The sequence below is a fragment of the Varanus komodoensis genome, unplaced genomic scaffold, assembly GCF_004798865.1.
Source record: "Varanus komodoensis strain SLA01 unplaced genomic scaffold, ASM479886v1 scaffold35, whole genome shotgun sequence".
Classification (NCBI taxonomy): domain Eukaryota; kingdom Metazoa; phylum Chordata; class Lepidosauria; order Squamata; family Varanidae; genus Varanus; species Varanus komodoensis.
This window is the reverse complement of record NW_025335856.1, coordinates 8,787,570-8,851,397: the sequence shown is the minus strand read 5'-3', so window position 1 is coordinate 8,851,397 and position 63,828 is coordinate 8,787,570. Positions and strand designations below refer to the sequence as shown.

At 46.7% G+C, this 63,828-nt stretch overlaps 1 protein-coding gene across 1 annotated transcript; it reads left to right on the top strand.

Moving 5' to 3' along the window:
- The first annotated feature begins 11,490 nt into the window (after positions 1 to 11,490).
- Positions 11,491 to 49,836, top strand: ADAMTS15 (ADAM metallopeptidase with thrombospondin type 1 motif 15). Its single transcript, XM_044439491.1, has 8 exons — positions 11,491 to 12,474; positions 30,384 to 30,516; positions 35,634 to 35,801; positions 39,002 to 39,285; positions 40,871 to 41,048; positions 41,829 to 42,010; positions 42,885 to 43,060; positions 43,817 to 49,836. Exons 1-8 carry the CDS (start codon positions 11,491 to 11,493, stop codon positions 44,595 to 44,597), a joined length of 2,886 nt encoding a protein of 961 aa, XP_044295426.1. The 3' UTR covers positions 44,598 to 49,836.
- The last annotated feature ends 13,992 nt before the right edge of the window (positions 49,837 to 63,828 follow it).

Genomic DNA, 63,828 nt, shown 5'->3' with positions numbered 1-63,828 from the left:
GAATGTTGTCCATTGAGTCATGATGGGTTGGCATGACTTTGTGACTAAACAGAATGTCTGAAAAGGGTGTAAGTCCCTTGAAGGAAGTTTACGTGAGGCTTCCTTAACACCATCACCTTGCCTCATTCACAGAATGCAACTGGGGACAGGATGCATCTCTTCCCTTTTTAACTCTCCCATGTTTCTTGTGAGGTGTGGGCCTTCCAGAGAGTTCCAGCTCTTGGGTGGTATAATAAACAAACACTATTTCTGTTTTTTATTGCCCCCATCCAAAAAAAAAAAAAAGGAAAAAAGGAAAAGAAGAAAAAAACATGTGTGTGTGTGTGGCAGTTGGGGGGGGGGAGATGGTTCAGTTGCATGATGGAGTCACATATCTAGAACCTCAGGCCCTGAGGCTAAATCTAACCTTCCAGAGGGTCCTCTGTGGTCCCTCGCTCCCTTTCCCCTAAACACAAATCACTGTGTGATTTCTCTGTTCTTGTCCTGCCTGCTCACCATTTTAAAAGGTTGAATGCTTCTCCTACTGCTTTGTTGCTGGCAGCAAGAGTTTTAAGCTGTAACATGCCGGTAGTTTCGGCCATGCCTCCTTTTGCTTTCCACTCAGCCCACTCCTGGAAGATGGTCCTGGTGAGCTTCTCCGAAATGGAATTCAGCCCTGAGACTGAAGGAGGAGGACGCCCTGCACCCCGGTCTATCATCATTCTAGGTTTGCTGTGCTATAAGCACTGTAGTGTGTTTGACTTGGAACAGGTCCTTGCAAGAGGCCATCCTTCCTGGTCTGCTTAGGAGTTGTAGGCCAAGGGAGTGAGAAGAATGTATCTTGTAGTCTCTGGGGATGGGATCCAGTTTCTGCAGCCACCACCAACCCTCTGTGTGAAGACAAGTGCAGTGCAGACGAAGCCTGTGTTTGCTCAGCATTTCAAGCCCTGTGCAATCTACCTTTGGTTCGCTGCTCTTGGAAGAATTATTTTAAATTGTTCTTTAAACCATAACGTAGATGCAATCTGGGGATTTTTCTTGCTTTCATCTTTTTCTGGGGATTTTTCACCTTGATTTCTCTTTTTTCTTGTTATCACCTTCCTTCTTCCTTTCAAGATTCTGGTTCCAGAAACTGGTTCCACTGACAAACACCCCTTCAATCTCATTCATGTGAGAATTAACAAAACTGCCAGAAGCTTTGACAAAATAACATCAGACTTCAAAGTTCTAGGGAGGAAAATCAAAAGCATAGATAGTCTTCTCCCCAATTCGATGGGAGCAAGACCAGGCACAAAGTTTATGTAACCAATATTATGGTTCCTGACTCCTAGCAGAACAGACTGACCAGAGCAAGCTGCCCCAGCTGGTCTATGGCCTCCAGGATACAAGCAGCAAGCTCCCAGGGAGCAAGTGACCAGACTGTGTGAACAGGAAGAGCAAACAGGAGTTTGGTGGTGGAGTTGTAGTGGAAAAGAAGACAGGAAGAGGCAAAACAGAGGCAGGCCTGCATTAGTCCAGCAAAGAGTCCTTTGCTTTCTAAAGTACAGTTGAAGGGAAGTTCCAGATTAGCTGATTGTTGATTAACTTTAAGGGCCGTGGCCCGATCAGCTAGCGGCAGTTGTGTGGGTGGGGTGATTCATTCTGGTTCCTGACTCCTAGCAGAGCAGAGCAAGCTGACCCAGCTGGTCTAGGACCTCTGGGATACAAGCAACCAGAGCGAGTGAACACGGAGAGCAAACAGGGGTTTGGTGGCAGAGTCTGGCAGGGGAGGCGCCTAACATTCCCCCCTTCTTTTCTTTCTTGTTCCTTAGTCTCCCCCTGCACACATTTTCCCTCTTGTTACACACTCCCATTTACTGGCAGGACTGTGTTGTTAATCTTTAGTGAAGACGGGAGAAAGCACCCTTTGTTACCACAGCCCTCCAAGATTCACGGGAGTAGCACAAAGGATGAACTGACAACTGTGCAATGTTTGTTTTCTTACCTGAGAGCAACATGGCCAACACACGCATCAAGTGCAAGCTAGTAGCCCTGCTGGAAGAAAACTGGAAAAAAAAAAGGCCTCAGAGTGCCAACAATGTGATGCAGCTGCCAAAATAGCAGATGCTATTTTGGGATCCAAATAGATCCAAATACTTAATAGAAGTATTACTTCCAAATTGCGAGAAGTAGTAGTTCCCCAATACTCCACACTAGTCATTCTTCATCTGGAATACTGCGCACCAAGATTTAAGAAAGATGCCCGAGGAGGGCACAAAAATGATCCAGAGTTTGGGAACACTGCCCAGTGAGAAGAGACTGAGAGAACTGGGCATGTTCAGCTTTGCAAAGAGAAGATCGAAGGGGTACATGATATCCCTCTAGAAGTACCTCAAAGGCTGTCACAAAGAGGAAAGTTGAGATCTCTTTTTGCTGATACCAGAGTGCAGGACACAGAAAAATCCGTTCAAGCTGCGACAACCCAGATTAAGGCTAAATGTCAGGAAAAGTTTCCTCACTGTCAGGATCAATACAACAGTGGAACCAACTGCCTAGAGAGGTGGGGGGCTCTCTCACACTAGAGAAACTGGACAGCCATCTGAGTGGGATTTTGTGACGTGGTGTCCTGCAACAGCAGGGGGTTGGACCTGATGGCCTTTGTGGCCCCTTCCAACTCTACTTTTCTATGATTTCTTCTTCCCTCCCCTTCTCTAGCCTTCTTTCCTCCTACCTCCTTTCCCAGTCCTTCTCTCATTCTTCACACACGTGAAGTGAACATCAGGGGCTCTGATGGCAGAGGAAGTAGTGGGAACATGCGCTGGGGAATGGAATGGCGAAGCCTGGAGTTGCGGCTGAGAAAAACTTTTCTTCCCTTCTGGGCCTGAGGAGATAAGCGTGTGGGTGCATGCAGGTAGGATGAGGGGAGCACATATAGAGCCACCAGAAAAAGTTCCCACTGAGTTCCATGTAAGCATGCATTGGCCCGCAGTCTTAAATTGGTGTTTTGTGGTGCTGCTGTGAGAGCAAATATATGAATCATCTTGGGAGTTCAGACCCTTCATATTATTTTCACTTCTTTTGTAGGTCTTTGTCTTTTGGCTAGTTAGCCCCCATGATGGGACTGGCCAGATGCTGAATGGGAGCCCACAACAGTTTTTCAAATTCCCAGATTTGGCCATAGGTCTAGAAAGAAGAGGGCCAAATCTGTTACTGTGATCATGTTTTTCAAGGCACTTCACCAGCATCCTCTGCAATGTTAAGGATTACCATGCAAAGTGGTGCATGTACCATCTGCTGGCCATGTGGGCTTGCTGAGTCCCTGCTTTAGGACCTGCCTCTCCTCTTGGTGTACTGTGTGCCTTGCTGCCCTTAACTATGCAAAGCAATCAAAACTAGCTTTGATTCCATGGGCTACAGCTGTTATCAGCTGCCTTTCAAGATCCTGTGTCCTGCTGGATAGAGCTGGCCTGGCCGATGTGTTCCAGCAGCCCTCCCTTCACAAAATCCTTGCTCAGCCTTGGCCAAAAAGTACTCAAGTGTCCATTAAAGGGAGGCATTTCCTGTTGACTTAGTGATGAATGACCCTTTCCTGATCCGCCTCTCCTTTATATTTCCGTACTTGAAATATAAATGAAAAAACCAAAGGGCAGAGGGGTGCACGAAAGAAAACCGCAAATGTTATGTTGGGGTAAACTGAACATGCACTCTTACACAGTTTCTGTGTCCGGGCATGGGCTCTTTCAGAAAGAATGCTGAGTCTGCGTGGAGATGAGGAGGGCCAGGTGGTGATCCTGGGTGCCCGTATGTTTACATTGCAGACTTAAGATAAAAAATAGAGCAGACAAATGTGGGGACAAGTGCCTCTGTTTTTTTCTTTTGCATTTACTTCTAGGCTACTTTTCAAGATTATATCTTAACAAAGTTGCTTGCATTGCAGTAGCTGGTAACATGAACACACCAGTCAATGAAACGTGCAGTCGCAAGTAGCTGAAAGCTGCTCAAAGCCATGAAAACCAGTTACATTCCTGGGAGAAGGTGACATCAAAGAAATGGAATGTGAAGGCCCATTTGAACATGGACTGATGGGGCAAAGTGAAACTCACATGGGAGTCTCCTGACTTTGGGGGTGTCAGGATTCCACACCTGCTTGGAATGAATACTCAGGTTCAGTGGAAGCATGCAGTCAATTACGCAACAAACTGACTATGAAGAAAAGAGCATGTTCAAAGTGTTTTATGGAGTAGCAGTCACATATGCTTTTGCAGAGAGTGGAGAGGAGGCCTTGAATGGGTGATATGCAAGAACAATAGAAACACAAAAGGAAAATACAGGACCTGAAGTCTCATGAGTCAGATTTCTGATACAGGTTTTAGTATATGAGCTGGAGCACAGGGGAGAAGATGGATATGGGTGAAGGGGTGAGCAGAAGGTAGGTCTTCAGCTTCTCATTTCTGACCATCAGATGGCAGCTCTGAATTTGATTGAACTGATTGGGAGAAATGGTGCTTTGGTGTAGCCTTGGGTTGTAGCTTTGATCAAAAGCTTCTCTCCCACACATTGGGTAAATATGGGGGTTTATGATCAAAGATAAATAACTTGTTTCTTATTTTGGGATAAAAATTTGTTTGGGTGAGTGATTTTTAGTGGACAAATACCCCAGAGGGGAAGGTTCAAGAATACCTTCCTGGTTGCAATTAATTTGGAGTGCTTTGGAAAAAAGGAAGAGGAAAGGAAAAGGAAAATAAAAGGGAAAATATGAATTCTATGACATGTCTGCTTTAGATTTTGGTTTTCCAGAAGCAGCAGGGAGCCCTATGGCTGAGGAGGGTTGGGAAGAACCCTCTTGTGTTAGCTTTGCCATAGAAGCAATGTTTTGGGGACATTTCAATAGCATAATTTATTTCCACATGTAAATGGCATGGGTTGTGAAGCTTCATCTGACACACACTTCCTGAAACTAGAGTTGTACACAATTACAGTGGAGAACTCTTGCAGAGGAGACAGTTCCAATTAAAAGCCCACATGTCAAATCTGCAATTACTGAATCCGTCCATTCATCATAACTGACTCATTTCTTTCTTTTATGGCAGGAAGCTGTTACATCCCGGAATCAGGGAGAATCTTTTCAAAATGATGGGCATCTTACATTTTTATGCATTTATTTATTTGAGTGAATGAAACACTTCGTAAATTTCTAAAGACCTTCAGCCTCAGAAATTGCAACAGAACAAAATACCCCTTTTTCATCCTTCCTGCCCTCTAAGCAGAGTTCAGTTCATTAAAGTAACTGAACTCATTAGCTAAACTCACCCATTCACGCACTTTGAGTCACTCCAAGCTTTTGCGGGTCACAGGTTTGGCCCAAAAGGGGATTTGATGATGGTTGATCTGCATGACAGCCCTACTTTTAATTTTTTAATTAAAACACTAAAGTTTGGACAGAGTTGGGGGGCACTCACTCTACCTCCTGGAAGCCAGCACTGTTGGTTTAGATTTCAGAAATGCATGCAGTTCTTCAGCTGTAGTTGAATCCCTGCCAAATCTTTAAATCAAAGCAGAAACTAGTTTGTCTACAAGACTTGCTTAATTTAACATTAAACCCACCCTGGGTAGCAAAAACAAGCATTTAACTGGCTACATGACTTATGTGCAAGCTTAGTGTTTGGAGGAAGGGTGGGTGATAAGAGGACATATGCAGGAAGACTCTTTTAGCAACCTTGGAACCTCCAACCTCAGTTCTAAAATAAATTCCATGTTGGAGGGAACAGCCTAACATCAATGGCTGTGAATGCCCCTACTCAGGTAAGGATGCGGGGGTGGAAGGATTTATCGCAGGTGCCCTTTGTGAGATGCGGGATACAAAGTGTTTGCTTCTATGTATATTATATCCCATTGGGGATGACCCTTTCCAGCCATTTCTTCATCTGCCAGTTTGTGTATGCCCAGTTGATCATGATGGTCCAAATCTGCTTGTTCTTCTTGCCTCTCCATTGCACACAACCAGGACTTCTTTTGAGATGAGGCTGCTTGCCAAAGTTCCCATTCTGTGCTGTGACCCTGGTTTTCAGTCGGCTGGCAATGGTGATGCTTCCCCATGTGAAACTAAGAGAAGTTCCCACGGTCTATCATAGAAGCACCAAGTGGGGGGGGGGAATGAGTGGAAATTAACAATTAAAATAAATGTAATTGAAGGGCTCATGTGTTATGGACTTCTGGCTTTGAGAAAGCTTGCAACTTTTCCAGTGGAACCCTTGGTTTTTGTAAATAGAAAGACTGATTATTTTGCCAGAAGTTCTTCCCCACCTGTATATCTACCTGCCCACCCCCCAACACACACTTCCTCAGTAACCCTTGTTTACTATATTGGGTTTTATCAGTGATTACTAGCCATGGTTTTTATCTGACTAAATCTGACTGTATGTACATTATTCCACAACGTCTCAATTTTCATTCTCGTAATTATAGAGAACAGACTTTGTGGGATGATGATATTCAGAAGCTGTATGTATCAGTGTAGTTTTTGTTGTTGTTCCTTCTTCATTGATTGTCTCTCCACCTCCTCTTAGAAAGCGCAGTCTTGTGTGTATTTTGACACTTAAAAGGGCTAAAGATTGTAACCCCTTTAAAAAATTCAAAGGCATGAGCAACATCCAGGACTGGGCTGGTTTCAGATAAATAGTAGATTCATTGAAATCCATTGGATTCTTGACTTATTTATTTCATTGAAATCCATTGGATTCTTGACATTTAAGTCACAGTGATTTCAACAGGTCACCTCTGACTAAATCTGGAACTAATTCACTATCTGCATTCAGCACCCAGGGAAAGAGTATTAGAACTCATAATATCCCATTTTTCTTTAATGTTGAAAGTAAGTTACTAAGCTTAACTTTGAATACAAGCTTATTACTACAAATTTCTCAAGCATCCCAAATAAGCAAGAAATAAATCTTAGTTCATTATACCTCTGATCTCTTATCCTACCCATCAAAATTTTCCATGGGATTCTTAGAATCTCCTGTCTGAAAGCTGCAATTTGGAAAATAATATAGTTGCCAATTGCATGTTTGCCTTTTGTCATGCTTGTGCAAAAGATATGCCAATATTAAGTACACTTCAAATGATAAGGTCCATGCAGTTCTGCAACCTGTGATGTATGATCCGTGTACCACGAAGAAGTTGCCCATACAGTCCAACAAAGAGACTTAATGTGTACATTAATTCTGGTCCTTTGTATGCATGGGTCCCGTCCCTCTGTCTAAATTCATGGACAGTTTTTCTGGTCTGTGGAATTCTTGAAAAATATTTGCTGAATTAGGGCATGGAACTGTAATCAGTTCTACAGTTGCCTCTGGCAGCTGCTAGTGATACCTGAGGGAGAGGAAAGGCAGAGAGACCTCCCAAGTCATCTGCTCTAGCAGAAACAGCTCCCATTGGGTTCCTTGCCAAATGGCCTCCACCAGGGGCTATTTCACCTGGCTGCTGCTGAGGGAGGGATGAGATGGTGGCCATGTTGTTACCCTCATGCTAATGGATAGACTTTAGAAGGCCAGATACTGAAGATGAAACTCAAATAATTTGACCACTTAATGAGAAGGAAGGACTCACTGGAGAAGACCCTGATGCTGGGAATGATTGATGGCAAAAGGAGAAGGAGATGGCAGAGGATGAGGTGGCTAAAAGGAGTCACTGGGGCAGTGGGTGTGGGCTTGAGTGGACTCTGGGGGACGGTGGAGGACAGTAGAGCCTGGAGGAATGTTGTCCATGAGGTTGTGATGGGTCGGGCATGACTTTGTGACTAAAAAAAATGTATGGACTGCAGAGGTGGAGGGGAACAGAATCACACCCCCGGTTCCCCATCGGCAGCCCTGTTGTGTGATCTCTGTGCATTAAGAAGAAGGGGAGATTGAGTCTGTCGGCATGTTCAGACAGCCTGTGCCCAGCCAGCAGCCCTGGTTGGTATGAATTGGCAACGGCTCTCAACTTGCACTCAGTGTGTGGAATTTTGGCATGAACTGCCCTAAAAGAGGAAGTGCATTGCCGGAAAAGAAGACTCAAATGTGCCTCGGCTTATTAAAATGTAATCATTATAATTTTAATGAAACATGGTGCAAGATGGTGATCAGGGGAGTTGCTTGTTCAGGGGCTGCTGGGATGGTAACTGCGGATGGGTAACAGCTCTTAGGTTTCTTTGACTTTAAACCAGAAACAGCTATCACAGCCTCTCAAATGTAGGACTGCCTTTGGCAGCTCTTCAAGCAGAGGCTGCCCCCTGTCAAAGAAGATACATGGACACTCTAGTGGAAGTTTTCACATAAATGGTGCTGTGCTTCAGTGGGGAGATGGCCTAGACATTGATGTCTGAATAGAGATCTTTGTCACATTTATATTTGGAATGTGTTTTTAGCCTTGTCCAAATGCTTATATATATCACAAACACATGTATGACAAACCATATGCTAAATAAGTAAATAAACAGGGGGTGGAATTGATGCCTGGAGGTGATGGTGAGACGAGAGCTAGGGTAGGGGACCCTTCGTGTTGGCCAAACCTCCATTTCAGTGCTGCCTGTACTGCCCATGACCAACCTCAAGATGCAATGGACAGGAGGAGGGGGTACTTGGATTTTCAAATTGTCTTTTCTGCAGATGAGTGTTTCTTTTTCTTTATATTGCATTTAGCCACACAGTGAGCCACCGCCTTGAATGTGAGGCTGTTGTGAAAGGAGTGTGTATCCACACTGAGGATCTCTGGGAAAGGAATCAAAGCCAAAATTATGTCTAGCAGCAGACCTTTCCACAGATCTCTGAGGCCACCAACCAACCACACTTGAAACGTTCTGGACAGTTCTGTTTGCCCCATCTCAAACACTCCAAGGGGGAAACATTTGGAGCTGAGCTTAGCTTACAAAATAGGTGAGTTGGGGCATGATAGAATGTACAAAATGGTGTGCAGAATGCAGGTAAGAAGTGTTTTCTCCTCTGGCAAATGATGGCATTTTTTTCAAGAACCCTAAATAATATTTATAACCAACCTCCTGCCTGCCATGCCCATCTCCCGCCAGCCCGTTATGTCCGTATCTTTTCTTTCCATCATGTCCATTGCCTTCTTCCCTCACCGCTGTCCAGCTCCCTCCCCATATACATCTCTTCCCCACCTCTGCCTCCCCTATCCTGGGTCCATCTCCTCCCCCTCCACCTGCACCCTGTGCCCAGCTCCCTCCATTCCCCCACCACAAGCGTCGTGTCCGTCACCTGCCTGCTCTCTGACTGGTTCTCTGGTCCTCCTCCAGCCCAGCCCGCTCGCTCGCTCACTCGGCACGGCAACATGCATCACACCTCCCAGCCACTGCCGCTCTTGGGCTAGCTTTCTGGCCACTGGTCTCTTCAGAGACCACTAGTCCCTCTTCCTTTCATTCCGAGAAGACACCAAGTGTGGGAGCAGCAGTGGCAAGAAATGGGGCGAGGTGGGATCATGGGTGGCCACACAACGGTGACCTGTCCCCCTGCTAGGGTGTGTGTGCCTTTCACCATTCCTCTTGCCTCACGGCCGGAGGTGCTGGTGGGGATGCCCCAGAGCTCCTGGGAGGTCTGGCCCCAGACAGCACAAAACCTCCGAGAGAAAAGAGGGGAGCTGTGCTGCAACCACAGCTAAAGCTGAGTTCCATCTCCAAGAAATTACTTGAGAACTCCCCAGGGAAGTTCATTGAAATTGTCTCCAATTTCTCTGCACACAAGTAGGGTGGAGAATTTTGAGAGGCCCTTTATATGCAGCTGTACTGCAAACAAAGCTAGAAGGTTCCTTTGTTTTAAAAACAGTTCTCTTGCTCTACTAACCGCATGAAAACAGCTTATACAGCAACATTTTTCCAATCTGGTGGCCTTCAGGTATCTGAGAGTGTAAGTCCCAAAAGGTATAGCCAGCATGGCCAGTGGACTGGGATAATGGGAGCTGTAGTCCAGAAGTTGAGGAGGCTATTAGGCTGGGGAGAGCTGATCTTCATCTGAGATGGATAATGTGCCAGGAGCTCATAAGTGCTGTGTGGTGTCATGCATGGAAAAGCTCAGTCTTGCACACGTCCACTCAGATGCAATCCCAGCTGTCTCCCACTGGGTACTCGATACAGCACCAAAATCACCCAGAGAGCCAGGGAGGGGAGTGGCCTTTGCTTATAAGAAATCATTATTGCTCTCCAGGCTTCTTGTCTCCTGGTCTTGAGTGTTTGTGCTGTGCATTGGGTTCTGAAGACAGACTGAGGATCCTGCTGGTATATCACCCAGCCTGCTGCCAGCAGTCTCCCTACTCATGATGCCCTCTTGAGAGAAGGGATAGTACCATGATATAGGGTTATCATGTTTAATAACTTCATGGCAACCCTGTGAGGTGGGCAAGGCTGGGAGTTGCATGACTTTCCTGGCTGTGCAAAGCGGTGCTCAGTGAGCTTACTGGGCTGAATGGTGATTCCAACCCACACGGCTCTAAACTGCTGTAATGTGTGAATGTGCGCTGGCATGCAAGTAAACGAGGGAGGAATGAGCAGCGAGTTAATGAGGAAGGACAACCGAACAGTTATTAGTTTAATTGCAAGTGACCGGTAACAGGCAGCGCTCAGAAGGGCACACGGGGGGCTTTGCAAGTCAGAAATGAGGATGCCGACCCTAATGAAAAGGAAAGAGATGCGGGGCAGCCTCACGCATCTTTTGGCCCAGTTCAAATGAACAAGCAGCCTGCCCACCCACAAACTTGTAGCGGTTTTTGTCTTGTCAGCACTTTCCTGGGTTCAGGAAAACTCAAAAGATCTGGACCACAAACACAACACAGTCCTGTGAAAAACAGCAGAGTCAGAGAAACGGAGGAACTTTAATTTAGGGAAAGATGGAGGTGGGGGGATGGGCGGGGGGAGAGAGAAACTGCTCTAAAATTGGGCGTAAGGACAAAGTTATCTACAGAAGAGGCTGGAAAAGGCATAGCGGACGCGGCAGCGCTGCGGATGATCTCTCCGCATCTCATCTGTTCAGAGGAAGAGGCCGTTGCACAAGTCAGCTAAATTTGGGAGGGTTTGCAAACAAATTGAGCTGCCTCTTTAAAACGCAAGCGGAACGCGTCGCGCAGAGCTTCTAGTAGTAACTCAAGAGAGCTGCAAGTGGCTAAGGGCAGGTCCAATAAGACTCTTCAGCACCTCCCCTTGGAAAGAAAAGAAAAGGAAAAGAAACTAGTTACAAACGCCTGGCTCTATTAAAAAAAAAAATTGGCACATGACAGCAATGTATATAAAGCCCTAACAAGTCCGATGCCTTTTTGAAAAGGCAGGTACTGTAAGGGGGGGAAGCCACGGCCGAGATGCCTTTTTGAGCGAGCCCAGGAGCGGCAGCCGGAGCTGCAGACGCGGCCAGGTGACAGGCGCGCCGGTCTGGAGAGCTGCTTCGTGCCCGGCGCGCCGCGGTCCCGTTCCCTCGCGTGGCGGATGTGCAATTGACATTGCAGGCCCGACGAGCGTTTCTCGGCCCCCTCCCCCCTCCCTCCTCCCGAGCCATGCCGCCTGTGCGGGGCTCCTTCCTGCTCTGCCTGGCCGTCCTGCCTTCCCTCTGCGCGCCGATGGAGACGGATATCGTCACCCCCATCCGCCTGGACCCGTACCTCAACGGGCGCCAGTACTTCCAGCGGGGCGCGGAGGACCCCCCGCGGCAAGGCGCGATCTTCCAGATCACCGCCTTCCACGAGGATTTCTACTTGAACCTGGCGCCGGACTCGCAGTTCCTGGCGCCCTCCTTCGCCACGCAGTACCTGGGCGCCGGCACGGCCGCCCGAGGCGAAGCGCGCGACCTGCGCCACTGCTTCTACTCCGGGGACGTCAACTCGGATCGCGACTCCTTCGCCGCCGTGAGCGTGTGCGGAGGGCTGACGGGGGCCTTCGGCTACCGGGGGGCCGAGTACCTCATCAGCCCGTTCCGGAATGACAGCGGCAACCGGGCGCTGTGGAGCAACCAGGGCGAGCACCTGCTGCAGCGCCGCAGCGCCCCGGGCCACCCCGCCTTCGCCACCTCGCGGTGCGGCGTGGGCTCCGGCTTGAACCCGGCCATCGTGCAAGCCCTGGAGAAGTACAAGTTCTCGCAGGCCGGCGGCTGGGCGGCTGGGCGAGCCAACGAGACAGCCCGGCGGCTCCTGCTGGCCAGGAAAAGCGGCCGCTCCAAGCGCTTCGTCTCCATCCCCCGCTACGTGGAGACGCTGGTGGTGGCCGACGAGTCCATGGCCAAGTTCCACGGCGACGACCTGCAGCACTACCTGCTCACCCTGATGGCCACAGCGGCCCGCCTCTACCGACACGCCAGCATCCAGAACCCCATCAACCTCGCCGTGGTCAAATTTATGGTCATCAGGCAGGACGACAAAGGGCCCAAGGTCACGGGCAATGCCGCGCTCACCCTGCGGAACTTCTGCGTCTGGCAGAAGAAGTGGAACAAGGGCAACGACAAGCACCCCGAATACTGGGACACGGCGATCCTCTTCACGAAGCAGGTGGGTGGATCGGGGCACGACGGCGCGGGCGCAAGGAGGGGACCGCGAGGGGAAGCCCGGCAGCCGCGGCGCTCACTTGCTCGAGGTGTCTCTCCTTGCCTTTGGGCGAGGCCGAGGGGGCGCTCCGCGACGCGCCCCCTGCGCCCCGCTGCCTCCCTTCCCCTCCTCACCCCTTTCTGCCCCCGCTCGGGGCGGGGAGGCAGGGGGGCTGCGAGTCTCCCCACGAGGCCGCCTTCCCAGGAAGCTGCCTGGAACGCGCAAGCGCGCCGAGCTCTTCTCCTTCCCGAGGAGCGCAGGAGCGGCGCGCAAAAGGATGGCGTTTCCACCCGGCGAGTCACGGGTCAATGCATGCGGCCCCCCCCCCCCCGCCGCTTTTGCAACTCAAGAACCCCCGTGGAGGTCGGACCAAGCAGCGAGGCGGGCCGATTTGCCTAATTGGCAAGTAGGAGGCGCTGTAATAATTAGATTTAAACTAATCATAAGAGCCCTTGGGAGATGTTCGTATGTGGATTTGGCTCATCTCGTTTTAATCTCAGCAACTTTACGAGCGCGACATCAAACGGGGGATGACTTAGGAGCAAGGCCCGTTGCACTTCGCAGGGAGTTCTTCCAAACTAAACGCACCAAATCGGATTGGGCTGCACCTGCCGGCAAGGGCACGTCAGCAAAGCCCTCGCGGATATGCTTGGCCAAAGCTAACCCATTGCGGGGATGCGGGGTGGGGTAGGGGGCGCTGATTTGCTAGAGAAATGCAGGGCACCTACAAAGCTGCTAGTGACTCTGTAGGGTCTTTCCCTGCCGGCTGAGGAGTTCGTTGTTGTTTTTAATGCAGTGGCCAGGGACTAAATTTTGGACCTTCAGTGCACTTAGCCACTCCCAGACCTCAGTGGTAGCTTGGAGAGAGGACCTCGTGTGTGCTTGGCATACGTGAAATTCCTTTGGAACAGTAAGCCGGGGAAAGCAAAAACACCCATTGGCACAGGTTTTTTTCCCCCCTGGAGAGGCCAGTAAGTGGGTCAGAGGAAAGACATTTTCAGCAAGAAGCTGCAATTCGCCAGTGGGTACCTCCATGGGCAGGGAGGAGCCATGGCTTGTCTCCTTTCATTCTGCTTCTCTCGCTTCCTTCCTCCGCCTACTGGATCTTGGCTGCCAACTACCCAAATGCAGCAGACTCTCATTTTATGATCAAGAGCAGCAATCATCTGTAGCAGCCCCGAGCATTCGCTGGATGTGTCTGCAAAGGCAGCTGGAGAAGTTTTGGCTTGGGGGCAGGGAGGGGAGATCATTCAGGGTGACAGAGATGGTGAGAGATTTTTCTGGTTTTCATAATACTAGTCCTTCTAGGGTGACCCTGTGAAATCTGTAGGCAGAAAGCTCAGGTGAGATGAAGGCAATGTCTTTTTACACAGTGCAAAATGACCTCATGGATTCACTGCTGTAAGATGTAATGGCCACTGACATTAGCCCTGGCAGCTAAATGAATCTTCCAAGGCCAGGGATAGTGTATCTTTGCTTACTGGTTACTGCAGGATTCTCCCCTGCCCCCCAGTGGAAGGGTTAGAAAAAGAAGGCAAGGCTAGATAAAGCTTTGGTCTGATCCAGCAAGGCTCTTGTGATATTCCTATTTATTAAATAGTGCCAAAAGTGAGCTTTCTTTCTGAATTTTCCAGAAGAGCAGGTCATGCCAGCAATCCCTTTTCTAAAGTCTGCAGTTGCAGAGTGCTTAGGAAACCTGAGAACAGTTGCAATCTTCCCCAGCAATGCATGCAGAGTTCCTTTTCTTTGGAAATCATTAACTCTCACGTGTCTTGTGTGTGGAGCGGGATTTGTTCCTCCAGAGTAATTTTTCATGAGAACATTTATTTACAGTTGATGTAAACAAGTCTATGTGGCTGCATGACTTCCATCCTTAAAGAAACATTTCTGTGATGTATCCCTAATTAGAAGGATTTGTGACTCACTTCCCTGCGGTTCCTTGTTTTGTTTAATACTGGTGGGATCCATCACAATCTGCTGATGTTTCTATTTTTTTAAAAAAGTAAAACAGTTATGGGGGCAGAAAAGCAGCCACTCCCCCCTCGTTTTCCTAGCAGGAAAACCTAAAGGCAGCCCTCTTGAATAAAACACAAGCAGACTGGACCTGTTTCTTAGTTCTTCCCTTTGTGCTTCCTTTACTCCATATCCTCTTTGCAGAGGATGCTGACCAGGAGACCATCCCGTGTGACTGGTTACATGCTATGGCTTCTTGCCCAATAAGGGCACAGCTTTCATCCCTCACCAGCTGTCATCATATGCAAGTGAGCAACATGTGCTTTCTCTCTACCTGACTGGCTTTGGACAAACAGGAGAAATTCTCAAGAATCCCTTGTCATCTCTCTTGAACTTTGCTTCCCTGGGACATTCCAATCTATGGTACTGATCCCAATGCTGCTTGTGAGAAACATTTGTGTGTATCCAGTGACCTGGATATGGCATGACATGGCAGAGGTTCCAGCCAATCCCCAACATGAAATACTCCATCTGCCACCTTTCTCTTTTCACCATTTCTGATTTTCAGGGTTTGGTTGCACATAGAAACACTTCCTTTTTTAGGGTCGGCTATCACTGGGCAAATTCAGAGATATGCCTTTTTGTCCTGGGTGTAGGGCCAAAAATTAGCACCCCCACATTCACCCAAACCTAACGATGCAGCTACTGACTCATAAAGGAAGAGAAGAAGACAAATGTAGCAGGTCACAACAAGGATGCTGAACACACCACGCCTGGCCAGATGTGAGCATATACTAGGTCAAGCCACCACATCCACGCCGCAGCTCAGGCATAGACGTGGGTTTGACTGGGTGAGAGCAAGCCATAAAAAGCTCTGAGGCGTCCCCAGAGAGAGCCAGTGTGGTGTGGTGGTTAGGGTGTTGCAGTTGGGCTTGGGAGACATGGATTCCCACTGCCACGTAACCAAAAGCTTACTGAGTGGTTTTGGGCCAGCTGCTAACTCTTAGTCTCACTCACTCATAAGGTTGTTGTGAGGATAAAAGGGTGAAGAAGAGGAGCTGCCATCAGCTCTGTGGGAGAGAGGCAGGATATAAACCTAAGACAAGCTTCATACGCAAAACTAAAAGAAGAGTTGAGGGGTGGTAAATGGAAAGCAGCTATATAATTGCTGTTTTAGTGGTGTGACTGTTGCTAGCACCAGCCCTTTTGTATGTGGATAAAATTCCTAGAAAGAGCTCCAGAGTTTGGTGTGGCAAATGCATATGTGAATCCGCCCAAAGCTAAGACATAACCCTCTCTGGCCCTGTTCCTCCTCCACCCAGCCCTTCCCATGATACCAGATTGGAACAGACTGAACTGGGCTGTTTCCACTCTCTGCACTGTGGAGGAGAATGACAGGACCCTCACATGGTAGACATTAGAGCAGGATGTGGCTCCGTGGATGAGACCCCTTGTCTTCTTGCAAATGAGAGCTGGAACTTTTCCACCAGTGTTGAAAAGGGAACAGCACAATCCCCCGATTGCTGCACGGCAGCAATGTAGCGATGGATTGCAATGTATGACAAAATGTGATATTAGTTACCGGGTTGTCAAGCAATTCTGCACAGAGAGGGAGGAGAAAAGACTCCCTTTTTGACTACCAGCAATCAGAAAGAGTCTTATGTAGTCTCATGGCTGCCAAGGGAACAATAATAAGAAAAATAAGATTTTTAATATAGAAAGCAAAGCAAAGGAGATTTCCCTGGCTCCTTCTAGCTCTGCAGAATTCTATTCTGGAGCAGATGAGTAATTCCCTCCCCTTTTCAGAATGCTCCCCCCCCCCAAGCAAAATTCTTTGGAAACACAGGAAATTGGCCTCAGCAAGTTTATAGCAATGTAGGCTCTGTGTTGAGTGTAGGTCTGAAAGCGGCAGCGACCTTCAGCACAACCTCAGCAGCATCTCCTGCTTGTCCCAAGCAGGAGATGAAGAAGTCAGCTTGGCTGTGGGGCTGTAATGCTTCTCACGGAAAGGGGGGGGGGGCTCACATTCGGGGATGCTCCTCCAGACCTTAAAACCCACCTGCTTGACCTGACAGGGAAGAGGTGAGGCTGGAGCCCTTCTGCCTGACCTTGGATATTGAAGGCAGCTTTGGTATGTGCAGGAGCCTTCAGCCAGGTGACTCCCCACCCACAGACCGGGGCGGCGACAGTGCAGAATCAAAGGTAGCATCTCATATTCAGTTTGCAAGACCTAGGCTCAAGTCGGGACTTAACTCTTTGCTATGTCAGGCAGGTGGCTTGCAGTCCTGCCGGGGGATTTTTTCAGTGTAAGACATGTCATGGGAGAAGGCTATTTCCCGTGATGTTTTCACCATGAAGGGAGGGGAAATTTAACCCTTCTCTCCCAACAAATATCCTAGCACCTCACCATGCTGCAATCTGTGACAGAGAAGCACACGCCTCCCACTGGTGCTAATGGGAATTTTTTCCAGTAATTAAGGTGGGGAGGATATTCTTTGGGATCATGGCCAGGGAAGGAAGGGTTAAACCTCCCCTTCCCACCTGCTGCTGTCCCTACATATGGGAATCCTCCCTCCTGTGCTTCTGATTAAATTTCAAAACCCCTTTTTAACCTGGCTGGAAGCCACAAAATTAGCATAAAGGGCGGTTAGGCCTACAGCTGATGGAATCTTGTGTCTATTTGTTTTCGCTTGGATCAGAAACCAACATCTGGGCCAGTTGTATAAAACAGCAAGGAAAAAGAGAATAACTTCTCTCCGTATTGATGCAGGAGAGAATATTTCCTTTATTGTTTGGATTCAAGAGGTACCTGATGTATGATTATCGGTGTGAGGAAGAAAACGTGCTGGTCTCATTTACTTGAGGGCTCATAGTTCCTGGCAGAAACTGTGAAGTTATGTTTGGGATGGGTTTGGCCTCCGGCATTTTAAGGTCTCATCCCATCTTTCAAATAATACCCGGTTTGCATTTTTTAGGCATTACTGAACTGCTCATTCCTCAATCCCCAATGTGAGGGCATTGGATCAACTAAGACATCTGCCTTGCTTGAACTCATCCATCTGTGGTCCCTTGATACCATAAAATTTATTTGCCTGCCAAAAGCCTGTTATGCAAACCCAGAGCTCTTGTTTCATTAAAAAGAGACAGGGAAAATTGCTAATTGATAAGTAGTTCGGAGTTGCAGTCAACAAGTCAGGGAGAGAGCGTGGCTGTTCGTTCTCATTCTGGCATCAGGACAATCTTGCTCAACCTTGTCTCACCTGCAGGAAATGGTACCAGACTGCAGATACTTTCTCCTCCTTTCCAATTGCCCATCTCCAGTTGCCCATGTTGTTTGCAGAGCATCCAGATTCCATCTTTGGCATCTTCAGGTAGGACAAGGGAAGTCCCCTTCCTGCAATCCTGAAGAGCCACTGCTGATCACCGAAGATGAGACTTAGCTAGAAGGACTCAGTGCAAGGCAGCTGTCTCTGTCCCCAGGTATCTGACCTGTAGATGCTGTGGCCGTGTCATGTTTAGCTCTGGCTCAGGAAGTCTCACTTATGACGCTAATCCCCCAGGGGGCATTAAGGTGATCCTCTATCTCCAAATCTGCAGGAATGGGTAACAATATTAACTCTAATTGCAAAGGGGTTTTTGTTAGGATAATAGCAGGGCAAGGTAGGCGAAGGATACAGAACATGCAAAAGGGCTCGGTGGAGAGTAAGTGCTATTATGAGGAGGAGAAGGTGTTTGGCTGTGCGAGGACTCTCCAGAAAAGTCAGCCTTAAGGAGCTTTTAAAAGCAAAATAAACCCACTCCATGGCCTGATGAGAACACGCAGTTGCTGGGACCCTTCCGAAGGGAAGCTGGCCTGAGCCTGGGTGGTGTCTAGAGGGGAGATGTATGCATCCCCACTGCAGCTCTGGGATGGGGGATAATGGGACCTATAGCTGAAATGATAATGGCTATGTATCACTTCCAGTGTCAGAGGCACTGTGCTTCCTAATACCACTTGCAGAGGCATATGAGTGGGAATTGCTACCGCACTCATGTCCTCCCACTCGTGTCCTCCTGCCTCTCCTGAGCTGCTGGGCTCAGATTTCATTTCATTTATTGCATCCCTGTATCCAAAGCTCTCTGGGCAGATTGCAAAGACTAAAACTTTACAATGCATGGCATAAACCATAGACATACAGACATGCAAACATGCAACGTGCAGGAAGAGAGGCATGCACACATCTGTGTCACAGAGAGATATGCAGAGAGCCAGAGTCATGTAATGATTGAAGTGCTAGACTGGGACTTGAAAGATCTGGGTTCTAGTTTCTCTTGGCCATGAACCTCACTATTGATTTCGAGGAAGCATAGTTAGGATCGAAGACTTATTTTAATTGCCAGTTTGCAATTCAGACAGAATTTGTATGGAAAAAGTGCCTTTCTCAGGGCCCATCACTGGGTGGATGTGCTAAGCCTGCATTCTGGGGGTTCTCCTTCCCCATTTCTCTTCCGAATTTCCTCCCTCTTCCGTGCCAGGAACCTCTCTGGAACCTCCTAGCATTCAGTATTGCCTGCACCAGCCTGGAGACCTCCAGCGATGCTGCTGCCAGAAAGCTTTGCACAGGGCTGAGGGCAACCTTGTAAGCTGTGCAGAAGGTCCACATGGATCTTCTGATGCTGTAGAGGAACTGGCATCACTTGAGTCTTCCATTTGGAGCCAGGCCCAAGAGAAGGGAGTCAAGGGAGAACCCGTTAAGCGCTGTTTGTTAATCTCTGCTTGGTGCACAAGAGAAAGTGTGTCAGTGTGTCAGTGCAGGTGTTGGGCAGGGAGCCAAGGGCTCTTTCAGCTAGCAAGGAAACAGGAATTAAAAAGAGAGGGAGTGAGGAATGAGTAAGGCGAAGCAAATGGCCTGCCTCCACAAAGCAACATTTCCCCTCTTTCGGATTAACTGGATTCTACTTGTGGATCAGATTTCCTGAATCTGTATGAGTTTCTGGAACCAGTGTCTCATAATGTCTTGCTTCCTCCTGACCAGCAGGCTTGGAGAAACACGCTAGTCCTGTGTCTGCTGTGGGTACCTTTGTCTTAACGCTAGGCCACAAGTGAAGCTTTACCTCCAGCTTTACCTCCAGATATTTTGTCTTACGGCTCCCATCAGGCCCAGCTGGCCTAGTGGATGGGGAGCTGTAGGCCAAATTGCAGCTACAAGGTGCCAGCCCTGCTCTGTACAATGAGTGTTGTGACCTATATTTTCTCCACAGAAGAACAGCTGAGGAAGCATATGTGTGCAGGAAACGTAATTTCAGGAGGGTGGGGAGAATCTGCATGGATTTTCCAGGGAAGAATGGGTTTGCCACATTTTTTCTAACTTCTGCTTACAGATCTTTCCTGAGAATATGCACTCCTGGATCATTCTGTGTGCATTTGCTCACAGGGCTGGTTGCCAGCTTCTGTGCCCCTGTCCTTGGACATGGGTCTGATCTAAGCTAGTCCTGTGCTGAATGTTCTCCATCAAACATTTTCAGCTCTCCTGTCCTCCATCCCTGTCCATTTTAGTTCACTGATTCCTACGATGTCGATGTTCAGCCTTGTCATCTCTTGTTTGCTCACATCCAGCTTGCCTTGATTCATGGATCTTACATTCCAGGTTCCTATGGAGTATAGATCTTTGCAGCAGCAGACTCTCCTTCACCACCAGATGCATCTGCAACTGAGTGTTCAGCATGTTTGCAGGGCTGGTGGGTGGCAATGACTCTCCTGGATATCCAAGATGTGACAGGTCTGTGTGCAGAGGCAAATGTTTGTCGAGGCACCCCTTCATTTGCGAGTAAATGAACTGACCCCTTCATGAACCACTGCCTTGCTGTGGCGAAGGGGCTTGTGTAGTGCAATGAAGCTATGAGTTATGCCATGCAGGGGCACCCAAGATGGACTGGTCATAGCAGAGAGCTCTGACAAAAGGTGATCCACTGGCGAAGGACATGGCAACCCACTCCAGGATCCTTGCCACAAAACCCCCATGGACAGTACCAAAAGGCAAAGAGATATGACGCTGGAAGATGAGCCCCTCAGGTCAGAAGGTGTCCAATATGCTACTGGGGAAGAGCGGAGGGCTAGTACTAGTAGCGCCAGAAAGAATGAAGCGACTGGGTCAAAGCTGAAAGGACACTCAGTCGCAGATGTGTCTGGTGGTGAAGGAGAGTCCGATGCTGTAAAGATCTATACTCCATAGGAACCTGGAATGTAAGATCCATGAATCAAGGACTCAGAGGGATGGTGGAAGACAGGAGAGCCTGGAGGAATGTTGTTCATGGGATCATGATGGGTTGGGCACAACCTTGTGACTAAACAAAAACAAACAAAAAAAACCCCATAAGGTGATCAATAATTTCTTTTACTCATTGGGAAAAAACGCACCATAACCCAAAGGACTTTTTTCCAAGCCTGCCCAGCTGCTGCACACTTTGGAAATGGCTGGGACAATGGACTATATGTGTTATATCATGGGGAAGAATAAAGGTACAGTGAGTAGGGATATATCAATGATTTGAAGCCATACAGGGCACAAAACACCACATCCCTAAGCCTAGACCCTTTTGCAGGTACTGCTTTTACCTTTGCAGACCTTTATAAGCATGAGGACTAGAAAGTTTCCTTAAGAGGAAACCCTGAAAGCTGAAGCCCTCCTGATCCCAAAACAACCTGCCTTTTAATCTGAAATAGCTTGTGTGTCCTTATGTGTGAAGACAGAGTTGTTCAGTCCTGAGGTCTTTTCAGGAGACTTGTTACAGGGCTGGAGGGTTCGATATGATTTGGGTCTGTCTGTCTGTCTTTGATACAGAATGTGGCAAGTTGTGACTAGCAGCCTGCAGAGCTACCTCATGAGCTAGCTGTGGATCCCCCCACCCTCAGAGAACCACTCTGCCATCCTACCTGGATTGCTCCAGTAAAGAGGGGCCAATGGACCAAGACAGATGTGGAGGGAAGAATTTGGTTGCTTCCGCATCTTGATCTCCTGAGAAGCAGCAGAGGTGATCTCGATGATGGATGGGCTTAGCTTCCACTCTGAGCCCCCCTGTCACAGTGAGATGAGACACAGACAGATGGATGGAGAGGAAGGTCTTCTGTGGCTGATGAAAAACAGCCCCAGAAAAGCTCTTGCTTGGAATGTCTGCTGAGGGCTCTGCCTTCTCTGACATGTACCAGCCTCTAAGCATCCCATCAGGATGATGCGTGCTGGCCAGGGACTCATGGTCTGTGATAAAGCTCCTCCATCTGTGTGGTGTGGATGTTCTGTTGCCTGCTTATGAACCAAGTATTGAAAAAAACCAACCAGAATTTAGTTTTACTTACACTTGCACACTGCTTAATGCACCTTATGGCATATATGCAAGTAGCAAGTGCATATTAGCACTAATGCACATTTGTGCTGATGCGCATTATGCAGGTTCCCCCCAAAGTGAAAAAGCAGCCTATAAGTCCATGGAAGGGATGTGACTTGGAGAAAGTTGGTCTGATATGGCACCCGATAACGTAGTGTGTTCTGGGCTGTTTGTCACCCAGCTGTCATGTTGCATTATATATAATTTTTTACTTTTTAAAAATGCGTACATATCCAGGGATTATCATCTGAATGCTTGTCTAAAAGCAAAATGACTCCTTCCTATTCTCCTCTATCCAGATCCAGTTTCCACTCTTGACCAGTCATATATTCCTGGCTTCCTGTTCAGGATCAGTAGTTGCCCAGCAGAAGCAGTGGTTTGGGGCCATTCATTACTAATTTTATTTCCCTCTCTTTTTAAAAGACTTGTCAGATGATCTGCCATGTGCTAGTTACAGAGATATGGACAGTGCAAAGCTTTCTCCTTTTGCTGTTCAGGCTGCAGGAATGTGTAGGGCTTTTCAGGTGAACATCTAGAGGAATAAAGGAAAGTAGACACAGGACAATTCTGGCTGTGGTTTTAGAAGTTAAATCTGGAGGTGGGGGGTTTCCATGGTGGCTCAGTGTAGTAAATATGAAGAATAGAAGGAGACAACCTTCTACCACTGTCAAGGTGAACAGAATTAGACTTGCCTAGCACTAGGGGCATGGGGAAAATCTTCAATGGATTCATATGATGTGGGCTGTTTATGAATTTGACATGTGGATTCCACAGTGCTTCGAGTTTTCTAAGTCACACGAATTCCACTGATTGTTTTTGCTTTTTGGTATATGTAGTAATGTACACACAGACCCACACATTAGTGCTAATCAGCGTTAATGAATATGCATTCACACAGGAGTGAAAGTGCAGATTAGTGCCAATACATGCATGTGAATTAGTGCAAGCAGAACAAAATTCTGATTAACACTTTTTTTTTTAATGCATGGATGATGGAATGAAAGAAACAGACAACCTGGAATGCATAAGTGGAGCAGGCCTAAGAAAATCCATATATCCCTCCCTGGGAACAACCTTTTTTGAATATAGTAGAGCTCATATGAGACTAAGCATGTGCAGAATCATGCTGTTGTGGTGGCACAAGCTTTGTGGCTGTGGCTCAGACACCAGTGCTATCCTCAGGGGAGATGCATGAGGTGTGCAGAAGAAAACTTGGGAAAAGAGAGACCGAGGTACAAGATAAGCCCAATGACTGCATGGAACAAAATTAATTGGCCATCATACACAGCTTAGATTGTGCTTATCCTGTACATGTTTGAAAAGAAATATTGGAGGCTATAGCGCTTGCTTCTTCCTACTTTTGGGAACTGTGGTTTACATCCTCTTCCCAGCTGTAGACATCCGTGGAGGATAAATTGACCCATGGCTGCTTGCTCGGATTGCTGTATCGTATCTCAGTAAAAGCTTCTGGGGAGCATGAGCGGGATGTTGCTGCGCTCGTCCCTTGCTGGTGAGCTGCTGAGAGACATCGGGTTGCTGCGGAAGCAACAGGACTGTAGGCTAGACAGGACCTTGGTCTGATCCTGCATGGCTGTCTCATTCATACATGCGTGTGAGTGTACGCATGTAATAGATAGGGTTGTGTGTGTAACATGCCAGTTGCGGGTAGCATTTCGTGCATCTGATGAAGTGGGCTTTATTTCACAAATGCCTCTGCCACAATAATTCTGTTGGCTTTTCCTGTACCACATAATTCTTTTGGTTGCTGCCCCTTCACATTTTCAGATGCATGACGGAAGATAGCAAAGGATGAAGCAGGCACCCAGGTTAAAAATCAGGGAAGGAAAGACTATGAGTCCATACTGTTATCAAAGCAGCATTGCACCTTCCCTTCACACAAGCAGAGATAGCCAGCAGCCTAACCGTATCCGGCCACTCCCTTGACTGTGAAGGGCGCCTCCATTCTGCCCCATTCCAAGCTGGAGGCACCACATACTGCTTCTGCTGCAGCCCTGGGAAATAGGAGCCCAACATGGAGGAAGAATCCCATCAGGAAGATGGTCATACCATTTCCATTCTTCTTCTACTGCACTCATGGATCTGGGAGACCTCATGTGTGATGACTCCAGTTCTCTGCTGCTCGTGCCCATCCTGGCATTGGTCAGGGTGGAGGAACACCCCAGTCGGTAGTATCGATGCCAACTGCAGGACTGGAGCCACCCGTTCTGCTTTTTCCGGATGAGATTAGAATTAGCATTACCTAGTATAAGCTCAATATGAGGCAGCCGCCTAGAACAGAGATCATCTGCGTGCAGACTCTTCCTGCTCCTTGCCCGCCTTTGCCATTGTTTTTAATTATTGACTTAATTAACTCCAATCTTTCGAGTCCCGGCATTTCCCATAATATTTATGACCAACATGGCTGTTTCCCAGTGGCTCATAACCGAAGCATCCTTGCGCTGGATTCCTTTGGCTGTTGGCGAGATGGCTGAAAGTGATAGAGGTGAAATACGATCTTTGAGTCTTTCCCAAAAGATGAAGAATGTCCACATGTGTGAATTCCGTGGAGCTCATTTATCTCTGTCTCTCTCTCACCCCCACTTGACTCTCCTGTGTGGGTGCACTTCAAAGGAGATGACCCCCACAGGAAAGAAGGGGGCCGTATCTGTATCTGGGAGAGAACAGCGCACACAAGGACCTGAATCAGAATTGATAACTCAGGATGCAAGCCCACTGTTGGAGGGTGGCCATCCCTGTGATGGTTAGAGAAAAATAACAAAAAATGCTCTCCTCACAGTATTGTCCTGCATCCCTCTAACTTGGTGCTCTCCAGATGTGTTACACTGCAACCTCCAGCATCCTCTAGCCCAGGAGTAGGCCAGCGCACCTAGAGACTACCAGATGGGAGAAGCTTGTTTGTTGAGCTGCTTTGTCTTTGAGGAGTCACAGAATATTTTGGCGTTCCAAATCTGAAGGCCAAGACAGTGGTCTGACCTGGGAGCTGGAAATGGGAAATTTGACCACCCTCTTTTCCTTATAGCAGGTGCGGAAAGAAATGCTCTGGCAGCTCTCCAAGTTCAGGAGAGCAACCTCAGGGAGTGGGTACAGAGGGAATTCCCATGGGTGGGGAGGAGAATGGAGAGAGCAGGATATACATGATCTTGAGACCGCAGCATCCCCCTTTCCTCCTCTTCCAAGGTGCCCCATCTAGATAGTTAGAAAAAAATCATGTGAAACAAAGAGTGCAGGCCAGTGGGAGTTCTGCATAGGTCACCGTAAGCCTCCAATTCTGGAGAGTTGCCATCATCCCCATAGGACTGTGTCCAGCCTTGTTTAAGTACTTCCAGCTTATTTGCATCATGAGCCTATCAGCTACCAAGCCACCATCAGATGAAAAACAGCAGGATGATATTGTAAACTTGGAAAAAAATGATCAGGGAAAACTTGAATGGGCCAGTTTTTGGAGCACTATGGATCACTAGCTATTCCCGATTTTTCTTTTTTAGCCAGAAGTATTCCTATTCTATTCCTAGAATAGGAATGTGCCAAACAGTTTGGGAAACTTATCTTGTGGGGTGTGTCAGTAAAACAAGTTGGTTGCTAGACTGCTGCCCCCATTCTAGCTATAGTCTTATATAAAACCTATAAGCATGGGTATAGAACCCCAGTTAGGCCAGGGCCAAATCCGGTTCATTGGGTGTTCCAGTCCAGCTGCCTGGTAGTCCCAGGAAGCCACACTCGCTTCCCTAGCCCTGCTTCTTCCCCAGCAACCCACTGTTCAAACCCACCTGGCCTTTGTGCCATTTCTCCCGATACTAGAAGGGTAAAACACTTCTCCTGGAGCTCAGTTTTCCGGCGGTGCAAACTGGGTGTTGAGTTTTCCTAGAATGGTACTACCATGTTGCACATTCCGCTGCAGCATTGCACCCTGTCCATTGGGCAGTGCAGTGCAATCCCGAGAGCCTGATAGCGTATGTTCCTGCTAAAAAGTTGTTTGGGGTCTCCGAGGAGCCGTCTTGAAGCTATTCTTGCTGCTTTTGCAAGAGGAGGATATGGAAGCAATTTGGAAGATGTGAATAAAACGGCACTGCCCTAGCTCAGACTTGCATACTGGCCTCTGCAGGCCGCATCTGCAGGCCATGATGTCAGGCCTGGCTCCTGACAGCAGCAGGAGGGCTTATCACTTAAGAAGAGGATGTGGCCGAAATCCCCGTGGTGCCGCTGACACTGGGGTTGAGGCTCTTGTCTTTTCCCAGCTGTGCTGGTTGTTGCCTGAAGCTTTCACGCCTGTGAGATGAGAGGATAATAACTGCAAGGAGGTGGCCAACCAGGCTTCTGGCTGGGGAGATGAAATGTCTAATTCTTGCAATGCCCTTTGCCAATCTGTGGAACATCATCCACAGGCACAAACCCATATGTGCTTTCGTACTCTCCAGGCTTTCTGGTCTGTAAGAAAACTTGGAAGTTCTGTCAGTGCAACCCTGTTAATAACCAGAGAGGCAGCCCCCGGACCTTGAAAGCTAAGCTATTTTGCTTCTATTTGTGGCACAGTGGAGTTGTTCGTCCCTTGCTCAGTTCTTTAAAGATTTTTCCCAGACCCATGTATCCACACTCTTGGCCAACAATACATCATCTCTTGCTCTTATGCTGTGGAAAACTTATTTTGTTTACCAGTCCCCCTAAAGGCAATCATATTTGGTAGAGCCCCATAGATTCAAGTTCTTTCACAGGTATGGACAGCCAGAATTCAGTGGATGAATCATTTGGTTTCTGGTCTGTGCCAGTTCTGTATGAATTCAGTTTTAAACCTGTTCCATCCAATTTCTCCGTCAGCATACTCATGTTTCAAAAATACATGGAAAATGCAAATTGGGTTTTGTATGCAATTTCTCCACATATTTGCAGGCTTGTAAACAACTTTCTATAATATGTGGATTTTTGTATGAATGCCCCCCAAGATATGCATTTCCGTAGGAACTTTTTGAGCTGAAAACTGTGTTGCAAAATTAGGAGAGGTTTGCAATCTGAAAGATAACTGTGCTCCAGTCTGCATATTCAGCCAGGAAGTGCAAGTCAGATGAGTTCAGAGAAAAATGCGGACCAAGGACAATTGTTCTGAAAGAGTGAAAAACTCATCACTGAATCTGAGTAAAAACACACAGATCTTCACTATCCTCTCAACTCTGGGACCAATTTTGGTGCTGTCTGGACCTGCTGGGGCTAGAACTCGGAACCCACAGCGCTGTGCTCACCTGGTGAGTCATTGCCACTTGGAGTAGAGATGCCTTCCAAGCCAGATAAGTGTTTCCAGGTCCTGGATTTTCTCCACCCACCAAGAATGGCCATGGGTTCAATAGGAAGGCCGATAAAACCTCTTTGTTCGGATGGGGAGCATTTTGTCTGGGCAATGATAGATTTTCCTAGCTGTTGGCTTGTTCATCCGCATGACCTCACAGTTCAACTCCCTTGGCTTTGATTCTTGGCCCAGTCCTTTCTCCTCTGCCCCTGGCACAATTCCTGGTCCCTGGCCACCCCTTGACACCTGTCTATGGCTCGGCTCCAACACCTTCTCAGTATGAATCTTTCTTCCTCTTTTTTTTTCGGTTGGCCTTTTCCATTAGTACGTTGAACTAGTCTGGCAAGTGGCTTGGCTCAGACCTTGCTTGGCATTGGATTACGCAGCCTGTATCTAGCTCTCCTGTTTCATGGCAAGGGGCTGGGGTGCTCCCGTTTCCCTCTGCCTTGCCTAGACAAACTGTCCAAATGTAAAATGATGATTTTCATCATTTTGCTTCCTGGAGTTCATGTAGGGCAAAAATTACCTGGTAACCAGTTTGTTTCCTCCCATGTAGAATTTTCTTCTGGTTTTAGAAGCAGTTCAAATTAAAAAAAACATAAAATATAATATAAAATAGTATAAAATAATGCCCTTGCACAAACAGTAAATCAGAGAGGTGCAATTCAAAGTCAGGAAAAGCTTGAGTAAAATAGATATGCATTGCAGAGCATCTAATACTTCCTACTAGGGCTGGAGCCAAGGAAGACCTGATGGGGCTCATGTGCTTGGCCATGAAATGATCAACAAGACCAGCTCAGAAGATCTCTGGGGTCATTTGTGTGGATTCAGGGAAGATAATTGGCCAGGTCCACGATCATTGAAGGCTTTGAATGTGAGCAAAAGAATCTTGAACATGGTTTGGTAGCAGATGGGCTCATGAAAAAATGGAGAGGAGGAGGGCCATGTAAGCTGCCTTGAGTTTATTGCAAGGGTTACAAATGAGAGCTGTAAATGTCGTAAGAAACAGATATCCGCTCGCCCCTCCACTTGCTCGTCTGTGCTAAAAATGCACAGTTCTTTCCATGCTTCCTCGGCCAATGCTCCAGCATGCATGCCAACTTCTGTATACAAATGCATGTCCTGGGAAAACTCCAGGCACTCATAACCTGTGCATGTGAGCAGCAGTGGTTAGAGTGTTGGACTGGGACTCAGGAGATCTGGGTTCTAGTCCCCATTTGGCCATGAAAGTCAGTGGATGATTCGGGGCCAGCTACTGACCCTTAGCCTAACCTGCCCCACAGGGTTATTTGAATAAAATGAGTGTCTTGATTTTCTTGCAGGAAAATAGAAATATCTAAATATAATCAATCCACCTTCCCACTTTGTAGCAGAGAATGGCTTTCATAGGTGCAGGAATCGCTTACTTCTTGGCCCCTGTTCTGGGTATTTCAAAACTTGCAGCTCAACAAACAAATGGTGTAGGGAAAGTTACGTTGTGTGTGCCAAGCTGCCCTGAGGGATTCTATTTCAGGGACTGTATTTATCTGATGGTGAGAATTAAACCATCAAGGAAGTTATGACACATTTTATTTCAAAACGCTGCCATTTCCCCCACTCTCTCTCCATTTGGAGGGGATAGAAATATACTACAGTTGGAGGCCACAAGTCGTACATTTGTTACGGCTTCCTTGAAAAAATCTGGGGAAAGGCAGTTTGCTGGTGTCTCTGCTGAACAGCCCTAGCTGAAGCCATGGTTCCCAGGTCTCCCCAGTAAAAACCAGCATGTGGTGGGCAGAGGAACACAGGAGTGAGGCCTTCTACTGAGTGAGACCTTTCATCCACTTGGCCCAATATTATTGGAACTGGCTGGCAGTGGGTCTCCAGGGTTTGGGTCAGGAGTTTTTCCAGCTTCACCTGGAGATGCAGGGGATTGAAACTGGGACCTTCAGCCTGCACTTCCGCTGAGCCCTGCCCGCTTGCAATGCATGCGTTTTCTGTGAGTGGGGTGTCAGGAGATTGCCAGGGGGAGCAACTGGAATGCGGGTGCGTGGAGCTTTGGCATTTCTGAAGCCCCATCTAAGACTGGAGGGGAAATGAGAAAGGCCCTGCTAGGTGTAAGTTATGATGCATGGAGCTCTGTAAAAGTGGTGGTCTTCAATACCTTGAATGTGGCAGCACATGCAATGCAATGCATTTGGTAGGTAGATCTGTTGTGGGGAAAACTGAACCAGCCGCATAAGCCCCAGGAGAGAATTCAGAGGCCTTGAACTCTGGCTGATTATTCATTCAGGCTGGTGGCTCCTGGAATCAGGGCCTTTTCATTAATGCTCCCATGGCTGTGGAAGCCCTCCTGGCAGGCTCTCCTTTTGCGTTCTTCACACATGCTAGGAATCTCGCTTTGTTCTGCAAGGCTTCCTAATCATGTTGTCTTCGAATGACTCCTGGATCCTGTAAGAGACTTTTCTTCTGTTGTATTCCCTGACGTACCTTTCATAATGCAGTTCTAATGTTGCCTTCCATCCGGCTGCAGCAGAGGGAGATGGGAAGCAGGGCCATTCTGCTGAAAGACCAGCTCCATTACACGCCTCCTCCCTCTGAACGGCTTCCATTCTGTCTGCTTTTTATGAGATTTGCTGTTTAGGTTTAAGAAGTGGTGCCTGAATTTGCACTGCTTTTCTTTGGTCCTCATCACTTTTTCCTTTTGTGTCACATCTTTTTGACTATAAATCTGAAAGCTGGAACCATCCTGGGCTGTAAGCTGCTCCAGGAGTCTTTACAGCTGAAGAAGTGAATCAAAATGCTATAAATTAAATATATCTACCCCAGAGTAGATCCCATTGAATTCACAGGGCTCCCCCCTCTGATACGTGTGCACAGATGCCTAGTCTCCCTTCCTCTGACAGCATTTGTGATCACCAGCCATGCGGACCGGTGCTGACGAGAATTGATGTTCAGTGTAAGTGGAAGGCATCACTTCGGAGAACGCTGGTGTATTGAAATGCTCCATTAATTGCCTTTTTCTTATTGGCTTTATTTCTCACATTGCAAAGTGTCATGGTAAGGTTTATCTGAAAAGGTGAGGTATAAATGCATACAAGAAATCAATAAAATAGTGGTTACTCCAGAAGTCTGTGTTCATAGCCAAAGTCAACTCAAGCAGAGCTGTGACCAGCCTGGACACAGACTAGGCAAGGCTTTTTGGTCTCGAGAATAAAGGGCCTTTTAATTAATTAATTAATTAATTAATTAATTAATTTCAAAAATTTATTGCTCCTGGCAGGATTTGTGCGGTGCTACCACCTGCGACACCTTGGGAATGGCAGATGTTGGCACCATGTGTGACCCCAAACGCAGCTGCTCAGTCATTGAGGATGATGGGCTTCCTTCTGCTTTCACCACGGCGCATGAGTTAGGTAAGGCATGGCTTTGGTAAAGAGAGAATTGGCTGGCATTGCAGTCCATGTCCAAGTCCTTTTCTTTTAATGTCTATTCCAGTATCCTTTTGACATGCAATGCTGACGTCATTTTCAGTTATGTGGGTCTTGCGATGTAATAAACTAGAGCTGATTTTCATAAAATAGATGAGAATATGACAAACGTGCAGGAAATATTAACCCCCCCAATTAACACACCATATTTCAGAGATGTCAATAAACAATTTCAGTTACCAAGGCAATATGGATAGAAAGATACTGAAAAACAACAGCGAATTTAGCCATTTGTAAAAATAAAACTAAATCTAAAAACAAATTTTAAAAGCCAGTAAAGCAATAATGTCTTCTGACAGGCCAAGAAATACCTGATTCATACAAATTATAGCAAGGCCAACAACTCTAAGGCTGGGAAATGTGTAATTTACAGCCGGTGAGGTGAGAGACCGGACTTTTTCCTGTGAAGGGTGACATTCCTTCATGCCAAATCTGTTGGGGAGTGTTTTGCTTTTGAGCAGGGCTGACGCCAACAGTGGGGGGGAGGGGGGCTTTCTATGTCCTTGCCACTCTCTTTGCTTTCTTTGTTTTTCCTCCCATCCTCTCTTCTCTCTCTCTATCCTGCCATCCTGTTTTCTTTCCCATGTTCTTCCTTCCCACTCATGGAGCCGTCCTGGATTGTCCAGAGTACTCCTCCCAGAGGGCTCTGGAAATCAGGCCAAAGACCACCTGTTGGCCACTGCTGGGGAAGGGCCAATCCTAAGAAGCTACTTTGTGATCAAGTTAGACTATTGGTTCATATGGCCCAGTATGATGGGCAGCCACTCTCCTGGGTTTTGGGCAAAGAGGCTGTTGCCATCTTCTTTTGCCCAGTTTACAGCAAAATTGCCAGACAGCCCGGGAACCGTACCTGGACATTTTTGCCTGCAGAGCAGGTGTTCTGCCCCTGTGCCCCCTGGTGCAAACTGGCCCCGCTCTCATCCACATCTATGACTCTCGAGCTCTGTAAGCCAATTCTATATGTGGCCTTTCAGACTTTTAAAACTTTGTCTGCATCTGCATGTTTACCCAGATGGCTCAGGGCCCCTGGTCATATGGTCCCTTGAATACTGCTCCAGAATACTGCTCAGCTGACACCTCGGAGGGCTTCCAGTCCAGCACTGCTGCAGCGTCAAATCATTCACTGTCTGTGCTTTGGCTCAGGCTGGTTCTGCACGTTCGTGTTCAAATGTTCGCCAGACCATATCTTGGCGAGAAGCCTCAATCCATCATCCTGTGGGTTAGGAAGTGGCCGCTTAAAGCAAAGCCACAGCAAAGAGGCAGGGCCCATGTTTGCGGTCGCCACATGGGGAGCAGATTTCACCCGGTGGGGTGGGGACTGGATCCATTTTTTTTTTAGAAAGGGAAGTTCTTGATCCATAATTAGGAGGGAGACAAGTCTGCTGCTTAAAATAACCCCAAATGCTTCATTCAGGAAATTTAGATAATAGAAGAGCTTTCACAAGAGTTTCCTGGGGAAAGTCCCCTCTCTCTCTCTCTCTCTCTCTCTCCCCCCCTCCCTCCCCCCCCATGTGTGTGTGTGTGTGTGTGTGTGTGAGAGAGAGAGAGAGAGAGAGAGACAGAGGGACAGACAGACAGACAGACATCCTACAGCTCTGTTCCCAGTGCTATAGGGAGATTTCACTGGAACTGTTCAAAAACAGCTGTTAGGAAGACAAGCAAACCCAAGCTAAAGATCTGCTTCTTCTATCTCTACAGTTGTTTCAATTCCCAGGCTTTAGAAATCCTGATATATCATGTCATAGCCAATGTGCATTAGACACACACCTAGATCCGGAGAAGCTGAGCACTGCGTTGCCAGAAGGATTTACAGCCAAATCGCTCAGCCCTTATGTGGCTAACAGGAAGGGGCTTTGTTTTGTTTTGTTTAATTATCTAGCAACAAATGGTGCATTCGCATATCTGATTGCGATTGTGCCTCATGGCCAGAAATGGGATCCACAGGAACAAGTCTCTTCTGATTAGGAGGGCAGGCTGATGGTATACGTGACTGCCACTCATCTACCTGTACTTTCATACATGCAATTCACCTGCCTGAATGACCAAATACAAGGATCAGTTCACACGGCTGGCTATAGTGAATCAAGCAATGTATCGGTGGATCTGTGAGTGAAGCTAGCCAAAACAGAGATTTGGAGTCAGGTGCTTTTGAGGCTTAAGGCTGTCCATTTTACATCCTCAAAACCTTAAATCATGGTCTGCTGGAAAGAAAATGAAGGCTTGTTCTGCCACCCAGCCCCCAAGGTTAAATGCTGCAAGTGTGTGTGTGTGAGAGTGATTTTGAGAGAGAGAGGGAGAGAGTTGGTCATTTTACAGTACAGCAGCCTTTCTCAACCAGAAGATATTTGGACTTCTGTACTCATCACCCCAGCCAGCATGGCCAATAGCTAGGAATGCTGAAAATGGTTCTCCAAAACATCTGGCAGACACCAGGCATGGAGCAACAAAACCAAAAATGTCCAATTCTTCAAAATCAGATACCAAAGGGAGAAATGTTACAAATATATGGCCGGAAATGGACAGATAGTTTCCCCCCCTTCTTTTATCAATTATTTGGCAGGAGATTCTTCACAGAGCACATAATTAGTTTGAGGATTTTGCTGGCTCTGTGGCTTTAAAGGGCTCCTAAACAAAGTCATTGGAAAAGCCTTATCAGTGGCCGTAGATGTAGTTGTGATGGTTGTAGACAACCAGGAGGAATGGCTCTACAGCAGTGTATCCCCCTTCTTCCTGCCCCAGTGTGGGAACACTTCCCTTGTGTACAGAATGCATGACACCCCCCTCCCCCAGTTCTGTTGTTCCTTTGTTATTTCCTTCCCAGCATTCCACTGTTTTCTCCAGCTACTTTATGATGTTTTTGGCGGTACTTCTGATTTCCACGCTCAGCAGAGACATGTGTGTTCCGAACTAGTGGGATCAGGTGTTTCACCAGTGGGACTGGCTTTAACCCTGGAGAAACTCTTTAGCAATGTTTGCCCCCTCCCCTTTCCTCCCCTCCATGGTACAAGCTACACCTTTCCCCCTCCCTCTCCTTGTCCCCTGCTCTTTCTCACACTGATGCTTTTGGGATTTGCCAGCATATTCAGATGTCATGTCCTGTGAATTATCTGTTGTGGGGAAGCGTGAATGGAAGGGCCTTGTTGCCCTCCATGTCCTGCTTGTGCCTTGCCCAGAGGGGCCTGGGTGGGTACTGTGGAAACGAGGATGCTGTAGAATGGCTCCTTGGGCTGATCCTGCAGGGCTCTTCTTGCATCCTTATTCGGGAAATCTGAGCAACCTGCAATGGATTCGAATGAGATCGAACTTTTAGGTAGACCAGCTTTTCCTGAGGGACTGCAGACCCTTAAAAAATGTTGTGCACCTTTATGCATATTTAGTCATATAAAAATGTAAAAAGAATGTTTAAAAACAACCAGAATATGCATTTTCTCTATTAGCTAAAGCATGAAAATTCAGATTTGGGTGTGTGTGCATGCACACTTTTGAGGTACCAAATTTGGAGAAGTGTGAATTTACACAAAGATATGTGAATGTATTTGCACAAAATCCACTTGTGTCAATGAACACACAAGAACACACAATGAACACACAGAACGAAAGGGGTCTGACAATCTGCGAAAAACAGAACAGACTTTACAACATCCACACCTCCCTACTTGTGTTTTAACAAAGATTCCCAGTGGCGTAGGTGTCTGCAGGAGTATTCAAATCTTGACATTAAAACTCAGAAGTTGCCTGGTTTTAATATTAATGTTTTGACGGATGTAAAATTTAGTGACATTTATTTTAGGCCTAATTTCTAACAGGCGGCTATTCAGCTGTTACCAATGTATCTGCTGTCTGCTTTTAGATGTTCAGAAGGACCCCAAATTCTGGAGGGATGGGGGTGCGTAGAACCTTGTTCCTAGGGTGGCCAAAGTGTTTGAACAGGGAAATAATTTCTTTACCCCACCCCACTTCCTCCATCAGTTTCTTGAGTTTACTTCTCATGTCTTTTGCAAGGACGAGTGTCCATGCACAAAGCAGATGGTGTGAATCTTGGCCAGCAAACTCCTGGCTTGCAAGCTTTTGCTGGCAAGAATTGACTTGCATCTGTTGTAACTTTTTCTGCCTTTGGGGGCAATCTGATTAGAACATGAGAAGGAAGAAGTCTGCGGAGCCAGGAAGGGGATCCAAAGAAGAAACTATTTGTACTGCAGGCATTTCCAGAGCCAGTAATCCCATAAGTGATTGAGGTGCCTTTGGTGGGTTAGATAAATAGTAAATGAATGAAAAAAATGCAAGTAGGATGTGAAGACTTTTGCCACCATGGTCCACAGAGGGCAGCTGCTTTTCTCTGGAACAATGGCCCTGTAAGGGATGGAAGGAAAAATTATTTGCAAAGGAAAGTAGTGGAGTGCAAAAGGAGAGAAAGGAGAGTATTGCAGCTAGGACTTGGTCTTGGGCCCCAAAAGATGACCAAGGCAGCAGAAGGTGATGAGGAAATCAAAGCTGCAGAAATAAACTCCATTTTATTCCTGTCATGATGCTGGTACTATTTATGGGAGTTTAGAATGTAAAACTGTACATGATGAGAGCTGTTTGTTTGTAAATCAGGGTTGGCAAACTGTTCCATCGTTGTTATTGTTCTAACCTTGCAGGAACATAATAGTGGTTGCAAGTACAGAATGGTGGTTGGATGGTGAAGAGAAAGGCTGGTTGTGAGCTTCACAACTGAAGTAATACAAGTAGCCATCTTAAAGAACTGCTTTCCCAAAGACCATTAAGCCCAATGTGTAAAATTTACTTAACTGTACCACTGAGAAAAGATGTTTCTTTAGCATCTGCTGGCCTTCCCTGGAAAGGCACATGCCCACAAAATTCAATGCAATCTTCATGACCTGTCTGAAAAACTTAGACTTTTGATCTCCCATGCCTTTTTGTCCTTCTCAGCCCCCATGAAATGGTTGCAAGCGCTTCGGCCCTGCCCTGTGCTAGCTGAATTGCCCGGGGGCTGCCAGAGTGTCCTCTGGATTCTCAAACTGTACCTCTTTCTCTTCCAGGGCACGTGTTCAACATGCCGCATGACAATGTGAAGGTCTGTGAGGAGGTCTTTGGTAGGCTGAGAACCAACCACATGATGTCACCGACACTCATCCAGATTGACCGCACCAACCCTTGGTCGGCTTGCAGTGCTGCCATCATCACGGACTTCCTGGACAGCGGACATGGTGAGCCAGAGTGGGGGAAGGAGGGATGAGAAAAAGGAGACCGTTGGGTGCAAGGGCAGATCGGTGTGTAGAGCTCAGTATGTTCTCTTTCCATTGTTATTCCTATACTTAATAGGAATTACTCTGAACCACCCAGGTGATGGGGATGAGGAAGAGAAAGAAGCTCCATTGAACTGTGCAAAGCTATCAAAAAGGCAGGGAACATCTCTGGATCTATTATCTGGGGTGGTGGTGAATTTCAAAGTGCAAGCACTCATTATGCTATCCAAAACGAGTCCAAAAACCATGCATCTGCATTGATCCATATCCACAAACCTGTTCCAGCAGTCTGCTTCTTAAAGGCTTACAAGTCTTTGCTGCCCATTCAAGACCAAGGAGTTGCAGAATACTTAGCTCACAACAGTATGTCATTGGTGGAAAATCCATTTCTCCTCTACTCAGAAGAACAGGGAAGGCTGAGTGGGTGGTAGATGTCAGCATCCCTGCTAATCAAAAAGTGCTGGTACTGAGTCCCTGCTGAGGCTCCACTACAATGCAATGTTCCAACCTGTTTATACTACTTAGGAGTGAATGCTAGAATAGCTTTGATTGCAAGGGGGCAAAGGGGTGTTTTTCAAGCCTACGCACTAACTGTGAAATGGCACATCTGGAAGATGAAGATGAGCAGCTGCACCAGGACTATCGCTTCACAGTTCAGGCCCTCTGGCAAGGATGGCTGCCCCGCACACATATACAGGGGCAGAAAATTGTGTTGTCCACTATGGTGGACCTCCATACAAGCATGGCATTACCTCTCCTGTATTGGAAGAACTGAATCCATGGTGTCACTCAGTTGAAACCCAGCACCTGATAAGAGCACAACCTCTTCTTTCTTCCAGACTCATATCTTGTAACAAGGCAGCTACGTGGGCTTTAGCTTTTGCCAGGGGATTTTGCCCAATCTTGGTCACTGTTGGAATTTCCTACTCAGTTGGAGCATCCTGGAGAAGAATTCTGCAGGCTGTGGTCTTCAGAAAGCATGCATACACAGTGTTAATCGGGGTCCTTTTTACTTTCTCCCACACTCAGATTTTTAAAGTTTCAAGCTCTTTCCACCCAGAATATGAAGAAATTTGCAGTCAGGGTTAAATTCTTATTATTGAAATGGAATTCTCAGCTAACTGAACCAGATAAATAGTTGAGCTACTTCCACCATGGCGGCCATGTTGTACTTGCCTGCCATGGGGTTACTATAGATGAGGAAAGCCTTAGACAAAAGTGGTGGCACCAGAAAAATGCCTTCTTCAGCACCACGTACAAGATTAATACTCAGGGATTCAAACTCAGTCTGGTAAGAGTTACAAGTAAGCACTCAATGTCCTGGGCCCAGATGGACAGTCTTTCTCCTTTGGCTTCTCACACATGGATTTAAAAAAAATTCTCAAGTGTTTTTCTGAAGACATTTGGGAATATTGGTGAAGTCTTACCAAAACAGACTAAAACAACATCTTCACCCATTCTTAGTAGATAGTCAAGCTCTGGGTGTCATTCTCTGCTCCTCACTAGCACTTCATGACCTGTTGGAAGTCCAGAGCTGGTAAACTAACTCCCTATTTAGGGTTCAAAGATGTTGAAACCCAGGATGAGAGTAACCAGTGGATTTCAAGTAAAATGAAACTCTGGTGTGAATTTAGAGGTTATTGCTTGAGAGAACAAATTGACAATTTGGCAGGAGTGACAAGGATTAAAATACCTGGCAAGCTTCTCGGATAAGTTCTGTACATCCCTAACATGCGATCATACTACTTAAATGGTTGTGTGAATGTGCACTTGGGATATAAAGAGAGAGGCTGCTGCAGAAGGCAGGCCTAGAGAGCAAGAGTTGTCAGAGGGCCTTGAAACCAGCTGTCTGCAAGGTTGGCGTCATCACATATCGCTGGGACATTTCCTGACCCAGCTGAACTTGGCACACACCTCTGCTTTTCTTAAACAGTTTATACTTGGCAGGCTGTAAATCATTAGAAATGCAAAGTCTGAATGCTGCTTGGAAGCAGCCATTTTAGAAGACTGGGAAAGTGTGACTCTAAGACAGCTGAGGTTTGGCCTTTTATTCGATTAATTGAATGTCCTTTGATTTAGTGATATTTTTATACTGCCTTTCAATATAAATTTCCGAAAACTGTATGCATTCTGCTGCTGCAAATCATAAAACACACACGGAGAAAGTAATTTTAAAACCCCGAATATGATAAAAGTAAAATCAATAAATAAGTAATCAGCAGAGGGGAGGGAAATGTACATTAGCACAGCCAAAAACTTTACAGAAAAGGAAGTTATTATCTAGGAAGGAAGCTATTATCTAGAAATTTGTTTGGTTTACATTTCCTTGTGAGCTTACCAGATCCACACGTCACAAAGCCAAACAGGAACAGGAATGCAGCTAGATGTCAACATTTGTACTTTTCTGAAGTTTGCAAGGCTGTCCAGAAAGAAAAGTAGGCATATAAAATATTGTGTAAATAACTGTAAAGTTGTGTACCAAAATGGCAATGTTTGGGAAAAAAGAGCATCAAAAGAAACATGTATTTTCATGTCAGCTAAAACAAAGATAAATAGTGGGGGGTGGAGAAGAGAGAGTGAAAACTAATTTGTCAGTTTGTTCAGCCTGAGTCTTAGTTGCTCCTGACTGTTCTTCAGAAAGTCAGGAACTAAAGCTGAAGCTCAAATACTTTGGCCACCTAATGGGAAGGAGGAACACATTGGAGAAGACCCTGATGCTGGGAAGGATTGAAGGCAAAGGGAGAAGGGGATGCAGAGGTTGAGGTGGCTGGATGGGGTCCCTGGGGTGGTGGGTGTGGGTATGGGTGGACTCTGGGGAATGGTGGAGCACAGGAGAACCTGGGGTCGCGAGGAGTCGGGCACAACTTTGCGACTGAACAACAACAAGGGTTGCTGGCCTTCTTTCCTCACTTCCTCACTTCTCTTTGGTGACAGAACTAATCTGTGTGGGTATGAGGTGGTGTAGCCTTTACGTGATATTTGCAGCCTCTCAGCTTTGCAACTGGTGGACCAAATTTAGGTTTATGTGAGAAAGAAGGGTTGGAGCACCATCTGTGATTGAATCTCTATTTGTTTTGCAGTCAAATTGTCCTGTTCTGTTGAGTCCGACTCTAAGATCTGTATTTCTCTTTTGCTAACCCTCTTCCTGCTACTCTTTCCAGGTGACTGCCTCTTGGACCAACCCACCAAGCCCATACCCTTGTCTGAAGAGCTTCCTGGGACCAGCTACAACCTCAATCAGCAATGCGAATTGGCCTTTGGCATCGGCTCCAAGCCCTGTCCTTACATGCAGTACTGTACCAAGCTGTGGTGCACAGGAAAGGCTCGTGGCCACATCATGTGCCAAACACGACACTTTCCATGGGCTGACGGCACCAGTTGTGGAGAAGGGAAGTTCTGCTTGAAGGGTACCTGTGTTGAGAGGCATAACATCAGTAAGTACCGGGTGAGTACATGATCGCCCTGTGCTGAGGATGGAGTTCAGGGAGGAGCAGAGTTGTAGTACTCACAGAGGTTTAGTATTCTGGACAAATAAGTTCTAAATGATGTGAACCAACTAGATGTTTACCATAGATCCACACTGACTTTACCTAATAAATCACAACTACAGTGAGTACTGGAAATGTGGTGGTCATGGTCTTGTCTGTTCAGCTTTGGTAGAAATGTTCTACCATGCAGGAGCTTATGAACATGTTGGCTGATTCCTATCAAGAATTTCCTCACATTAAGCCCCTAATAGGTCTCCATCTTCTTGAACCTAACAATTCTGGGTCCCTGCATAAAGACCTTCTTCAACAATTGTTGACAGAGGCAAAGTCATGTATTGCATGGACCCGGGAGGCTCTGAAGCAGGCAGCCAAAGAATGTGGAATGATAATATTTGCAGTGGGTGGGCACGTGTAACCATAGTTATCAAATTCTGCACACAAGCAAGGAATCCTAAGGAATTTAAGGAAGATGTTATGACACTATTATTTCCATTCTTGGAGCTCTGCAACCTTTTGATCCAATGCAGCCAAATACAGTTGCCTGTATTTTTTCTAATACCTACACTTGTACAAAATAACACACTCCTTTTATATGCTGTACAAATTATATTTTTACTTTTTCTTTAGGCATTGAGCTCCTACTTTGGGCTTTCTATTGCAGATGTCCCCTGACCTTATTTTTTATAAACTAGGAGTGCATGTCAGCTTCCCTCCTTTATAAGGGCAGCCATCTGTCACCATCTAATGTAGATTTAAATCATGGCTGCAGATTGTCCAGGCAATTGATGCAATTTCTTGTGTAACCCTATGAAATATTGGTTCAGCCCAAAGAGGTGGAACTAGGAAAGAGTGGGACTGTAAGAAATTCAAATAAAAAAAGAGTGGAAAAGCTGAAGTAGCTGGAGCAGCTGTTGCTATTAAGGCCCTTACCAACTTGGCTTTGCAGATTCTATGCATGCAGCTGACTCTTCTGTGCTCAGACCAAAGAGGGCATTTTGGATTCCTTCTATTGCACTGTATTCAAAAGGACATTTGAACTTCAAAGCTTTACAGTCAGTGTATTTGTATTGGTGCTGTTGCCAGGGACTTAGGTGTATGGGTTGTAGTATGTTGCTGTTGTTATATATTATAATTGCTCATGCCATTTTGTTGTACATTTGTTGATAAGAAGAGGTTCATTTTGTATGTTCAGTTATGTTGCAAGGTTCATTAGGAAGCAAGGAACCCCATGGAATCTACCAGTGTTACGCGTGCACTTGTGGTCGTCCCCCGCCCTTCTGCCCGCAGATCTGAGGACCATGTTCTCAAACCTGCCCTCTGTTTGGGACATAGAGAAGTGCATTTTGCATTTGCTCAAAGGAACTGATTCCCCACTAACTTGCAGGAGCATCGTATGCCTGAATGACTTGTGACTTACGAGGTTCATGTTTGGAAGCCCAGGGCTTGAGAGCTTTCTAGACTTATGATAATACAGTAGAAATGATGCATTGATGATGGTGGTCGGCAGATTTTACCTTGGCTCAACATGATTTACTCTGGCAGGTGGATGGCAGCTGGGGAAGGTGGGCGCCCTACGGCCAGTGTTCTCGGACCTGTGGAGGAGGTGTCCAGCTGGCAAAGCGCGAATGCAGCAATCCATCTCCTGCCAACGAAGGGAAGTACTGTGAAGGTGTCCGGGTTAAATACCGCTCCTGCAACCTGGACCCCTGCTCTGATTCAGGTGAGGTTTTGTGAAGCAACAGACCTGAGTGGGCCCCAGGGAATGGTCTTTGATGAGGATCTCATTAAGTTGGCAGCTTGGTGTGGGTGGCGGCAGCCCATCAAGAAAGCTGGACCCAAACCAGTTACTGCTTTAAATTCTCCAGTAACCTTGACATTCAGTGGTACATTGTTTGGGAGATTCTATTTAGCTATTGTAATCAATAGGCATTGGCAGACCTATCTAACGCCTGTGTTAGAAATGGGCATGTACACCATGAAGGCTTGGTTCATAGTAACTAGATGAATGGGCATCAGACCAAACAAATGCGCATCACATTCTCTATCAGCCCAAATGCAGGGCCTGAATAATGGTCTTAAGTTAAAGGAAGGCAGATTTCAGTCGAAGATCAGGAAAAGTTTGTAACAATCAGAGCAGTCAGGCAATGGAACCAACTCTGTTGGTTGGTTCCATTGCCAACCAATGGAGATGGTGGATTCTCCCATTACTGGAGGTATTCAACCAGGAAACAGATGAGCCATCTGTCAGGGATGCTTTAAATGGGATTCCTCCACTGAGCAGGGCTCTGGGTTAGACGGCCTCAATGGCCCCTTCCAGCTCGATGATGCTGTTTGATGGTAGGACCTGTAACAATATGGAGTGCTGCTGAGCAGGATCCATTCCATCCTCCCTCTACTTCTCTCCAATTTTTGTGGGATGAGTGACATGCATACGGGGATGGTAATTGCAAGCCATTGCAATGGGGCTGCACCTGAAACTGAATAGAATTGTTTCTCACAGTCCCAGGGAAGAGCTTTAGAGAAGAGCAGTGTGAGGCTTTCAACGGCTACAATCACAGCACAAACCGGCTCACCGCGACGGTCTCCTGGGTGCCTAAGTATTCTGGGGTGTCTCCTCGCGACAAGTGTAAGCTCATTTGTAGAGCCAATGGAACGGGTTACTTTTACGTCTTGGCTCCCAAGGTGAGTTGGGAAAAAAAAAATCATCCCTTTGGTAAACATGGAGAAGAAATCGAAACTGGGACAAAGAGCATAAAAAGGTGGTCCCATATCTCCCAGCATTCCCCAACCAGCATGGCTGGGGAATGCTGGGAGTTTTAGGACCCCCCTCCCCCCAGTCTAAATAGGATTGTGTCTTAAAGCAGTTTGTGGAGCTGGCTACGCTTTGTGTGTGTCGGGGAGGGAGAATAAAATTATGTGTATTTACATACTTGTAAATTTGGACAAGACAGGCAAATTTAAGAAGGGAAAGGGGAAGGTTGACATCAGTTCAATTAAATATTGCATAAAACATATACATTGCATATACGATTTTCCTGTGACCTAAATGAGGAAACTTTGTATTTTCCCTTTGTATCATTAATTGTGCAAGGTGTCACACTGATGCCTTGATGAGAATAACACAACTATGCTGAAAGTATCTGGGAGAGGTTTGTGATCACTTGTTGCTTGCATCATTCTCGGAATGGTAGGCATGGAAAGTGTTCTCGAAGGTTGCGCTGCAGATGGAGTGCCGCACAGAATTGCTATGGCAGTCAAAGACCTGTCCTTTCTTAAGCCCCCATAGTCCTTCCAAGTAGTCCACACACTACAGTAAACATGTCAGATGCATGCTACAGGTATTTCCACAGGCATGAGTGATAATCTACCCATGAGCGATAATTCACCCATGAATTTACCCATTACAACTCACCCCTTTCTGTGCACCAGTGCTGCTGCACTGGACTTGTGGGGCGAAGGGTCAGGGAAGCACTTGCAGAATCGTGGCTTAGCGCTGCTGCTGGCTCACTCTGGAACTGACACACTGGATGCTGTTCTTTGCCTTGGTGATCTCCAGGTGGTGGATGGTACGCCGTGTTCTCCTGACTCCACTTCATTGTGCGTTCAGGGAAAATGTATCAAGGCTGGGTGTGATGGGAAGCTTGGATCCAAAAAGAAGTTTGACAAGTGTGGAGTGTGTGGAGGAGACAACAAGAGCTGCAAGAAGGTCTCCGGATTGTTCACCAAACCCATGTGAGTGAGCTTCTATTTGAAACTGCTCCCTGCCTTCATTTAAGGGACAAGGATGGCCTTAAATGAAAGTTTTCTTGCATGCAAAATTCCCCACCCCAAATCCAGGAGACCCCTGGGAACTGCAGGAAGGGCTGCGAAAGGCCTCTACTCAAGACCCAGAAGGCTGCTGTGCAGACAGTACAGAGCTGTATGGACCAGAGATCTGACTCAGTGAAGGCAGTTTTGTGTGTTCCTTTGACGGGACAAAGAGGGTGTCTTTGAGTACTGAGTAAACAAACATCTGCTTTACAGCACGGCTGGGCTACATCTGGGTTGGGGAATGGCAGTGTTGCCCCCTTCCAAAGTTTAGCCTTGCAAGGAGAGGGCAAATGGGTGGTTTGCCTCTTTTGACACCAGAGTAGCCCCTTTGTACTGCTGCTTCTAGAATACGACTGAGTTTCCATAGCAGAGTGCCACTGTCTTACCCACTGCAGCCACATTTTGGTGGCAAATTCCAGTTGCAGGACATTAAGCTGAGAAGGGTGCACAAAGGCTGGGAGTGGCGCCCAGTTGTGGCCAGCCGGGTGGCTCTGAAGGAAGCGGGGATGCGGAGCCCGGGGCGGCTGCCCTGAGGATGCACCGCACAGATGGCCCGCCTGTCAGGAACACCACACTTCCAGGCAGAGAGCTGCTCTGCTGCTGTGTAGGGTCTCCGCCCTGTGAATCTGCTTGCTCACATGTCCTCCCCGCACCCGGTGCCCTCTCTTCCCGCTCTAGGCATGGCTACAACTTTGTGGTGCTCATCCCTGTGGGAGCGTCCAGCATCGACATCCGGCAGCGGGGCTACAAGGGCCTGATCAGCGATGACAACTACCTGGCTGTGAAAAATTCCCACGGCAAGTACCTCCTCAATGGGCACTTCATTGTCTCGGCGGTGGAAAGGGACCTGATGGTGAAGGGCAGCGTCCTGCGCTACAGTGGAACAGGGCTGGCGGTGGAGAGTCTCCAGGCGTTTATGCCCATCCAGGAGCCCTTGACAGTGGAGGTCTTGTCCGTGGGCAAGATGACTCCTCCCCGGGTGCGCTACTCCTTCTACCTGCCCAAGGAGAGCAAGGAGGACAAGTCCTCGTACCGCAAGGACGGGAAGCGCCCTCCAGTCCTCACCAACAGCATCCTGAGCCTCTCCAATCGCTTGGATACAGGCAGGCCGGATTACAAACGCCCCTCGTACAAATGGGCCACCACCAGCTGGGAGGATTGTTCTGTCACATGTGGCAACGGGCTGCAGAAGCGCATGGTGCTTTGCCGCGATGCCCTCGGCCAGCTGGCTTCTGCTTGCGACGCCACCCAGCGGCCCATCGATATCCGGATATGTGGGGATCCGTGCCCCACGTGGGAGGCCTCTCCCTGGTCTTCGTGCTCCAAAACCTGTGGCAGGGGCTTTAAGAGGCGCATGCTGAAATGCACGGGGCGGGGCGGGGTCCTCCTGGCCCGCGACCGGTGTAACCTCAGGAAGAAGCCGCAGGAGCTGGACTTTTGCACCCTGAGGCCGTGCTGACCGGGCTGGACCCGCTCCTGACCAAAGTCTAATGTGCAGCATTCGACTCTTGGGTGTCAAGCGGTCGAAAATGTACAAAGGGAGAGGGAGTCGACTGAGAGGAGGGGGGGTCTGTTACATAGTGCATTTCAACAAACAATCAAAAAGAGAGTGCCAGTGAGAAGGGCCTGAGCAGGGGCTTTGTTTTGGTTTGAGGATCCAGTTGCTCAGTGGTCAAGCAAGAATAAACAACTACCTCGAAGCTGCCAAACCATCCGCCGCATCCTCTGGCACAGCTCTAGTGGCGCGTTCTGTGGGCATGCAAGGCAAGATCAATATCGAGAGAAATTGTCATCCAAGGTGGACCAAAAGACCGTGGTGGCCATCCCTTAGTTGAATGCCCCAACCTGTTCCAAAATCAGGAGGGAAGCATCTCCTGCTGGGGTCCCATCTCCACCTCCCCAAGCATCCTAGCCTTATAACGGACCATAAGGAATGATTGCTGCACCCACAACAAAATGCGAGGTTTAATGACCACTACAATGTGGCACCTCCAAGGCTTGGCAGGACATCGTACCACATCCCTGATGCACTGTGGATATCTAAGCACCCTCTTCCCCCCTCACCACCTCTTCTGGCTTTTGTGCTTCTGTGCAGAGCTGAAAAGTAATCCCTCTATTTCTGTCAATGTTTCTGAACTGAACGGTGTGCATTTTAATGGTGCTTGACCACCCTGTTTTCTCTTGAGTCCTCCTAGGTTGAAGCAAACCTAGTTTTGACTGCCTATTTCCCTTGGGTCCTTCCATGAGACTGTGTCCTAGAGGTGGGGTGGAAATCCATCTGGTCTTCCTGCCCCCCACCACACATCTGCGCCTCCATGCACACATTCTCACACACCCAGAATTTAAGGAACTCAGGCATCTTTTGTCCTTTTCACCCTCCCGCCCTCTCTAAAAACTTCTTTAACACCATGTCTTCCAGATCCACTATTTTATTTGACTATGCCCAGAGAACCCTGCCAGTCTGTGCAAAATACCCGTACACCTGATATTCCCTTCATCTGCAGATGTCTGGCTATTTTGGTTCTTTGCCAGGCCAGCTTTGTACTGTGTATGACAAATTGTGAAGGTCAGTTTGCTGTTCCCACAATGACCCTTTTGGTGCTACTTGAACAATTTGGTGCATGTGTGAAAGAGAGAGACCATACTGTTAGTTGGCCAGTTGATTTGGCTCTCTAATTCATAGAACCAACTCAGCTTCTATACTCAGCAGGATATAGAGAAGGTTGCCCACTAAACTTTGGTGTTCTCTTCTGGGTGCTTATTTGTGTGATATTGCACCTTAATGTTTTCTACTGTAACTATCTGTGCTAGAATACAGTGGTTGATCCCTTGCAAAAAGACACGGAGGGGCAGTTTTGTGCTGCAGCCAGGAGGGGAAAAAAACTAGGAGCTGTGCTTTGCAAAGAGCAAACTATTTCCTGACTCATAAAGGGAGATGGAAAGAAAGGCATTGTTTTCCCACATAAGCAGAAGAGAAGATTCACAGGTGAGATAGGTGAGGTCACCATCAGAGTGCATCCTGAGGCAGGCCTGTGTCAGCTGTGACCTGTGTAGCCAAAGACTGCCCTCCATTCAGACTGGAATGCAGGGTGCATCCTGCTTTTCTGGTCTGATGAGTGTTAGGTGCCGCTTCAGCCTCCATTCACCCTGCGTGCTTGTAGGATGTGGTTCATGAGGGAAACATCAGGTTTGTCCTAGGGCAGCTGTCCCCCAGTAGGCACCTTCCAGATGTGCTGGGTGGCAACTCCTACCATTATTTGCCATCCTGGCCAAAGGCCACCACAAGAGCCATGTGGGCTGGGGGTTACGTGGCTTGCGATCCAACACATCTGAACAGCACCTCACTTAGGAGACTGTCCTGGAGCCTCCATGCCTTTTAGCTCAGCTTAACCCTGCACATCGATCTGTAAATCATGGGTGGGTCACCATCATGACCACCATCCTCCTCCCAAAGGGGGTTCTGTTATTTATCCAGGAAGAAATACTGTCAATGGCTTTGTTGTTTCTCTGCCACATGTAGCAAATAGGGGGACTATTTGTCCCTGCACCAAATGGTGCTCATTCTGTGAGTATTTGCAGGGAGAGGTCATTGTTGACTGAAAGTAGTAGCGTCCCCCTCCCTCCTTAAAGTTTGTTTACAAGGTTTTAAGTGTGTATCATATATGAGAGATGTTATGAATTAAAATAACTGGGCCTGATAGTCTGCTTGTCCACAATTCTAGAAGATCAAAGTGGCTCCAATGAAATTAGTATGTTTGTGGCATATTGAAAATGGGAGAATTTAGGGTTGTTGCTAGGCAGGGAAAACTGTGAAGGTGGCAACTTGAATTTGAAACATCATTGGATCTACAAAAGGGAACATTACTGCTGGAAGGGTTAGAACTTTCTCAGTGAATGTTCTTCTCTAATGCCATTGAATTGTCCAGATCGCACATGTCTAGACCTCTGTGCAGAATTCTAGTCCCTGAGGTTAAAAGGGATCTGAAAATAATGTGCCTAGACCACTCAGTCTGGGATTACTCACACCCTGTAGATAATTATTGATGTTTCCTTATTCCTACTGGAAATATCACACCAAATAAATCCAAGAAGCATACATTCTTTTTCTTTGAAACTTTTTCATTTTCCTGGATCATGATCATCTTTTGACTAGGCCCACCCTTCTGATTTTTAAAAACAGATTAATCATCAGGCTTAGGCAGGGATATCTAACAGAACAATCCTTTACCAAACTATATTTCCCAGGATTCTTTGCAAGATGCCATGGCAGTGAAACTGGAATGAAACTATTTAAGTGTATAGTGTGATATGTTCTTGAGATGTTGGGAAATCCACTCAACTCCCTGGGCCAGTTCTTCTCATCATCAGTCCAGATGTTCATGTACAACTGCATCACAGCACAACAGGAAGTATGTGTGAGGAAGCAAATCTGGAGATAAAGAGCAAATTCCAGAAAACAATCTTTCCTCCTTGGCACTTAGACAACTCTATGGAGAAACCTGCCCATCCGTGTTCAGTGGAAAGTCAGCCATGTAGCTAAATAGGCAAGGTGCATTGTGTTATTGGTGTAGGAATAGTCCCATGGCATCGCAGGTCGAGTTCTTAGTTGGGCATGGCCACCATGACATGGTTTTCATTGGTCCATCAATATTGGGAGGAGTTATGCAAATACAGGTTGGTTAGGGAGAGGAATCTGTCAATAGCTGCTAGTCAGGATGGTTACATGCAGCTGCACTTAATACTTCTAGCTGGACAGCCAGCACGGGGAAAGGTTATTATGTTGCTTGTGGGTTTCTAGTTGGCCCCTATGGGAAGCTAGATGTTGGACTAACTGCAGGTTGAAGGTCAAAGGATGCCCAGAAGTCCATGGCTTCCATTTCCCAGAGCCATAAACTGGCAACTAAATCAATTTAAGATCAAGGGGTACGTCAGGAAGAATACATTGAAGAGGCTGCCTGAGAGCATTTGCCCTGCAGCACTTGAGGAGATGCAGAGAACTGGCCAGGGAAGCTGGACAGCAGAGTGAAATTACAGGCATCAAGCCAGTTGCAAAATCTGTGATGCTGCAGGCAAGAACCATTTCCAAGGTTATTCTGAGAGTATATCTCTACCCTACACATATATATCAATTGTATATGTGTTTATATCATGTCCATCCTCCTAAAAATCCTGGGAAATGTAGTCGGGTAAGGGTGTTGTGAATTATCAGGTTCCTTTTCCTTCCTCGACCTTTCCCCATACTACAATTCCCAGGTTTCCTTAGGAAAAGGGAACAGCTGTTCAGCTAATTTACGCTTGCAGTTTAAATATGCCCTCCGAATGCAACAGAACTCTCTTGGCTAGGCCAGATGTTTTGCAAATTGTGCATAGTTTTTTTTCCCCTTGGAATCGAGTCCTGAATCATCAATATGTTCCCCATTCATCATACACTCCAAGTCATTAAGCAACTGTTGCAGTTCAACTGCAACCTGACTTACTTTTAGTTCTACATTGACCAAATTCAGGGCAAAACATTACAATACCTTATAAGTTCTCCATTGAAGAGGAAGAGGAATGATATATGTGCGGTAGGAAGAGAAGAACAATGGAACAATGGCTTGAAGTTTGATGTGAGGATCTCGCCAATCCAAACCGGCTTTATTTGTATCAAGATAAATTAATCAGACATCCCAGTTGGCAACCAGGCCTTGCTGGCTAAAGGTATTGGCCCAACTCTAGATGCTTTAGAGAAAGTGTGGGCAATCTTTAAGCAGTAGAAGCCTGATGTGAAAGACACTTAAGGTATGATTGCATATGTATTTAGACAGGAAAATTCCACAACTCCTAGCCTTTCCCAGCCAGCACAGCTTTAGAATTAAAGATTGCTGAGCCCCATGTTGAGTCCTAAAATGAGCTCAACTCCCTTCTAAAGAAAAGTCCATTTTCTGGATTGGTTACACCAAATTTTCTTCATTTCAGCAGTTGTGGTTGCTATTGCTAAACAATTTGGAGTTAGAAATCTTCGATCAACTGCAAATCACTCAGAGATCTACTAGCAGATCCTGCTTTGCTTTCTGCCCCCCTCTACCCTTGGGTCTTTCTCTACCTCTATTGAGTTTACACCACCAAGCTTGATATGTGTGGTGGGGTGAGCTAACACACTTTACAGATTACTTGTGAGGAAGGGTTGTGATTTCATTCCAAAGAATCCTGGGAATTGGAGTTTGAAGAACCTCAGTCAAAGGGCCTAGCCTAGGAGAACCACGGTTCCCTGGGGAAAAGGAATTACCTGTTTTAAGTCTGTAGTGGTGATATATCTGGTGTCTACAGGCTGTACAGATCACTCTCAAGAGGGCTTCCTTCCTTCTGTGGAAATGTATATGGATTGGTGGGTTTCCATTCTCTTCTCCATCTTATCCAGGAATGCATTGATTGGCTACTGATTTTCTCAGAAGCTTGCCTTATACATTTGAGGATCAGAACTGTTGATTTCCTGAATAGCTATATGACACTGGCATCCTTTTCTGTTGTGGTGCATTGGGGAATGAGGGGCTTCTATTTTTAAATTTTTTAAATGTGGTTCTTTTGCAAGATATACAGCAAAAGGATGGAAATGCCTATTGTACTGGCTGCTTTGTGTATACCATGTATACTATACGTTGGTCTCTGCTGTTTGTGTGTTAATGGCAAACCTGAAATAAAATGGTTAAATATTTAAACAGTTTGGCTCTTTTAGGATTATTTGCATCCTCGCTCATGGGCACACCACAACACTGAATGATGCTAACATGGAGGTCCACAAAGCTTTGTATGCAGAATGCTTAATCCATGGATGCCAACACAATCACAAACACATTCTCTCTCCCTCCCTCCCTCCCTCTGTCTCTCTCTCTCTCTCTCTCTCTCTCTCACACACACACACACACACTTTCCCATGCATACATGTTCTGTGCTTAAAAGGAAAATAACTTTGAAAAAAAGACCTGAAATGTGTCAGGTCATTTGGGACCAAAAGCTAATTTTCAGTGTCACCTTTTTTGCCTGTGTGTGGTATTGTTTATGCTGTGGATTAGTGGAGTAGTTCAGTTTCCAAACCCCCGTGTGAAACCATGGCTGAAGTGGCTTTTCAAACCTCTGTTTATTGATTTAGGGCATTTAGATTCTGCTTTTCAGCTGGAAAGGCTCCCAGATGTGGCTTTCAGTATGGTAGGGTTTGCCTACAGGCTAAGGGATGCAACACAATAGGAAAAAGGGGTTGGAAATTTGGAGGCAGGGCGGAGAAAAATGAGCTGCAACACTAGTTCTTCATCATATGGTTCAGAGAAGGCCTGCGTGTTAACCATGCTTAAGAACTGCATCTGCACTGAAGACTGATCTACCTTTCCTGCTGCTCATCATTTATGAACCACATCACAATAATAAAGCAGAAAGCCATTAAAATAAGCATACAGTCACAACAGCAATGGGAACATGAAGGGCTAAAACAGCAGCTGATGAAACTCCATTTGAAGTAATGGAGACAACAATTCTTAACCCGAATTAAAAGGCAGTACATCTGCAATGAAGAAATCACAGGTAAGAAGGCATCTCCGTCTCTTCTGCCTTCAGTTTAAAAAGATGGTCTCTCTGTACATGCCATCTCCAGTCCAGAGTAAGCGGCAAGGATAGGCGTGGCCATGCATCTTCCCAAAGGAGGACCTCTGGGTGTGCTCCCCCTCTCCACCACTGCAGCCTGCTTGTTCAGCCACCCCTTGCTTTGGCCCAGGCAATGGTGGGAGTGAGAAGGAGCACTTGATGCCACGGCAGACTTCATGACAGACTCCTTGCCTTCTGAGCAGACTAGTGGTCAGGATGCTGAGAAAGGCTTGTGGGGGCAAGAGCAGCTGGCGGCCACGGTGGCAAGAAAGTTGACTCACTGAGCAGGGGACCCTGGCATCGCTTTTAACTTTCACATCCAGGGCCAGCCCTAACAAGAGGCAAATGCTTCCTACAGCAGCTTGGGTGCCATTAGAGGGCGGCTTCAAAGGTTGCTATTTTTTTGCTTGCCATAGCATGCACTGGGGAGAGAGAAGAGAGGTGGGAAGGTATAATTTGATGGCAAATTGTGGGGGCTGTGTTAGTAGTGAGGGGAAAAGATGGGAGACAGGGACTAAGATCATGGGACGTGAGATGAGGGGGGATTCACCCGTGCCGGGGCAAAAAGCATCTACTTCGGATGAAAGATTCCTTAGCCAAGAAATTTGTTTTGAGCACCAGAATTGAACAGCACTAATTGTCCTTCCATGAAGCAACAACAATAATAAAGACCCAGTCCTGGTTCTTTCCCCACTCCTACTCCAGCATTCTTAATTCTAGCAGTCTAATTTGGATGGAGTTCGGAGAGTAATTTCGTTGTTGCTACAGGGGGCCTGAAATCTTTGCTGATCTGTTATATATCACTCAGACCCATGGATCACCATATATATCATCCAGACCTGCAGTTATGAATCATGGAATCATGGAATCATAGAACAGTAGAGTCGGAAGGGGTGAAGAAAGCCATTGGGTCCAACTCCCTCCTCTTGCAGGGCACTAATTTATACCATCCCACTCAGATGACCGACTGTCCAAGTTTCACCTTGATGAGTCTCTCGTGTGGGAGACATTTGGGAGGCTACCCCATCAAAAAATGAGGTTAAATTATTCTGACAGGAGTTATTCTTGATAAATCCACATTGGCTTTTATTAATCACTGCATGTGGATCTACGGTTTGCTTACCCTGCTCTAGCTTGGAATCGACAGGCATTTCCTGAACAAATGAATTTTTCATTTTCTGGGTCACATTTTCGAGAACGATGGACATGCATCATGCAATTCTTTTGAGTCCTTTATTGCCATTGGCACTCTGAGGCAGAGGGATGTGAGCAGCTCAACTCCGAGTTTATTTCATGCTTAAAATGGCTCCGTGTCTTCCTTTCTTGACAATTGTTCTCTGTTTGAAAGACTGTCCAGGATTGGAAGATAAATTTTGAGGTTATGGCGGCAGCATGGGGAGAAGCCATGGCATAGTAGTGCCCTTCCTACTATTGTGAAGAGAACCATCGAGTCCCAGATTGGGATACTGGCAATGAGTGCAGGATTAGGCCCTCACCTTTTCAGCATTGTTGCAAAGATGACTCAGTCACCTACTTGCCTCTTTTTTCCGAGCACACCCTGGATGACTCAGTCCATTCTCTGGAAGCAGTATCAGCACTGGCTTTGAGATACTGTGTGCAGCCCTTTCCCCTCTCCTTTGTGAATGTACTAAGTTGCGCACACACACATGTACACAAAGAGTCCGTTCCAGGATATGCTCTGCTACCTTTCCCATTTTTTTTTTACCTGAATGGTATTTTCCATCTAAAAAAAATTAAAGCTTGCTATTTTGCTTGCTAATTAAAACTTGCTTCAGAAACATTTGAGGCTCTCTCAGTTTGGGGGCACAGAAAGAGTTGTATTTGTACAAAGAAAAAACAAAAACAACAGTCAAACATACATCCTTCTCTCTCTCTCTCTTTCCTATCAATAACAAATCTCAACAAACGATTCCCAGAAAGTGATTTATAGTTTTGTCTTCTACCCATAAGGCTGCAAAGATGCTCCAGTTCACTGTGGCACTTGTCTGTTCCTGGCTCGGCCTTTAACTTTGGACCTGCCATGCCTTCTGGATATCTGCACCTTGCTTGTTCCTGCTTTTGCCTTTGCCTCCGACCTACCACATCCATCTCCATCCCCCTGGTCCTGGTAGACCCTGGTCATTATGTCCTGGACCTTACACGGGCCTCTTCTTTTTCCTCTTTGCCATGGCTTGGATGCTTGAAGGGCAGAAAACCTACTGACAAGCAAGCAGCGCATCTACTGGTTCTTGTTGTCCAGCCCAGAGCAAGAGGTTGATGAGCAACAAGTTGCGGTGGTGAAGAGGAAAAGCGACTCTGTGGAGGGTGGGGTGTCTTGTCCGTGGACCTCTGCTGAGCTGTGGACCCTTGGCAGGCACCCGGCCATGCCATTCCTTGCTGCTGGCCCTGATGGGGGCCTAGGCAGATCAGTGGTCTGATCAGAAGGAGACAAGGCCATGTAATCTGCAAGGATCTGCCCATGAAACAGATTTGGAAAGGAATGGCTCACATACATATTGCCACAAGTGTAACTAGTTACACGCTTAATAATACCTTCTGTCTTGCCCAGGGGTCTCAAACTCAGCTTACCTGGGGGCCACTGGAAGTAGAGTCTGGGTGAGGCTGGGCCGCATCAAGTATTCCACCACCGCGGTGGTGGTGGGCCGCTCATCCCGCGTCACTCCCGGAGGCTGGCCCGGGCACCACCGGCGCTTTGAAGGCTGCAGGGTCCCTCCCCCATCCCGGCAATTGGCGTGCGGGCCGCGAGTTTGAGACCCCTGGTCTTGCCAGTGCGAGAAGGATGGAATATGCACAAGAATGAGCTCCTGAGACTGTGCCGGGAACAAAGGACTTCCATTTCAAAGTTGTGCTGAATTAATACACCAAGGACAAATAAAGCAGGGATGTCCTGAGGGCATGGTTCCATTCCATATTTTCCCTCCCTTACAATGAGCGGTGGGACTTCGAGTTCTGTGAGCAAGGCTAGGGTCCTCCTATAGAACTCGCTGTACTTAGGCCAAGCTCTGTTTCCCAGAATCCCTTGAGGGAATGCCATACCGGTTGAACTGGTATTAAAGGGATTGGCTTTTGTGTAGCCATATTTTGTGATTTCACAGAGTTAAGAAAAGGTCCTTCCTTACCCTCACCTTCATCCTGTAAAGTAGAGTGGGCAATATTTTCTGTGTTGAGGGTCACATTTGGTTAGAAACAACCTCTTGTGAGGGGTGGGATACACCTCATCTATCCATTCACACCCCTACTAACCTGTTCATCAATCCACTCCCTCCCTTCCTCCATCCCTTTGGGCTTTCTCTCTCCTGTACTGCCTCTCTCACACAAGCATGTGCCAACACACACTCCTTCTCAGACCAAGCCCACCCACCCACTCACAATGCCATCAATCATCAGGTGACCCCCCCACACCTCCATTTATCCACTTGGGCTTTCTGTCTCACGCCCACGTGCACGCCAGTCATTCATCTACACATCCACACCTTGTCTTCCAGTGATACATCCATCCATCTTTGGTCCCTGTGCCCCTCTGTTCTGTCTTCCAACTGTAGCTGTCTTGGGCTAAGAAGTTTAAAATTATGGAAGTTCTAGAAGCAGGTGAAATCCCAGGAAAACATTCGTTCTGTGGGAAAAGGATATTATTTTATTATCAGGCAAATATTTGCTTAGCTGTGGTGCCAGATTAACAATTAAGCTAAGCCTGCGTTGGTGCACAGTCCATGCTAGCTGCTATTGCTGGAGGAATGAGCTGCCTGGGAAAGAGAACAAGAGCTTGGGGAATCTACCTGCTCTGAGCAGGTTTTGTCATTCAGTTCCTTCCCCACTTTCATCTTTTCTATGTCTCTACTTTATAATATACTCTTTTAGAAATGTAAAACTGCAGCCGTGATGCTCTCACTACAAGTCTGCTTGTGAAAGGCTTTACTGGTGAACACATGAATGTTTATGCATCAGCAAAATACTACACAAAAATAATCTTAATACAATCACCTGTACTTATATCAAGGTTAGAAAGAAGGATGGAGTGAGGGACTGAACACCACAGCAAACTTTACCTGCATAGTGCTATAAACACAATTCATGCATTAAAAAAAACCTGCTGGTGGATAATCCTAATGCGTAAGACCCGTTTTGAAAAGAACGGACTATTTGGAACCCATGACAAACTTGCATCAAGGACTTAGAAAGAGCCCTAAAAGTGGTGCGCAAACTTCAACAGGTGTCTGTGATGACTTTGAATATGTGTATCTGTATCTACATCCACCAGCTACATAATTTATCTTCTCTACGAAGGGATTTACAAGGGAGATCCAGATGCAACTTCTAGACAGATGCAGGAAAGATTTGTGGATAGAAGATCAGATGCCTGCATGCTCTCAGATCTTATTTTGGGCATTGGCACATGGATTTTTGCATTTTTCAACGTAATTTCTTCCCAGGCATTCCTCCATGGGTGTTCTTCTTTGGTGGGAAAAAATGTGGCCCTGGCATTCATCCTCAGTAAGCATATTATATAGGACCAGAGGCCTGTAGTCAAAGATTTAAGTGGAGTTTGGCTTCAAGTCAGATGGGAACTAGCGAATTCCTCATTTCTTCAGGTCCTACACAATTCTCCTGACAGCTCCTCCCTGCTCATTCTCAGTTTCCCCCCCTCCTCAGACCTTTCCTTCTGGTTTTATCCTCTCTTTTTGTTCCATTAGGCAAGGGGTAAGCAGCCAAATTGAGTGGGAGGGCCTCCAATGCCACAGGGCTGGTTTACTATATTCTGAAGTGTGTGAAGAAAAGCATGTCATGTCTGAAGAAGTGGGGATGATAGAGCAAATTACTCCCCTCCTGCAAAAATAAAAATAAAACATTGTCTTCTGCTATTGTCTGTACACTTGCAACACATTTTGTATGGCGTGATACCAAGTTACAGGGCTACATATTAGACTCAACTGTAGAATTGCAAAGAATCTTGATGCAGTTCTACATACACCCAGAACATGTTGCTTTTTTTGCAGAGTTTTAGCATAAGGAATGAGAAGTGGACATGAACCAAAGGAACTGAAATACTTCAGTTCGGAAACTGGTTAAAGAATTTCTTCTAGTTCATTTTTCAAATGTATTTGGAAGATGCTTATACTGTCTTTCAAGGCAGAAGACTTCATTCAGTTGGCTCCCCTCTCCTTCAAGTTAATGTGGGAGTGGAATTCAGGGCAAAGAAAGCTAGAATAGGGATTGAGAACCTCGAGGCCAAATGTGGACTTCTAAATGTCTCATTTTGAGCCTCTGGACTCTCCCAGAGTCATACCCCATTTCTCTAATATCACACTCTTTATCAGCCTCACTCTGTATTTTTGATGTTATATACTCCGTCCTGTTCTGGCTACAAAACAGATGGAGGGAACCTTGGACAAGCTGGGGAAAGCGGATGCATGGCTGCAAATATCTCATCCCTCCCCTTCCCATTGCATAGTGAACAAAGGTTAGTTGTCTCATAGGGTGGCCACTTCTGAAACAGAAACAAAGCAAGTCAGAAGGGGCCTCCCAGGCCATCTAGTCTGGCCCCCAGCTGGCTCCGTTCATTTAATTCTCCAACACGTGGTTGTCCAATCTTTCCTTGAACACCCTCATTGAGGAGGTCTCAACCACCTCTCTTGGAAGCCCACTCCATATCCTACAGTCAAAAGAGAGGAAAACACCAGAAGAAGACAAAAGTGCACACCAATTTTAATTGCACCTTCATATGTTGATATGCACGTACAGATGAAAATGTAGAAATTATTGGTATAACTTTAATAGAAATACAGTACATTATAGCATAGTGCAAATGATTTTGACCAGGGGACAGGGGCTAACCATGGATAGGCAAGAGTTCTTAACCTTCTCTTTTAAACAAGATGTCTTAAACAGAGGAAGCCTTCAAATAGAAATTCCTTTTTAAAAGAAGGCAGATGGACAACCTGGACAAAAATTACAACTTTGTGTACTTTTGATTTTGGCTGTGTCTGCTGTTGGAATTTTGTTGCCCCTAACTCTAACTCTAACTCTAACTCTAACTCTAACTCTAACTCTAACTCTAACCCTAACCCTAACCCCAACCCCATTCATCTTGACAGAGGTGAAATGGGCTAAAGTGGTAGAAATGTTCCTTCTATGCACAAGAGCAGCAGTAAAGGCATGGAAAGGGGAAGACTTCTCATGTGCATCATCCAGACCTCCTTGGAAGAGGGGTGGGATACAAATGTCCGCAGGAAAGGCCTGTCTTCATGGAGAGGATGGCTCATAGCAATAGTCATGCTTTTCCATGTTCCAATTTACCAGCAATAGCAACGAGAAGGTATTGCAAGTGCATGGCACAGGTGACTCAGCCACGTGTGATTTTGGAAAGCCAATGTGCTTGGTGTTCTCATGAAACAATGAAGATCATGACTCATCTAGGCAGGAGAGGCTATTTTGGGCAGGGATTGTTGTCATCAGCCGTGATGGGTGAGGGTGTCCCCAGACTTCCTTTTCCTCTAACTTAGAATTTTCCATGCCTCACCGATTGCCTGCTTGGGTGCTCTCAGGCAGGCACACAACTCAGTTATTATTATCCATGGCTTCAGGTCCCAAATTGAATTTTTTGACCAAGGATAGCACTGAACATGACCAGGCACTACATTCAAAAGAACCTTACACGAAGGCTTTTTTCAAGCCCCATTCCACTGTGGCATGGTGGCGTGTGAGGAGGGAGGCTCCTTGGTTTCTTAGGGGAAGCCGGTGATATCTGTCCACTGGCTTAGGGCTTCCCATCACAGGTGCAAAGGAGGCTGCATCAAAAACTTGGGTGCAGGCCTCCAGTTGGTTAGATTTGCTATAGTCCCCTAATATGACTAGCCTTGCAGATATGCACTTGCATGTTTTTCTGTGATGCATCATGCGCTGAGGCTACAAAATAGGTTTGTGGTAGCATAACAGACAAAGCAGCTGTGCGACATATACAAGTTAATGGAACTGTCCATCTGCCCCCCCCCATTCTCTTCCTCCCCGCCCCTTAATTTGGCTCTCTGAAACAAGTACTTTGCAATGTCTCCGCATGGAGTGAACTCTGCAAACACAATCTGTTTATTATAAAAAGCAGAACTGCTTGTTCTACTCTTCCTTTGCAAGGTCAGAATAACCCGCTAGCTTTGCTCTGCTGATACAGAGACCAAGCATAAGCAGCCCAATTTGTTTGGCCATATTTCTACCTCCCTTGCCTTATTTTACTTCCGAAGTAGCACTTGAGTATTTCAAGAGACCAAGTGGAGGCCAAGAACAGCAGTGCCAGGCCACTAGTGACGGCTATCAAATACTTGGAAGTAAAGCCCCCGTGTCTCTTTAGATCCACTGTACCATTTGCTGACTTTGCAAAGTTTTTATGAGTCTCAATAAAATGCTGTGAAGGTCAAAAGGCTGCAGAAAGGCTGAAATTCTTGTAGGTAGTGATAAGTCTCTTCTCAATGAAAACTGACAAACAGCTAAAGCAGAGGTGCCGAAATGCAGGTCCATGGCCAATCAGGCAAACCTTGGGTTCAAATCTGCAACTCTAGGTCCCCAAACACCCAGACCTCTTTCCCTATCTGCATCCCTTTCTCCTGACCACCAATCATTGTGGAGATTTTTGGGTTTTGGGTAGTCCTGCCTCTGTTCTAAAAGAATAAAATTCCTCTCCTAAAGCTAAATGACTCACAGTAGGAGCTTTAAGTTAAAATATGCAGGTAATTTTAGCTCATTCCTTTGCCTTTCACTTCTCCCCTTTTGCCTTTGCAAGACCCTCAAGAGCTTCTCTGAAATGGATCTGAGACTGGGGCTAAACCGTTTTATGCTCTTCAGGATTGTTCAGCTTACACTGCTTGGGATTGTAAAGTAAAATTTACCAAAAAAGTAAAAGGAACACTGTAAGGTGTTTACATCGTTCAGTGTAAAGGGGAATTTGACAAAGGTGTATTAAAGTATGCCTGGTATGGTGAAAGTGGATAGGAAGAGAGTTTTCTGCTTCTTTCATGCTACATGTGTGCATGAGGGACTCCTAGGCTACTGACCAATTTTGCATTCAGTGAAATATTGAAAGGAATATGGAAGCATTTCAGGCAAAGCCAGAAGAGTTGCAGTCAAACCAGTGCACATGAAAAACAAATAAAAACAGGGGTAGCTATTCACGTGGAATGAGGCTGCCCATCACCCTACAGAATTCTTTACTGGACAATGTGGTACAACCTCTCCCCTCGCCCCCTCCCCACCAGAAGCCATGGAAGGGAAGAGCAACGGCCAGAGATTTGGATTGCTGTCATCGTTGTGAAGTTTGCAGTTTAGACAGACCCAGTCTCAAAATGGAGTTTGTCAGTTTGGAAAACTTAATCAGAGGCAGGGGCTGTGAGTGGGATAAAGAAGCAATGGCTAACTCATATTTCTTAAAACACAAACTCAGGGATAGCTTTGTACACCCTTAAGCCAGACTGGCACATCCTTAATCCATAACCTGGAGGCACCTGCTCTTTGGGCAACCAGGAAGATATTTCCGTGACCTGTGCAAGCCTAGAGATCTTTGGAGATGCAATCAAGGAAGCGCCTAATGATTGGCAACCACGGTGATGTTTTGAGGGATGTCTCAGCAGCATCAATTGATTCCCAGCCATTCATGTAACTTAAGCCCCGAAGGACCATAAATAAAGGACAAGCACCTCAGGCTGCATGGAGAAGCAAACCAGGCCTGATTCAGTGCTGTCGCTGGGATTTTGAGTGCCTTCTCTTCCTCCAGACCCCTTCCCCATGACTTTCCCATTCTCATTTGTTACCATCCCCTGAGGCCATTTGCTCTGGAATGTTTAAGTAATCAATCAACATGTAATTTTTGGACAACAGTTAGACACTTCAAATGGTTTTGAGAAGAGTGCTCTGTGCTTTAACATCTCATTTTCCATTCTCGGGGTCTTTGCCCCATCCCTGGCTCATAATGCGAATATTTATGTGCTGTTGTTTTAAGTCTGTTATGTTTGAGCTGCAGGGCAAGAAGTAATGTTCGGTCTCCTGGCAAGAGACTAGGAGGAGTCCTCTAGCTGTCAGCTTCCTGGGAGATAAAAATCCCCCTGGCCTGTCAGTGCTGCTCCTTATCATGGTGGAAAGCAGGCAACAGGGCCCGGCAACTGCTCCAACCCACTAAAGCAGCCACAGGCAACTTGAGGCCCTCCAGGATGCTTGGGCCCGCAACTCCCAGCAGTCCTAGATCATGGGAGCGGCAGGTCAGAACATCTGGAGGGCCAGCCCTGCACCAGGGGCAGAGCCTAACTTTGAACCTAACCCTTTCCTTCACCTATCTCCTTACAGACTAATTCCACCGATCTCTGTGTTTTTCCTCCTGATGTGATATAAATGCATGGTTCTGGTCACTGCACCTCAAAAATGATAGTGTAGGCTTGGAAAAGGAACAGCAAAGGGCAAGACGAATGATCAAGGTGCTGGGAGGACACTTTTATATAATTTTGTATGTTTTTGTTTTTGCTGTGAGCCGCCCCGAGGCTTTGTTGCGATGGGGGCGACATAGAAATGTTTTAAATAAATAGATAGACAGACAGACAGACAGACAGACAGATAGTGGGAGGGCAGCTTATAGCATTTGGGGCTTTATAGCTTAGAACTTTTCTAGATGAGAATTTAACGGTGCGATCCGCTTGCCTGACTTGCTGGATCTTCTGAGATGGCCATGTAGTGCTGACATCAGAATTCCATGCCTACCCCACTCCTGCTGGCTTCTCCCTATTTCCTTGCAACAGAGAAGACCCATTGCTTTCTCACCTGCCCTGATTTGCAACAAAGGGAGACAGTCCTGGTTTGGGGAGCTTGTGTTGTTTTAAGGAGATGTGGCTATTATGTGCAATGCAGGCATATGCTCATGTCTTCGTATTGGGAGGCATATGCTCATGTCTTCAAGCCACCCAGCAGCCATCTTTCTCCTTTGCCCAAAGCTAACCAAAACCACAGACTGGGCTATGAGGTGCAGAAGATTTGTTTCCCAGGAAGTGCGTAACTCCAGCAGATCACAAATTCATTGCTGTGGTTTCCTTCACACATACAATTTAAGTATAGTTTAATATTCATGTTGTGGACTCTTGCCTTTTACTCCCAGTGATTGTCCTTCAAAAGTCAGTGGTCCCCATTTTGCACACTTTGTTGATTTTCCTTTGCAAATTTTAAAAAAGTCAGAGAAAGAAAGCCACATCAGAGATCCTTTGGGCCATTGAGCAAGGACTATTCCCCAGTACCTGACTTGATCATCAAAGCTTAACCTTCAGATGACCATTGACATGATAAGAGTTAGGAGATTAAGGTTTCTGAGGTTTATACCTGCATCTTGTGGCAGGGGAATAAAAGGGCTGGCGGAAACCAGGCAGCTGTTACAGATTATAACTCTTAACCGGGCAAACCTTCCTGCAATTGTGGTCAGGCCTGACTGCGGTGGGCTTTGCAATGGAAGCCCCGCTCCACCCGTCATGGTTGCCATGGGTTTTACATTTAGTTTAATTGACGGTGACCTCAGTGAAGAGATGTCTAACCCTTGAGGCTGTTAAATTCATGTAAGGTCAGCATGAGAGTAATTTAATTCTGGCTCTTGAGTTTATTTTTATAATGTTTTATGTGCAAGGGTAGGATTGGGGAGAGGGAAGAGGTGAAGAAAGAGAGGAGTGTAAATGAATTCAGTGCTTGTAGGAAAAAGTGCCAGATAGAAAGCCACTGATAAACCCTCACTTTGCAAAACATCTTCAAGGTCTGGAAGGTGAAGGATACTTGGAACCTTTGGTGATACAAGGGCACCTGGGCCAGCAAGCACCCCGTTCTCACTGGCACTTTTCGTAGGCATTTGTGTAGAAAATGGCAAGAGGTCAAGCCCTTGACCTTGCATTGCAGAAGGCGCACTGGCAACATGCATGGCTCTGTGGCTAGGATGGTCAAGATGCAGTCTGGAGAAGGGCACTCTCTTTAAAGCCACCGAAAGCCAATTTCTGTTGGAATCAGGCCAGTCGTGTATCTAGCCCATGTATGTCCAAGGGCCAGCAGACCCAATGGCAGACACTCTGGCCAATGCCCCCTTTGCAGATGCAGAGTATGGATGTTTTGACGACAAAGTGGGCATTTTCAAAGAAGTGTCCCTGGAACGTTCTGCCTCTTGAAGAAATGAGGTGTTATCTGATCGTAAATGGCTTGGCAACCAACCACTTGGCAGCAACTGGCTCCTTTGCAGCGTCCGGCATTGGCAAGGTGAACTGACTTGCTGGAGAGCCTCTTTGGATGCCTTTTCCTGCAGAAACACCATTGGGTCTGCTGGCCCATGCACATGCATGTGCACCAAATGCCTCTGGTAGCCCGATCTAAAGCCCATCCCTGTAGGGCAGCTGTCTCAGCAAAGAATGAGCTAGAATTCTGTGTAGATAAGCCTGAAGGAAGGGAGATTAAAAGCCAGAGTTTCCCTGCAACAGACCAGGAAATAAAGGATAAACAAAACAACAGCATTATCAAAGAGGCAAACTGGAACCACTGGGGTACTTTTGACAAATGCCAGGAGCACAATAGGCTCTTCTCTCACTTCCTGAAACAGAAATCATGCTGCCCTCCCTGCCAGTGCTGTGCAATCCTCCCTCTCGGTCGCTCCTCCATCCTGAGACACCGCTACAGTTCCTTTCTCGAGCGACGGCTGCAGCGCTCTCACAATGAGTCTGCAGGCTCCACGGGCCTCTTTCCTGCTGTGGCAAATGCTACGCAAAGGGACTGGCTGGGGGACTCTGGCGCAGCTGCTGGAAGTGGCGCTGGGGTCCCCCGGCAGGGCATGGAGGAATGGTGTGTCAGAATCCTGGAATCTCAATTTGAGAAGAGGGAATAAAACTTGGGTTCGTGGGAAAGACCAAGCATCCAGACCATCTGAGGCTTTATTGTTTTACCCCAGGGTTCCCGCCGTACACTCACGATAATGCATGCATTACCGGGCAGGCAGAGGTGAACTCTGCTGCCAAGCTTCCATACCAGAACAGGGCATTTATAGGTACACAGATACAGGGCAATTGATGACAGAATGCAGAGATTACAATAAGATTCTGAGGTCATCACATACAGAACAGATAAAGAAATGTCAGTCAATCACACTGTAACAATGAGTTTACAATATTTCTAATTGCCTGTATTGACACTTTAGTTGAGTAACTTGAACCCATCTCCAGGTCTGCTCAGACATGCAAATTCAAGCTACTAGAAACTATTCATGATAAGCTCAGACCCTTATCTCGACTCTAAACATTCCTAGATAGAATGTTTGGGCTATCAAAAGATTATTGTAAACTGAATTCCAACAATGACTATTTACAATGTATATTTGGGCTAAAATGGTCTGTCTGCTGTAGCCTACAGCTAAAGGTGAGAGAAGGAGTTGGGAAATGCCATTTTAAACAGTGACAGCTTGCTTTTGAGAAAGACAAGATTTGACCCCACAATGCAAAGGCACACAGGAGTAATGCTTTTCAGACAGGATTTATCCAAATTTTCCCTACAGGTGCATGTGAACCCCTCCCCCACCTTTGGAGTGGCCAGCCCTGACAATCAGCCACTAGGATCAGGAAAACAGAGTGGAGTCAGACACCCAGCAGTTATCCCTTTTCCTGGCACTTTTAAAAGCCTTCAGCAAGTGACGTAAGGGCAGTGGGGTGGCTGGCCAGTCAAAAGTGTCAGCAGCCAGTTCTGCTTTCAGGATTTCTTTATTGGAGGAGTCAGATCCTGAGGCCAGGGGCTTTTGGAAAGACCTCACTGCCACTCTTGATTAAAGTCTGTGCAAATTGCGAGGTAGATGCTTCGAGCTGCATGTGACTGAAGGTTCTCGGACTCCCTGCACAAAAGGATAAGTGCGGCATTGCTGGTGCGGTATCTTGCCCCCGCCCATTGGCAGAACTATGCTCTGGTGCTGGACCTTTCAGCTAAAAATAATATTCCAAAGCCGGCTCTGAAAAAGAAAGGATTTCTTGGGACTCTGTTGCTTTAGGATTACAGCCTTATGCTGTAGTTCCCAAGGCACAGTCATG

Excerpts from the sequence above, each read along its gene's own strand:
- ADAMTS15 (XM_044439491.1), top strand. The coding sequence starts at position 11,491 with ATGCCGCCTGTGCGGGGCTCCTTCCTGCTCTGCCTGGCCGTCCTGCCT. Across the intron at positions 12,475-30,383 it reads CGATCCTCTTCACGAAGCAG|GATTTGTGCGGTGCTACCAC; the intron begins GTGGGTGGATCG and ends TGCTCCTGGCAG. Across the intron at positions 39,286-40,870 it reads ATAACATCAGTAAGTACCGG|GTGGATGGCAGCTGGGGAAG; the intron begins GTGAGTACATGA and ends TTACTCTGGCAG.